Consider the following 53,140-nt stretch of genomic DNA (forward strand, 5'->3'; position numbering starts at 1 on the left):
GAGGCCGTTGGAGACATGGCCAAACCTGTGGCCCACTCTTGACAATCCTGAGGAGGCACCATCAGGTGTCCCATTTCACAGGTGGGGAAGCTGAGCCCAGAGGCGCCCTGACCACTCGAGGTCTGGGCTGGAGGTGAAGAAATGGAGACACAGAGCCCGTGAGTGGGGCAGAGCTTTGCCTCTTCAAGAGTAAGGCCCATGCCTCAGGGCCACCCCCACCCCAGTGTCGGCCCTCCTGGGACTGAGCTTCCCTCTCTGTACAATGGGTTCCTGCCCACCAGAAAGCCCACGTGATCAGTCATTGTTTTGGGACACCCCTCCCCACTGGCCTTTGCTACTGTCATTCCTCTTTCCCATCCCCCCAACATCATAGCAGCTGCTGGAAAAACACTGAGGGAAAAAGAGGTGGGGCGGGGGAGAGCTGGACATAGGGTGCCCCAGCTCCTGGGGCTGGGAAGGGCAGAGTCTGGGAGTGTTCCAAAGGGCAGCAGGAAGGGCTGCCCAGAGAAGGAGGGTCTTGTCTTTTATATTCACAGGGTGTCCCCAACAGAGGGCACAGCAGAGGGAAAGGTGCAGCGGGACATGCTTTGGGGACGCCAGACAAACATGGCAAGTCTAGGTCTCCATGGGCAAGATGAAGGTGGTGAGGGGGGCCAGGGCCTGGAATGACGGACTAAATGGTGGGGCTGTCTCCCAAGGGAGCTGGGGAGCCACGGAGGGTGTGTAAGCAAGACTCTAGCAACACATGAGGTCGTGTTTCTACCCTTATTGAGGTCACAGGCCAAGGCTCGCCCTGAGGTTCACCACAGCCTACCTTCTAAGCCTTTGCACACACACGCACGCACACACCTGAATGCACACACCCTCCCTTGTCCTGCCAGGAAGCCTTGAGGGACCCTTATTGGCTCCTCCCAGGTGCCCCAGAAACACAGCTAAGATAGGCCCCCAGGGCTGCCCCACAAACTGGGGGGAGGGGCGGTCAGGAAGGATCTGGCTACAGTCACCCATCCCCGGAAATCAGAAATCTTGTCAGGAGGAACCACAAAATTTCCCCACCCCCTTGGCTTCCGCTTTCTTCCCCTGGAAAGTAACCTTCATTCTGAGGAGGGATGAGCTTCTTACCTCCGAGTGGTCGAGAGACCCTCATGCCCCAACGTCTGAGGAGGAAGCTGAAGGTTGAGCAGGAATTTGCAAGGAGAAAATCTATCAGTTTATTTAATCAACACATTAATAGGCATCATTTACCAGTAAGAACGTTTTTCACGCAACCAGGAGTTTCTGATGCCTGCAGATGGTCATTTGAGGGTGTTTTAAAGAATATGTAGAAGGTTACCAAGAAAAATTTTTTCATTCATTCAACAATCATATTTCCTGATCCCCCTTATGGAGACATCTGAGGAGGGTTTTGATGGATCTGTAGAAATTCACAAAATATATATATATATATTCCTTCAAAATTTTCTCTGATGCTTCTCAAAGAGAATTTAAAGTGGATTTGAAGGATGCACAGGTGATCACCCTAAAAAAATTGCATTTGTTCAGTCAGTCAGTCAATAACCACTTCCTGTTGGACACTGAAGGAGTCACTTTGGGAGGGGCCCTAGGTAGACCTCCCCAGATAAAGCAGGGGCACTTGAGACCTTCCTAGTGGCTCCCCATCCAACAGCTCCCCATTTGCCCAGCCTTCCACCTCTAGTAAGCAGAATCTCTCTTCTCCCCATGGTTCTAGCCTAAGTCCCAAGGAAGACTATGACTGGCTGAGCTTGAGTCACATGCCTACGTTATACCAATCACAGTGGCTGAGGTAAATAAAGACTCCAGGTCACATGCCCACCCCAGCCTGACATAGAGAACTTTTAGTTAGAACTAGCCAGAGACAGAACAGTTGGCCATTATAGGGCATGAGCTTCCCATCACCTGGGATATGCAAGCCACAACCTGAAGTCCATTTAGTGTAGGGTAGCCAGATAAAACACAAGACGCCGGTTAAATTAGAATTTCAGGTAAACAACACATAACTTCTCAGCATAACTGTATTCCAAGTATTGCATGAGACATATACTGAAAAATTATTCATTGTTTATCTAAAATTAATTCTAACTGTTGGGCTGTATTAGTTTGCTAGGGCTGACATAACAAAGTTTCGCAGATTGAGTAGCTTCAACAACGGACACTTGCTCCTAACAGTTCTGGGGGCTGGAAGTTCAAGATTGCGGTGTTGGGAGGTTTGGTTTCTTCTGGAGGCGCTCTCCCCGACTTGTTGACGGTCTCCACACGGTTCTCCCTCTGTGCCTGCATCCTCATCTCCTCTTCGTATAACGACACCAGTCATACTGCGTTAGGATACGCCTACACCACATGACCTCATTTTACTTTAATCTCCTCTTTAAAGGTGCCATCTTCTAAGACAGTCACACTCTGAAGACCTGGGGGTAAGGATGTCAACATATGAATTTTGGGGGAACACAGTTCAGCCCATAATAGCGATTGCTTTGGAAAACAGTCTGGTATTTTTTGAGAAAGTTAAAACATAGAGTTACCATATGACCCAGGAATTCGCTCTTAGATACACACCCAAGAGAACTGACAGCAATGTCCTCACAGCAACTTGTGCATGGCCGCGCACTGCAGCACCAGTCACAGCAGCCCAAAAGTGGAAACAACCCAAATGTCCACTAACGGATGAATGGATAAACAAGAAGTGTTACATTTGTAAAAGAATATTACTTGACATTAAAAAGGAATGACGTTGCCCTGGCTGGTGTGGCTCAGTGGATTGAGTGCCAGCCTGAGAACCAGCTGGTCACTGGTTCGATTCCCAGTCAGGGCACATGCCTGGACTGCAGGCCAGTGCCCCAGTAGGGAGCATGAGGAAGGCAGCCACATATTGATGTTTCTCTCCCTCTCTTTCTCCCTTCCCCTTTCTCTAAAAATACATAAAATCTTTTTTTAAGAAGTACTGGCATTTGCTACAATGCAGATGAATTTTCAGAACATTATGCCAAATAAAAGAAGCCAGACACAAAGGCCACACATTGTGTGATCCCATTGATATGAGAGGTCCAGAACAGGGGAATCCATAGAGACTGGAAGCAGACTGGTGGCTGCCAGGGGTGGGGGAATGGGATGGGGAGTGACTGCTTGTGGGTGCAGAGTTTCTTTTGGTGGTGACGAGACAAAAATCTTCTGGAACTAGATAGTGGTGATGGTTGCATGACTCGGCAATATGCTAAAAATCACGAAAATGTACACTTTAAAAGGAGAATTTTATGGTATGTGAATTATACGTCAATTTAAAAATGTGTATGAGAAGAACAAGTCTTGCCTGGGAGTCCTGGATTTTTATGTGCTCGATCTGGCCACCCTAACTTGGTGAGCCCTACAGAACCTCACAGGGTGGATGACTCCCCTCCAGCCTAACGACATACTCTATTGTCCAGGTCCCAGAGGGGGACAGTTAGGGGAACCTGCAGCGGCAGAGACAGCGGGAGTACCAGTACATGAGAGAACATGGGTGCTATCTTGGGACTTTGGGCTTTTCCCAGCCTCAGTTTTCCTTCTGCAAAGTGGGTCTGAACAAATATTATCAGGTACCAGTAGGAGGTGGTCCTCATGAGGAACTTAGCCAGACACGCAGCTTGGCACTGAGCAAAAGCAGCCATCCCCAAAAAACAAACTGGCAATTACAGTGGCTGCCTGTTCTTGTAAATGAGAGTGTATTGGCACCGGGGCCAGGGCTAGGGTGAGGCAGGTGAGGCAGGGTAGTGCAGAGGCAGAGTTCGGTCCTGTCTTTATTTAAAATGTTGATGTTTAATAGATCATGCATTCTTGTATTAGTTCTGGTTTTTTAAAATTTTGTGTTAAAATATTATTTATCTTGCCCTGGCTGGTGTTAACTCAGTGGATGGAGCATGGGTTGTAAACCAACGGGTCACCAATTTGATTCCCAGTCAGGGCACATGCCTGGGTTGTGGGCCAGGTCCCCAGCAGGCAGCGCACCAGAGGCAACCACACATTGATATTTCTCGTCCTCGCTTTCTCCTCTTCTTCCCCTCTCCCCAAAAAATGAATAAAATATTTTTTAAAATATTATTTATCTTGGTTATTGAGTTAGAGGTGCTTAAATTCTGCACAAGACCTAGCTAGTGTGGCTCAGTTGGTTGGAGTATCATCCCATAGACCCAAGGGTCGCAGGTTCAATTCCTGGTCAGAGCACATACCCAGATTTCCAGTTCCATCCACAGTTGGGGCGCGGACCATAAGGCAACAAATGGATATTTCTCCCTCATAACAATGTTTCTCTCTCTCCCTGTCTCCCTGTCTCCGTCTCCCTCTCGCAAAGCAATGAAAAAAACGTCCTCGGGTGAGGATAAAAAAAACTTGCACGAAGGTCAGTGCCTCAACTCACCTCACCCTACCAACCTTGTGCCCTGGTAACATAGATTAACCTCTTCCAGCCTCAGTTCCCTCATCTGCAAAATGGGGATGATACTTCTCCCTCTCTTCTAGGGGGATTCATTGATGTTTACTTCTAGGTTCGAGGTGGGGCGGGGCCTGGAAGGGCGGGGCAGGCTCTCCCAACGGGGGCAGGGCCTTCCAAGAGGGCTCCGGAGAGGGGCGGGGCCAGGCCGCACCAGCTGACCGGCTTAGCCAATGGCGGGGCCTCTCAGGCTCCGGCTGAGCAAGGGGGGCGAGCTGACAGTGCGGACTAGTTGACCGACGATGGACGAGCCGAGCCTCCTGCGGCGCCGCGGGCTCCAGGTGAGGCCCCTGAGCGGGCGGGGGCGAGGCCGAGTGAACCTGGCCTAAGGACGGGGGCGGGGCTTAGGCGGGCCAGGGGAAACTGAGGGAGAGGGAGGGGCGCGCTCCGATTTCTCCCTCTTGCCCAACCACTTCTCAAAGTACTCACCTGGGGGGAAAGGGGTATGCCTCCTTTGACATATGGGGAAACTGAGGTTGCAGATGTTAGCCTGAGAGCTTTAAAGGGGATAAGAGATTTGTCTTCTCCCCAGCTGCTCTAATAATATGAACAACAGCAGGTCTTGAGCGCTCACCATATGTTCATCCTTGTATTAATCCCATTAGAGTGATACGCTAATATTAATTAATGGGTATTAAAACTTGCCACTGCGCCCCTGCCTCAGCTCACCCCTAAAGCAAGCCAGGAAGGTTAGGGCTGTCCAGGCGCTCATTTGTCAGATGAGGAAACTGTATCTGAGAAAGCTACTAGGTTGAGGTCACCCCGCAGGGATTTAACCCGAGTTTTTAACCAGCTCTCTCAGACACAAGCCACTGCTCCTTGGCTATGAGGGAGGTGGACAGCCAGAAGCACCCTTGCTTCTTGGGGCCTCAGTTTCCCCATGTGCCATAAGGGCCCCCTTTTTTTTTTTTGACCTGGTCTGGTGTTCAGGAGGCTGAGCAGAGACCTATGTTCGAACCCATGCAGGGGCCCTGTGACCACGGTGGCAACCTCTCTGGGAATTGAGAGGATCTTGCCATTTCCCTCTGGGTCTTAGATCACACCCTTACCGAAGCCACGAGGTTGCAGGGCTTCGTCTTTGGCCCAATATTTATTGAGTGTTTGCTGTATGCCTGGCTCCGAAGATGCAGCAGGATGTTCCCCATCCTCTGGCACCCTTCTCCTGGACCTCCCAGCCTGGTGGGAAAGACAAAGGCCAAAGCAGCAGTGACCCTGCGGAGTGGTCAGCTGCAATGCGGGATGCTCAGGCACACCAGGAAAGGGCAACTGACCAAGTGTTGCTGGTGGCCTTGGGGCAGAAGAGGCAGCAGCAGGTGGCAGGCAATGTGTTCGGGGAAACGGAAAAGGCTGAAGGCAGCTAGAACCTAGAAAGGACTGAGGTGGGCGGCACCGAGGCTAGTGAAAGAGGGGGAAGGCCAGTCTGGGACCCAGGCTACTGCAAAACTGTGAACTCTGTCAAAGGTGAGGGGGGTAGAGGTGCAGGGCAGAGACCCTCTCCCCGAAACCACCGAGAGTGTGGTAGGGGTGAGGGCAGAAGGAGAGGAGCCGAGGCCAGAGGCAGGAGTGGGGGCTCTGGGTGTAGAGGAGGGGGTGGGGACAGACTGGTGAGCAATGGGATGTTGTGAAGGGACAGGCCCCGCCTGAAGCCCCAGTTAGACTGGAGCCCCACCCGCAGCCTCCTAAAATAGAGAAACTGCCTCCGGGTAGGCGAGTGGGGGCGCTGCTAACGTCACAAGTGGGGGCCCGCTCCATGGGGAGGAAGCACTGTTCCCTGATGAGTCCCGTGTTACAAAACAGGAAACCGAGGCTCAGAGAAGTGTACCCACAGCCCAGGTGTCATAGGGAGTAGGTGAGAGAATCGGGATTTAAATCCAGGCACATCCCGCTTCCCCTCCAACCAACCCCACACTTGCCCATGGACCACCAGCTTGCAGGCCACCAGTTTGTGCTGGATGTGGGTCAGGGAAAGAAGTAGAGACTGGTCCTTCCTGGTCTGGGTTAAGCTCAGACTTCTGTGTAGCGTTTATAGGAGCCAGTTAACATGCGCTGTTATTACTTCCATGACTACTACTATTTTTTCATCATCTCCCACTTGGAAGGAGAATTTTAAAGCACCAGATCTCCAAACAGAGCCTCGGGAACGGAGAAAGTGCCTAGAGCCTGTGTCTGGACTTTGCCTCAGTTGCTGCTGGGGAGGTTCTGTGGAAGGTCTTCCTGCCTCCTTATGGCCCAGTTCCACTTATTCTCCTCCTCCAGAAAGCCCATGCGCTTGTGTGATGTGGCCCCTGCGCACATCTCTCCCACTTGTCTCCAGTTGAAAACTTCCCATGGGGATTGGTGCCCACCTTGCGGAGTCACACCTCCACCCTACTGTTTCCCACCAGCCTGCTGGCCCAGCCTGACAGCCCCCTCCAGCATGTACTCTCCCTCTGGGTCCCTTCTAATGCCCCCAGTGTGGGGGTGTCTGTGCTCTGCTCTGTCTCCTCCAGACTGGGGGCTCCTCAGGGTACAACAGAGGCTTCTGGAGGGGAGGAAGCACGGCCAAGCCAGCCAAGCACAGAAGATGCTGTGAATATTATCTTTAAAGGACAGTTCCAGGGGATCATCAGCACCTCCTACTCCCCCTGAGGCGGGAGTCACGCCAGGATAGGGGAACAGCCGGCAAACGGGGGCCTGAGGGTGGAAGCAGAAGATTCAGGGAACCAAGACTTGGGGGTGGTACCGGGAGAGCTCCGTGTAGGCCCAGCCGTGGGGGTGGGAGGCTGCCCATCTTCCCTCACCTCTCTCTGCCACTTTACATCGTTTTGTATTTTGTAAGCAAATTTATATTTATGGTGAAATTGGTGGTTATTATTAATCTTACAGAACTATTGTCTTGGCTCCAAGTTATAGAAGCCATCCCTAGCTTGCTCCTTGATTCCTCCCAGGACCTTATGTAACTTGGGCCAGTTTCCAAATGAGGAGACTAAGGCACAGAGGGGTGAAAGGCTTAGAGGGGGTCACACAGCCCTGATGGGGGTAGCTGGACTGGGAACCCAGAGCTGTCAGGGGCTTAGGAAGGAAATGGGTGGGATTGGGAAGGGTGCAGCCAGTGCCCCAGACCCCAGCTCCTCCGTTTCTCTGCTTAGTAGGAATTCAGGGATGGGGGAGCCAACATAAGCTCCCATTACAATGGGAAGGGCAGAAGGAGACCCTAGTGGTGGTGGTGGTGGTGGTTCCTGGGTCTATGACCTCTTGCCCTGTATGGTAGTGAGCTCCCCGTCCCCAGAGGTATTTAAGGAGACAGAAACCTCAGGGTGGCAGATTGGCCTCCCCCTACCTTGAACATGTTGGTTTTCTGAGCTCAAAGTAGCTGGGTGACGCAATACCCCCATGGACCCTCCTCTTCCTTTGCCTGGAGACCCTGCCAACTGCTCCAGCGTGGTTGTCCAGCACCTGGCCCCTTCCAACCCCCTCCAATCAGCTGCGGGGGCTGATAAAGTCACTGGTTGCCACAGTGAATGCCCTGCTCTGGACGTAGGCAGGCAGGAGCCCACCTAGGTAAAAATAGTCATGTATCCTGGACACCACCACCCCTGGCGTGTGTAGGGGGGCGGGGGGTGTCGCTTAAGAAACCTGGATTGCCCGCCTGCTCTCCACTAAGAAGCGTGGACAGCTGGCTTCCCCCAGCGTCTGTTTCCGGAACTGTAAAAAAATGGACCCTGCTCCTGATATGCAGTAGGTGGCTCACTAAATGTAAAGTTTACCGGATGGTTCACAGAGGCCTGTGCTGAGTGCAACAGCACACAACAACGGTAATAAAAATAATGGCTGATCCACCCGAGGAACCTTCCTGATGTTATCTCCAATTCTGAGATGAGAGAACTTAAACATGGGGAGTACAGTTATTCCGTCAAAGTCCACACAGCCAGGAGAGCACAGATCATAGATCCGGACCCAGGTCCCAGTGTTCCTAGATTCTCAACTTGTGCTACGTGGCCCTTTGAGAATTTAAAAACTCTCCTGGGTGAGCCACATTTGAGAGGGGACTCTGGGTTCAGAGTAGACCCCAAGTGCAGGCCTCTTTTTGCCCTGCCTGTGGTGAGAGGGCCGGGGGGTTGAGCGGGTCAGCTCGCTGGGCTCTAAACGGGTCTTCAGTAGGGGGATGGGCCGCTGCCCCGCTCCTCACCAGCGCCCGGGACCCACCCCGATAGGCTCTGTGGTGCAGAAGGAATAACTTTCAGATCTGGGAGGGGCAGGGTGAGGCAGACTCAGGAACCTCTTTCCTTGGACCTCTCATTCTTCGACAGAGTGTTCGTACTGTCAGCATACTTCTTTATAAATATAACTGATTTGTTATTTTAAATAATGAAGTTATATTTAATGCAGGCAGGGTATGAGCTGGGCAGAGAAGTAGATTAGGAGTCCAGGAGGAAGGGATACTTGATCTGAGACCTGAGGGATGAGCTGCAATTAACTAGCACTAGAGGGGAGGGGGGTGGGCCTGGCAGAGGACACAGCAGGCGTGGAAATGCAGAGGCACCGCTGAGCCCACCGTGTGGGGCAAGCAGAAAGAAGGCATCGCTGGGGCAAAGTGAACATGGGGCCCGCTGTTGGGTGAGATGAGTGGGGGGCCAGGGATGAGAAGAGCTTGTCTCCCTGGAAATGACCGCTGTTTTCATCTTCTTTCAGAAGGAGCTGAGCCTGCCTCGCCGTGGTCGTGGGTGAGTTCACCTGGGGCTGGTGGGCTAGGTGGGGGCTCCGTGGTCCTCGGCAGAGATTTTTCAACAGCAACCTCCGAATCGTGCATTTATTTAATGACTACAGCAAAGCTTCTCGCCTTGACCCTATCCCTCGTGTTTGCAAAGGGCTTCACCAGGGCCTCACTTGGCCTCACTTGTTGGCCTCACCACAGTCTCGTTTGCAAATGAGGAAACGGAGGTGCAAAGGTGTTGGGTCACTGGCTCAAGGGCACCCGGCTCAGAAGGGGCAAACTTCTCTGGCATCCAGAGTCCAGACTCAAGAATTCTGACCTAACATCCTGGAAGTCGCTCACTTGCCTCCTTTGACAGGGAGCTCACTTTCTTTCAGGGAACATGGGTAGAAAATTGTATCCTTCAGGGTCACATAAACATTTCTATAGGCTGGCATTTTTAGATCCCCAAAGGTTCAAAGAACGTTTTGCTCAGTGCCTTGGCTGGTTGACAGATGGAGCAAACACAGCTCTGGAGAGGTGGGGTTTACCTCATGCCGATGGTCTGGAGGTGTGTGAGTGCTGACACCCCCTCCCTGGGGTCTGTGTTCAACCAAGTTGAGGGTACAATTGTCTTGTCCCCCAGTGAAATTATTCAACAAACTTTTTTTTTGAGCATCTACTGTGTGCCAGGCTGTGTTCCAGGCACAGGGGACACAGGGACTAGTCACGGCTGGGCCCTGCCCATGGAGCTCACACTCTCTTGAGGAGAGTGATGGTGGTGTTATGAAGAAGAGAAATGAGACAGGCTTTAGCCCTGAAGATGTGGGGCCTCCTGGAGGAAGTGACATTTGAGCCTAAATCTGGAACAAGAGGAAGAGGCCGGGGGAAAAGTGTAAGGGGAGCAGCATTTCAGGCAGAGGGAACAGCATGGGCAAAGGTCCTGATGTGCAGACCAGCTTGGCATGGGAAGAACAGCTGGGAGACGGGGGTAGCTGGAGTGAGTGAGCTCAGGGGAGAAGCAGGAAGAGAAGAAAGGGAAGGTGCTAGGGGTGGGATGAGAGTTTGAAATCTGGTGGTGGAGATGGGGACAGAGTGGCTCTCAGTCCCTGACCATCTGCTCTCCTTGGACTGGGAATGCTGCAGCTGGTAGGGAGGAGCCTGAAAGCCTCAGTAGAGGCTGGGGCTTGGACATTGCCCCAGTAGCAGGCACTGTCCCCAGCCTTTGCCCAGGTGGGGTGGTGGACAGTGAATCAGTCCAAACCACAGAGGGCAAAGTCCCAAACCATGGGACAGGACTGGAACAAAGACTCCCTGAGGGCTGCCTAATCTCTGCCACCTGTGGTGTGCCAGCCTGGGTCCACCCGGGGATTCAAGGGAGCCAGAGCCAGACACAGACAACACCCGTCCTTTAGACACCCGTCCTTTGGGGTCCTGGCTGGGCATGAGGGAGGGTGGGGTTTGGGGCACCCCGCGTGGTCGTGTAGGGACGGCTTCGCGGAGGAGGGGCAGGTGGGGCCAAAGTCGGATCTGAATGAGGGGCCGACGTTCCAGGCAGAGGGATCCCACAGAGCACAGGCCTGGAGGTGTGGCAGGGTCTTTGGGTGTGTGCACAGAGGCTGAGACCCGCCGCCAGAGGTCGCCAACCTCCGGGATGGAGAATAGGGGCGGGGCCTACTCCAATCATGGGTCCTGAAGACCCCTAGGGAGCAGGGCGGAGGAGTCGGACAAGGAGCGGGGCCAGGCTACGGAGAAATGATGCAGGCGGGGAAGGAGTGAAGCCCTTCCTTTCCCTTGGTTCAGTCCGAGGACCTGGGACCTGGCAGTCCCTCCCTCCCCCCTGTGCTCCTCCCCACGAGGGAATGACACCCGACACTCCCACCCGCACCCTTAAGCGCTCCTGCTGCCTAGCTGGGCCTGCGCGCAGGTGCGGGGCTCCGAGCCCCGCCCCGAGGCAGAGAGAGCCCGCCCCCCGGGCCCCCCCGCAGCCCAGCCCCCTTGCTGCGTCTGCCTGGTGTGCTGTCCCCACGTCCGTCCGTGTCTGTCGGTCCCTGTCGGATTGAACCACAAGCGGGGTTTGGGGTTCACAAAGGGAGCGTTGGTATCCAGCCGTATAGACGCGGCCCTGGCCTCACCATGAAGTCACGCAGGGACAAGCTACACATCCCGGCGCTGACCCTCGAGTGAGTGGGGAAAGGGAAAGGGGCGGGGCGGGGGGGGGGGGGCAGGCTGACAGCCACCCTTCCCCTGCGTCTCCGTTTAAGTCGTCCAGAGTCGCACCGCTGCCTCCAGGGAGCTTTCCTGGGTCATCTGTCTGGCTCCGTCCTCGAGGCCTGCAGAAGACCCAGAATCCTGGGCCTTGGGCCCCTTCTCCCTTCTCCTGGAGAACCAGAGCCCTAATCCTGTCTTTGGATTAGGCCACATGAAGGGGCCGCTGCCAGGTTCACCGTCCCTGGCCTCTTTCTTTGCAGTCTATCTCCGAGTAGCCAGAGCCCGTCCTTGCTGAGCCCCAGCAGCCCCTGCAGCCCTTGCAGCCCTTCCCTGGGCCTGCACCCCTGGAGGTAAGTGTCAGCGAGCAGGGCGAGGCTCAGACATGCCCTGGTACACCCCAAAGTCTTGCTGGAAACTGCCCAGACCCAGCTGTCTCCCCAAGGCACTGAGGGCTGCTGGCCTCACTTCTCTGGGCCTCAGTTTACCCCTACATAAAATGGAGCTGTAACTCACGATAGGGTCCTTATGGGGAAATTCCATTTTCAGTCATAGCCTGCATGCCCCCTGTCCAACAGGTGGCCAGGGCAAGGCCAGACCTTGAGCTGTTGCCCAAGGTCCTGAGACAGATGCTAGGTTCACAGCGCTCAGAACCCTCCCTGTGAATCGGCCTGGCTCCCAGGCTGTGACCTCAGGGATCCTCCCCTGTCAGCTGGCCAGAAAGTTCCTCCCTCTGAACACACACACACACACACACACACACACTCAAGCTTAACCAGGTGAAAAGGTGTAAGCAGAAAAGAGCCAGCTTGACTGAGCATCAGTCAAGGGGAACTCCTGTTCCCTCTACAACCCTGGGAGTGAGGCCCCCTTCCTGACTCCATTTCCCAGCTAAAGAAACTGAGGCTCAGAGAGGAGACACCAGCTCTCCTGGTTCAGTATGTCAGGGGGCCAAGCATCAGGGCCAGCTTGGTCACCAGAGTCTGTTGAGGGTGTGAGCCATCCTCTGTGACTGGTGGAGCTCAGGGTCTTGCCCCCATACAAGACAGAAAACCAGGGTCATCCTGGGCTCCTCGAACAGCTCAGGCACCACTTCAGGGAGGCAACAGGTGTGAGGCACAGTGGTGTCTAGAATTTGGTGGCCCATCAGTCCTTTGCACCTTAATGTGAATGAGCTGCTGAGGCTTTTCCCATGGGCCTTTAATGGGAAGAAGAGAACAATTTGGAACCTATGTTGGGTACCAGGCAATAGCAGATACCTTCATTCAGTCATTTCATTTGGGCACTTCTTAGGCACCTACTGCGTGCCAGGTGCTAAGGATATAGTTGTGAACCATGAATGTAGTCCCTCGTTCATGGGACTGTCAGGAAGTGGGTAATGAACAAATGAATGGATGAAAGAATACATTTAGACAAGGACCTCGCAGGGGAGATTATGTTTGAGCTGAGATGTGGGTAGAACTATGGGAAGAGAGACAACAGGCAGAGGGAATTGAATGTGCAAAGGTCCTGGGGCAGAACTGAGATTTTATAAAGCTTCTTCTGTGGCTGCCGTAAGGGGAGGAAAGGGTCTGCTGGAACAGAGGACAGGAATGGAGATGGCAGAGGCAGGGAGATGGCTAGGGCAACATCTGGGTAAGAGATGGTGGGCTTGGACCAGTCTGGTTGCCCAGTGGGAGACAGGGACTACTGTAGCCCCTACTTAGCAAAGGAGGACACTCGAGACTTCAGAGGCATGGGATCTCAAATATGATGTCCAGAGGCACCTGGGAGACAGTGTCAGGCCAGAAATGACTCTGAGTCCTTGGCCTCAACCCCAGGAGATCCCAGGAACCTGTTGAGAGCAGCTGAGCCAGTTTTACCAGGAGGAAATGGAGGCAGTTTGGGGCTTTAGCGGAGGTCACTGGGTGGCTTCACTCGCCACCAGGGGGCAGCAGAGCCTTATCGCTTGGGGTCAGGCAAGGAAATGGATCCTTGCCTGTGCTATTGCAAACATCCTGGGAATAAGCCCACATTTGTCCCATCAGCCTCCCACAGGGTGGGGCCGGCCCCTCCCACCCCCTTGACTCCTCCCTGTTCCTCGCCTGGTTACTCACCTTGCTCTAGCCAAGCAGCTTCCTGGATTGCCAGAATGTGAGCTAGTGTAGCCTCAGGGCCTTTGCACTTGTCCGTTCTGCCCAGAGCTTCTTTTTCTCTAGGTCCTCCTTTCATTTTTCAAGTCTCCATCAAGCCCACAGAAAAGGAAGCCTTCCTTGAACACCCTTTATTTAATGGTGCTCAAGTCCTGGTTACATTCATTATACCCATCCATTTTTCTCATCTAGACCTCATCATGGGTGTGAGTTTCACGTTTTCTTGTGTGACAGTTGGGGTATTTTTCTGGGAGCCCCAGCTGTCTAGGGCTCCCAGAAGTCTGGGAGAAACCTTGAGGGCCAGACTTTGATCTGTCCTAATCATACTATACTTTCAGGGCAAGCCAGGTACACACCAGGTGCTCAGTTAATGTTTGTGGTGTGGACAAAAGGGAGGCAGCTGGGAGGGCACTGCCGGTGGTGGTGATAAGAGGGGTTGAAGAAGGTCCCGAGCTGGACCCTCACAGACAAAGGGTGACACAGGCTGTTCCAGGCAGGAATGGCATTATCGGAGGAGTGTTCCTTCTGGGGCCCTGAATGCCAGGATGGAAAGAATTTGGATTTCCTACCCAGGGTACTGGCAGCTGCACAGGGTATGGGGCTAGGAAGGGTGTGGACATCTCATGGGCAGGTGGGAAGGGCTCGGGTGGTCAGACCAGTGAGGGGTTGGGGGATCTGCACACCCACCGGGGGCTCATCCATTTACACAATCTCTAGTACAAGCAGAGAGGCAGAGCCCCAGTCGAGGACAGGGTCAGGGTCAGAGCTCTGGCAGAGGGATTCACTCAGGAGTGGAGTTTTGCTGTGACAGCAGTGAGAAGCCACGGAGGCGGTGCGAGCAGGGGAGGGACGTGATTTGGTGGGCACTGGGCTGGCGCCAAAGGTCAGTGGCTCAGCCAATCTCCCACAGGAGGCTTTGCCATGGCCACAGACCCTCTTCATTGTTGGCTGCAGCCCCTCGTTCTGCAGAGGAAGAAACTGAGGCCAGATGGACATGGGAGAAGCGCCTCCTGGGAACACTGGTGCAGTGGGTGTGATGGGGGCGCGGAGGCGGTGCAGGGTGCGGCCACAGCTGAGGATGAGGGACAGCTGCTTTCTTAACTGTGTGCAGAAGTGTTCCCAGCACATGTTGGGGGAGTTTGTGGGCACAGCCTGTCAGCATATGGTGATATAAAACTGTGGCTTCATTTCTACCTGTGGCCCCAGGTGTGGGGCCACTTGAGTTCCCCTTATACAAGTGGCTGGATGCCTAAGGGCCATCGGTGACCCTTCCCATCTTCATCTCCACATCCGGCCCCTCTGCAAGGCCTGTCCCTTGGCCTCAAATGAAGTCCAGAATCCACCTGCTTGTCTCGATAGCCCCACCCTGGTCCAGGCCTCAGTGTTCCCCTCCCAGGCCCTGTCACAGCCCCTCAGTAGCCTCCTGCCACCTCCATTCTTGCCCCCCAACAGCTCCTCTTCCCAATAGCAGACATGGGCAGGGTTACAAACGTAATCTAGAACACACCATTCCCCTGCTCACATGTCCTCCCTGGCTCCCCATGGCTCTTACAGTAAAACTGTACTTTCCCAGGAGCTCACGGTGCCTACACGTTCAGCTATGCTGGCATGTTCCCCTCAGCCCTGCCTCAAGACCTTTGCATGAGCTGTGCTCTCTGCTTGGGGCACTCTTTCTCCACGGCTGGCACCTCTCTTTCTTCTCCCTGACTCAGCTGGCTGCAGTGTCACACCTGTCCTTTGCCAGTGTTACACCTGTCCTTTTTTCCCCTCCACCTCTGACTGAAATTAATGTGTTCATTTAATCATTTTCCATTTGTTCTCTGCCTCCTGCACCAGACTGGGGGTCCCTGAGGGCAGGGATTATTTGTGACTTTGTTCTCACTGGGTCCCCAGGGTTTGGCACAGGGGCAGGCACATAGTAGGTGCTCAATCAGTGTTCATTGGGTGAATGAATTGCCAGATATGAGTGTTTCAGCCCCGGCCTGGCAGACCTGGAGAGCACTTCTGGGGAGACACACAGCAGGTGTCTGGGTCACAGGACGGGCCACCTGAGGGTGACACTGGATATGAGGGGACAAGGTGGGGAGCCTGAGAGAGACTTGAGAAGCAAAACTGGTGGCAAGAGAGATAGGCAGGTTAGGGCTACACAGCGGGCAGCAGCACCCACTCCATACCCCAGTCTCCCCTCCTCAGATATGAGTCTGGGCTCCACATTAGTTGTGGTCCAGTTACCAAGGTGCTGTGTGGCCTGCAAAGGGGCCGCCCTCAGGATGCTGCCCCTGACTTCCTGAGGCTGTTATGAAAGGAGGAAGCATTCATTTATTGTCTACTGTATGAGACATTTCTCCTTCCATGGTGAATACGATGCGCTGAACCCCCAGCCCAGTGCCGGTCGCTTTCCGTGCCTCCGATCCCCTTCCATTCCACGAGTGGTATGTGTAGACTGGCGAAACAGAGGCCTGGAATTTAGCCTGATGCTGCATTTACATACAATTCCTGTAATCTTCTCATCAGCCCCAGTTCCCTCCCATTTTACAGTTGAAAAGACTGAGACTTGCAAAATTAAATCGGGCACCTGATTCCTGAGGTAGCCAGGTTGATGGCCTTTTCTGTCATACGGGCTGGCAGAGTGTGTCATACACCCTGACTTAGTTTGCTGAACATGCCCTCTGTGTCAGTCCAGTACTGGGAGATGCTGGGACCCCAAGGAGCCTGAGGAAGACAAAGCCGGACGGAAAGGGCATTCCAAAATGTGGAGCCAGCAGGCATGACAGCATGAGTCCAGCCAGGCCAAGGGATGGGCCTTGAGTGTCGCACTTAGCAGGAGGGGTTAGGGCCACTAGAGAGAGTGAAAGGGGTCCGCGATCAGATTTACATTTTGGGGGAAAGGAGCCAAGTTCCTAGGCCCAACCTCCAGCTGCCGCCAACGCCAGGTCCCCGCCACCACTGTCATCCTGGCAACGCCCGGACCTTCCATCCGCGGCCCAGGCAACACCCCACCCCTCCGCCCGCGGCCCTCGCAACACTCCGCCCACTCAGCAGCACGCGGAGCTGCTGGCAAGGCTTCCGCTTCGCTCCCCCGCCCCTGACAGGCCCCGCAGGGCGGGGCCCCCCTGCGCGCTCTTCCTCTTCGCCACCTTACCCTAGTCCCGCGGTCCCCCCCCCCCCCAACCCCGCCGCGCCCCGCCCAGCATTACCGGGCTCCCGGGGTCGATCCCGCTGCGGAGGTTCACCCCCGGCCGCTGCCGGCTGCGCCCCCGCGCCTCCAGGGCCTCGGGAGGCACAAAGGGAAGGAGCAGCATGTCCGACCCCAGCTACTGGACGGCGGTGGCGGCTCCCGGCCACAGGAGCCGCTTGGCCAAGGGCGCACTGCTGCAGCGCTCCAAGAGGTACGGGTCACGGCGCCGACGGAGTGGACACTAGTGGCCAGGAATGTGTCTCCAGGGTGTGGCGAGGGCCTCTGTTTGCGGTGGTAGGGGGACGTAAGAGGACGCTTTGGGATCGAGGTATCCGCTTGGGTCCCAGACACCCTCTCGATGTCCCTCGGTGCCCACACTGGGGTGTTTTTCTGTCAGGGTCGCAGTTGGGGTGGATGAGGCAGCAGAGAGTTGAGACTGAGGCAGAATTCGAACCCAGGCTCTAGGCCCAGGTTGACCTGGGGAGGAGTTTCTTGGAAAAACTGACGCTGATCTTTCCTGGGGCCCCGGCTGGAAATGCTGGTTCACAGATATGCGCTGAGAGCGGCTGGGGTGCATGTGGTAGTGTCAGGAGCACCAATAGCTGGGTTTAACCTGGAGCAACTCCTGGCCTCTCTTGGAGTCTCAGTTTCCCCTTCTGAAAAGCAGAGATACTAAGCGAGGCCTGTGGACTCTGAGGGACCTAGATTCAAATGCCAGCTCAGCCACTGCCAGGCTCTGTGACCTCAGGCAGTTCCTTTACCTCTCTGTGCTTGTGTGTCTCACCTGCGCCAGGAAGGGGCATTCCCAAAGGGGAGTACAGGCTGAGGCTGGGCAGTGGAACCTTGAATGTCAAGTCCAAGGGCTTAGACCCTTCTCCCAGAACCTGGGGAGCCACACAGCGTTTATGGGCACCTCAGGGACTGGGTGCTGCAAACTGGTCTCAGATCCCTGTTTTTTGCCGTTTTCTGTTGAACCACATGGCTGGTGCTAAGCTGCTTCTCAGGGTCCTGGGCCTCCTCCAGGGAGGGCTTAACAGATAGTCGGCACTCCACAGATGCTCAGAAAGTGAACAGATGGTGCCCACTTCCCCTTTGACACCTCCTATTAGGCCGTTTTCAAGAATGCCCTGCCTGAGAGCAAGAGGTGGGCCCCCAAGTGTTTTTCCCAAATGCTGTTGGCAGTGACAGATGATGAGGGTGGAAGTGGGAGTAAGGAACCAGGTGAAGGGCAGAGAGAGGATGTGGGACTGGTGCATGCCTGTGCGCATGCGTGTGTGTGTGTGTGTGTGTGTGTGTGTAGGGGGTAGGCAGGAAGTTTTGCAGGAACCTGTGGGGTTTCACTTTTGCTTCTGTACCTCAGAGGACAATCCCTGTGGCTGTTGACATCTGTGGCCTCAGTTTCCCTGGGCTGGGAAATGGGTGCATGTGGTCTCTCCCACTTCCTAGCTTATTGGGATTGACAAATGGTGACTTAATTAGCTGGGGGGACATGGCTGTGCACCAGGTCCCACAAGTCTTGTCAGGGAAAAGATGGCAGTACATGTACCTGCCACCAAAGCTGAGCCATGGGTACTGGTTTTATTACATCTTCCTACCACTGCACTAGCTGGTGTGGCTCGGTTGCTTGGGCATTGTCCCACAAACCGAATTCCTAGTCAGGGCACATGCCTGGGCTGTGGGTTTGGTCCTCAGTTGGGATGCTACAGAAGGCAACCAATCTATGTTTCTTTCTCACACATCGATGTTTCTCCATCTCTCTAAAAAAAAAAAAAAAAAGGTTCCCAGCACTTGTAAGGTATACCAATGGGGAAACTGAGTCTCAGAGGGGCAGCCTTGGGCAGGCTGGATCTAAACACCGCCTGCCCCCCGCCCCATGCCTGTCTTGTTGCCTGGGTCGGTGGCTGACCATGCCTTCCCACCTTGGCCTGCGCTGTGCCCACTGCCTGGGACACTGCTCCTGGCCCCATGAAGCCCGAGGTTTCGCCTCCCTCCCTGTGCAGCACTGCGGCTGAGCTGCGTTGGCTGCTGGGTGTGTGGGCTGATGCACTCCGCAGCAAGCAGAGCTGTTGCTGGGCGACTGCTCTGGGAGGGTTGGGGGGGCGATATCTCCCAGCTTCCCTCTGCCAGGGTGGGTGTTGAAGCCAGGGCACGGGTGGTCTCAGCCTGGGCAGGGGCTGGTGGCCAGAAGGAGCCGAGACGGAAAGAAACGTGTGGGCAACAGTTTGACAGAACAAGAGATAGGGCCCAGCTGTTCAATATCCTGACTTCAAGGTTTTTAAGAGTCAGCCTGGCATTTGGGGGGGTTCTTGGGGAGGCATATTGTCAAGAGATTGGCCAGTGCCCTGGGAAAGTGTGCACAGAATGGAATGGGGGACTGATTTAACCTACCTGCGGGCTCCAGGGTCCTTCCCGCCCTCTGCTTATTCTCCAAAGCTCATGCCAGGCATGGGAAAGGTGCAGGGGTGGGAGTGTGAACGCCAAAGCCCAAGAAGGCAGGCCAGGGGATCCTGGCCACGTGCAGTGACCACCAGGAGGCCTGAAGCGCTTCATGCCACCACTGATGATGACAGTAATAACAGATTTAATAATAGTAATACTTGTCAAATATGACTTATGCTGGGCCTGGAAATCTGGGCTAAGTGAGGGCCATAGGGGAGTCCAGCCAGGGCCAGAGTGGGAGCGATTGTGCCCAGCTCCTGCCCTGCCCCAAAGCCGGCCGCGAGTGAGCTGCAACCCTGGGTTAACGCCTAACCTTATCCCCACCCGCCCCTACAGCTGCCGCAGCGGGAACCGTAAGAGCCTCGTGGTAGGAACACCCTCACCAACACTTTCCCGGCCCCTGTCACCTCTGTCAGTCCCAACTGGTGAGCATGGGAGTAAGCGGGCGGGCACCGTGTCCTATCTTCACCCCTGATGACTCAGTTTCCCCTGGCCTCCTGCTCAGCAGGCAACAGCCCCTTGGATAGTCCCCGGAACTTCTCAGCTGTGTCAGCTGCCAGCTTCCCCTTTGCCCGGAGGTGAGTAGTCCCTGGCTTTGGGGTATGCTGTCCTTATGACTGGTGAAGGGACAGGCAGGGTGCATGCACCCGCTGGACCTGCCTCCTCATTGGCCTTTTCCCATCCCCTGCCCCCTGCCCTGCCGTGGTCCCTCCCTCTGGTTTCTGCCCCTGCCTCGGCCTTCTGCAGCCACATGTCTCGCACAGACAGGTAATTTCAACGAGCCCTTGGGGGGAAGAGGGGACACCACCAGGTCTAGGAATCATTAATTCACTGAAAGTAATTCATTCACTTAATAAGAGCTGGTGGAGGACCTGTTGTGTGCCAGGCATTCAAATGTCACTTACTCATTCAGCATCTGCTGAGTACCTGCTGTCTGCCATGCACTGTGCTGAGGGGCTGGACTCTGGCCCTTGGGGAGTCCTCAGGCTCCTGGTGGTGGCCAGAATGCACCCCAGCAGGTACAACTCAGAGGTGATAGCTTTGATGGAGGGGGCAGGAACTCACTGGTGGCTGGAGTCAGGGAGGACTTCCAGAGTAGGTGTCTGAAGGATGAAGAAGAGACTCGTAGTGGACTTGCCCACCCCGAATCATTGTTCTCAGCCTTATAGAGTGCCCCTTCCAACGGGGCCAGAATCTGGCAGCCACGGTGTTCACCCCTGGCCCCCACAAACTGCACGGGCCGTGCCTTCCTTCCAGTTCTGACTCTCCTCCCCAGGGCTGATGGCAGAAGATGGTCCCTGGCGTCCCTCCCGTCTTCTGGCTATGGAACCAACACACCCAGCTCCACCGTCTCGGTACCTGCAGCCCCCCTTGGCGGGCAGACGGGCGGGTGCAGGGTTGGAGGGGGACATCTCGTTGGTTTTTCCCAGGGGTCAGTTGGGCAGTTTGTAAACTCCTAGCTTCTGCCAAAGTGCTGCATTCTGGGCGATGTGGAGGTCCCTGCGAGGACACAGCTTTAGCCCCAGGAGCGCCGAGTCTGGAATATATGGATATCCCTAGCCTGAGGGGTCAAGGCCTGGCTGGAGGGGATCTTGGGGCTACCAAGGGAACAGGCAGAGACGGCTTCCTGGAGGAGGGGGCATCAGAGCTGGGGTATTGAGGAGCCAGGCAGGAGCATATTACTGTCTGATGATCAGCCGGCAGCCTGGGTCTTGATGGCCGGTGCTGGGGTCCTGGCTGTGGTGCTGACCACCAACCATGGCCCTCATATACCCTCCTGCCAGTCGAGCTCATCCTCCCGGGAGCGACTCCACCAGCTTCCTTTCCAACCGACGCCAGACGAACTGCATTTCCTGTCGAAGCATTTCCGCAGCTCAGAGACTGTGGCCGACGAAGAGGGTGGCCACTGCTCACCCCACCTTCGACCCCGCTCCCGCAGCCTCAGGTGGGCCTTGACTGCTGGGCCTTGACCGCTAGCCCCTGCCCTAGCACCTCCTTGGGCTGGCATATGGACCCCACCATGGCTCCTCCTCTCCCGCTGGCTGGGAGCCTACCTTGGCCTGGCTCAGCCCCCTCCCTGGGCCGGGTCTCAGCTCCCATGTCACCAGCTGATCATCACCCCCCTTCAGCCCTGGACGCACAACAGGAACCTTCGACAACGAGATCGTCATGATGAACCATGTGTACCGGGAGAGGTTCCCGAAGGTGGGCAGTGCCCTGTGGCTGGACCGGCCCCGACACCCGTCCACATTGCTGTCCATTTGTGCGGTAGACAGGCTGTCTGTCTCCTTGGCTGTGTCCCCACATCTGTCCATTTCTCTTTTTCCCTCTTGGTCTCAAATGCTGCCCGCCCCCCACCCCCCTGTCCTCTGCCCCCACCAGCTCCATGGTCACATCTCTCTCTCCCCGCTGTCTCTCCTGCTCCCATCTTCTCATGTTGCTCCCCAGTCCCGTGCAATGACCAGTCGCCTGTCTCCCCCGCCCAGGCCACGGCCCAGATGGAGGGCCGCCTGCAGGAGTTCCTCACTGCCTTTTCACCCGGCGCCCGGCTGGCGCTGGCCGATGGCGTCCTGGGCTTCATCCACCATCAGATCATCGAGCTGGCCCGAGACTGCCTGGCCAAGTCTGGAGAGGCACTTGTCACTTCCCGCTACTTCCTAGAGATGCAAGAGAAGCTGGAGAGACTGCTACAGGATGTGTGTGGCTGGGGGGCTTGGGGCTGGGGGTCCTGGGTGGGGCAGGGCAGGGACAAGGCCAATGAGTGATGTCCTGCCCACCTACCTCCAGGCCCATGAGCGCTCGGACAGTGAGGAGGTCGGCTTCATTGTCCAGCTGGTCCGGAAGCTGCTGATCATCATTTCCCGGCCTGCACGGCTCCTTGAGTGCCTTGTGAGTCCCCTCACATGGCCAGAGGCAGGGGCCTTGCAGAGCTGAGACCAGATCCCCAAGACATGAGACACAGTTCCCATTGTGTAGGGCTTCAAGAGGCTGCCAGGCTGGGGTGGGCTTCCTGCAGGATGGGACAGGAGCTGAGACCCCAGGGACAAGTTGAAACCACTGGTCAGAGTGCTCCAGACAGAAGGCACATCCCTTGCGAAGGTCTGAAGGTGAGACCAAGCCTCGGCTGACCAGCCCTCTGCACCCCCAGGAGTTTGACCCTGAGGAGTTCTACCATCTGCTGGAGGCTGCTGAGGGCCAGGCTCGAGAGGGCCAGGGCATCAAGACGGACCTGCCGCAGTACATCATTGGGCAGCTGGGCCTGGCTAAGGACCCCCTTGAGGGTGAGCTGGGTGGGGCAGGGTGGGAGGAAGAGACCGAGGAGAGGCTGGAAGAGAGTCATGTTGTCCTTGTCTCTCTGTTTCCTGTCCTTGGTCACCCGTGGGACCCTCTGTGGACAAAGTGTCCAGGACCCCAGCATCAGTTGGCTGCACATTGGACCCCTGACCTGCCAGGGCCTTGGGTAGTCGGTGTCCTCAAATGCCAAGTTGAAGTGGGCCAGGACACCAGGGGACCACCACTGGCAATGACATTCACATCGTCCCTCAAATTCACAAAGCCTGTTCCCAGTTCCACCCGACTGTGGCCCTAGAGGTGGACTGGGAGTTGGAGGGGGCCCGCTGTAGGGAAGAACTCCCCCTGACAGCCAGGGCAGGGGGGTCCACGAGGGAAGCATGGAACTTGGATTTACCCAATTCAGGGGTGGTCGGGGCAGGCTCTGAGAGGAGGTGATACTCAAGCTGAGGATGGAGAGGTGACCAGATGCTGACCTGGGGGAGCAAAGGGGGAGAACCAGGAGGGGGGACAGGAAAGGCCCTGAGGTGGGGCTATGCCTGGTGTGTTGAAAGAGCAGCAAAGAGGGGTACAGCTGAGGAGCGGAGGAAACAAGGAAGCTGGGGGAGGCAAGGGGGGCGGCCGTAGCAGTCGGTGCCCACCCAAGCGTCATTGCTGTTGATTCTGGGACCAGGCTGCCATTATCCCCCTTAAAGCTGCAGAGACTGAGGCTCCGGGTGGATGAGGGTGAGCAGGGCATGAGACACAGGTGTGCCGAGGCCCAGCACTGGTGGGCCAGCCCTGTGGCCAAAGCCATCCTCCTGTCTGTCCTGTGAAGGTGGTGCAGGGGGTGGCCTGGTGTCAGAGGGAGCCGGAAGTGACCAGGCAGGTGGCTGCTGAGGCTGTGGGGGCAGATCACCTACCCAGCCCCTGGGGGGCCCACTGAGGATGGAAGAGGCTGCATTTGAGCTCGGGCCTCACTCACCCCAGAGGCTCTACCGCATCACATCCCAGCCTAGCTCTGGGACCATGAGACACTTCATTGCCACTGTCACAGCTTACAGTTCAGGGACCACTCATTCCAACCTTCTGCCAAGCCCTGGGGCTGGACTGTCAGGGGCTCCCCCTGGGCCACACTGTGAACTAGGAGTTGTTAGGTCACCGGGAGGCTGGTCATAGCTGGTGTTCCCTGGCCCAAGGCTGGGAGCCAGGGCTTGGTGAAGGTTGAGCAGCCAGAGCCTGCTTGCTAGCCCTCCTGGATGGCCCCTCAGTTGCTTAGTCCAGCCTCTCGGGTTTGCCCGTGACTCGGACACAGTGGGGGCTCATGGGCAGTGTCCTGGAAGCTGGTCAGGGAAGGCTCCACATCCCCAGCTCCAGACAGGCCCTGGAAGCCTCAGGGTGTCTCTGGGTGACAGACAAGATGTGGAGGCCCCACTTAAGGCTCCTCCCTCATCTTGCAGAGATGGTGCCTCTGAGTCACCTCGATGACGGAGGACAGGCCCCAGCACCCGAGTGCGTGGAGGTAAGGCACAGAACTATGGGGACCCACACCTGTCTTAATTTTTTCAGGGCAGACCAGACAGCCATAGGAGGGTCTGGATTTGCAGAAGTTTTGCATGACTGGTGCTTGATAAATGCCCGTGGCTGTGGGGGCAAGGTGGGGGAAGTTAGATTGCTGTGCTGTGTAGGTAGGGCAAGGCAGGGCTGAAAGGGGCACTGGAAAGTTGTTTCGGAGGATATGTAGGAGTTTTCTGGGAGGAGGGCACAGCTTGGCGAAAGCTCAGAAACTCGGACACTGAGTTGGAGAAGTTTGAAGGGGAGAGGAAGCAGCATCAGGCACCAGGACTTGGGGGCTAGAAGAGCTCAGCCCACTCTTCAGGGAGTCGGGACCCTGAACCCTTCTTGCCCCCCAGAGCCGTTCCCTGGTCGGCCCATCACGGAGGAAGCCGTGCGAGAACGACTTTGAGACCATCAAGCTCATTAGCAATGGGGCCTATGGGTGAGTTCTCGGGTCCCCCACAGGCCCATTTCTCACATACCCACGGGGATGCCTGAGGCCCCGTGGCCCCTGAGTGTACAGATGGGGAAACTGAGGCCTGCAGAGGGACGAGGAGATGCAACACAGCCAGGCATGGCCGCAGACGATCTCGTCCCTGGTCCAGGTGTGGTGTAGTGGGCTGTGATTGGGAGAAAGGGTGACCACATGGTGGCAGTTGCATGCAGTGAGCCGTTTGTCACTGACAGATTTGCAGAGGGGTGGGCGTGCAGAGTCCTGACAGCCTGAGACATCAGAGCAAGATGGGAGAGGGGGCCAAAGGCATGGTGTCAAGTCTGTGGGTCAGAGAGCCCCAAAGAGCGCAACAGCATGCGCGGGTTCCTTACAGCCCTGGGGTCTCTCTGTGGCTGGGAGTGGTGGGGTGCAGTCTCACCAGCTATAAAAAGCCAGAAGGTGCCAAATGGCTTATTTGGACTATATTTAAATCGGTTTGAGTTTGGTGCAGGATTTTGAGTTAGTGGGTCTCAGCCTGGTATGAATAAATAAACGTTCTAAGGGCCGGGACACCAGGGCCACGTCTGGTTCATTTATAGGGCACCAAGGAGGGCCGCCTAAACCTGGGAGGAGGGGTCAGGAACGGAGAAAGGTGTCCCAGGTGGGGACCTCAGCACAGGCCATGGCCCAGCAGATCAGATCCAGTCCTGGGCCCAGGGCTGTGTCCCGTGTCTGCCAGGGCCCCAGCTCAGGCCTCAGCAAGCCTGGCCCTTCCCCCAGGGCCGTCTACCTGGTGCGGCACCGGGACACAAGGCAGCGCTTCGCCATCAAGAAAATCAACAAGCAGAACCTGATCCTGCGCAACCAGATCCAGCAGGTCTTTGTGGAGCGCGACATCCTCACCTTCGCCGAGAACCCCTTTGTGGTCAGCATGTTCTGCTCCTTTGAGACCCGGCGCCACCTCTGCATGGTCATGGAGTATGTGGAAGGTGAGATCCCTTGGGCTTGCATGCCTCTAGCAACAGGGAGCTCACCCTCTTCCTGGGAGAAAGCCCTTCCTTGGGCCAGGGTGTTGTGTGCTCTAATCTTCATGCAGTCCCAGCCTGCCCCGGGGCAGTCTAGACCGTCAGTCTAGAATGGGGGATCGGGGTTGGGGGAGCCCAAAGGAGAGCATCAAGGCAGGACCCTAGAGGACAGGGGGAGGATGCACATTCTAGGCAGGGGAGACTGACTGGTGGGCAGAGGCTTGGAGGCTAGAAGAAGAGGGGAGGTCTCAGGGTAAGGAGTTTTGGCTTCAGGTTGCAGTTCAGGATAGAGCAGGGCCTTCGGGTAAGTGCGGGAATGGCCACTTACCAGCACGCTGCCAGGCAAGGAAAGAGAGTGTGGACTTTGGAGGCACCCTTAACAGAGCGGCTGCCCTGGGGGCAAGAAGCAGGAGGCAGGGGCTACCCTCCCCAAAGCCCTGCCCGGTTTTCCACCCTGATTCTGTATCACTGGGGACCTTTGCACCAGGCAGGGAGGGTGCAGAGGTGTTGGCTGTACAGCCTACACCTCTGTGCACCTTGGCCCCTTGCAGGGGGCGACTGTGCCACACTCCTGAAGAACATGGGCCCGCTGCCCGTGGACATGGCCCGCATGTACTTCGCAGAGACAGTGCTGGCGCTTGAATACCTGCACAACTACGGCATTGTGCACAGGGACCTCAAGCCTGACAAGTGAGCGAGCAACTGGGGCTTCAGGGGCTGCCTGGGAGGGCTGAGGGCGGGGTTTGGAGTCACGCAAGGGGCGGGGCCCAGAGAGGCACGGGGGCGGTGCCTCAGTGGGGTCTGGGCTGCTGAGGAGAACCACCTATCTGGATTCTTTTGGCATCATGGGGTCCCTACTCACAGGAAGGCGGAGAACTTGCACATGTTGAGCACCTGGTGTGTACAGAGGGAACAGTTACTTAATGGGCACTTGCTGTATGCAGGGAAAGGACTGTACACTTATGGATGTGGGGCCAGGCAAGGAGAAGGAATGTGCACGTAGGCACCAGCTATATTCAGGGAAAGGGAACATGAGTGTTTCTAGACCTCATATGTGAAGAAACGGACTACGCATGTCTTGAGCACATGTTATGTTTTAGTGTAGGAAAGGAAGAGACGGATGTTTATTGGGAGTCTTAGAGTGTTTATTCTAGCCTCTAGCAAGCACCTACTATGTGCCAGTTCTCTGTGGGTGATGGGGGGAGACATGAGCATGAATGTGAATAATCCTTCATGCTTTGTAACCCCTACATAATTTTAAAAGCACTCTCCCCTGCACTAATTGAGCACCTGCGGTGTACAGAGGAAAGGGCTCACCCATGCATTGAGTGCCCTCTGGATATGAGGCAGGAACCCCATGTTTCTCAGGTACTTACTATGTGGAGTTGTGAACATAAGCAATAAGAGCCCTGCGTGTTTTCAGGGCATCTTGTAATTTGCAAGAGGCTTAGAAAACAAAGCAAATGTGTATTTGGCACCTGCTGTATACCTGGGCCTGTGCTTGATGCCCTAAGGAAGCTCTGTGCCCAGTGGGCCTCCTTGAGATCATCCCAGAGTGGGTTGGGGTCCTCTGAGCTCCTCAGGTCAGACCTCAGAGAAAGGCCCGCCCCCTCAGGTCCCTCATCTGCAAGACGGGGCGAGAAGTTGCCCAACCTTAAAGGGTTGAAAGAAGGATCAGTGCATACAGTAGGTTCTTGAGAAAAATACTATTTCATTTTCACTTGGAAAGTTTCAAGAGAAGGTACATGAGTTCCCTAGCGCTGCCTTAACAAAATACCACAGACCGGGCAGCTTAAATAAAAGAGATTTATTCTCACCATCTGGAGGCCAAAGTCCAAGGTCAAGGTGTCAGCAGGCCACACCCTCTCTGAAGGCGCCAGGGAGGGATCTGCTCCAGGGAGGGACCTCTCTCCCAGCTTCTGGCAGTTTCTTGGCTTGTGGCAGCGTCACCCTAGTGCTCCCTTGGTGCTCCCCCTGCGTGCATGCCTGTGTCCAGACCTCCCCTTCTTATAAGGACCCCGGTCGTGCTGGGTCAAAGGCCACCCCGCTCCAATCTGACCTTATCTCAAGCACCCACGTGTCCAAGGACTGTCTCCGAGTGAAGTCACACTCACAGTTACTGGGGGCAGGGTTCCAACAGGTGTATTTTGGGGGGAAAACAGCTCAGCACATAACAGAAGGGTGTAGTGCCCCGTGCCCGAACTCGGGCTCCGCCGCCACCAGCCCTTGACCAGTCCCTTCTCCCTCCGCATGGAGTGATTGGAAGGAAATCCCAGACATGGTGTCATTTCACTTATAAGACAGAGAAAAACATCGATTTGTTGTTGCACTCAGTGGTACATTCTTTAGTCAGTTCTTGTATGTGCCCGACCCACCAGGAATGGAATATGCAACCTTGGCATGCTGGGACCACGCTCTCACAACCAAGTTACCTGGCCAGGGCGAGAAATGAACGTGTTTTTTGATAGTGTGCCTGAAGGAGCCCAGGAAACGCTGGTTCTCTTAACGTGGCTTTGGTGTTGGAATGTGTGGCTGCACCTGGTAGCTTTTTTCCGCAGCTGCTGCACACAGTGGTTGCTGGGAAAACACCCCTTATTTTTCAAAAGAAGCAGATGCACATAATAGGTACACGGATTGTTTCTTTACAGAGTTGAGGTTCACAGTAGGTGCCAAATAGATGGCTCATCCAACAACCTGCGTATATACAGAGAGTTCTACAGGGAGCTCTCCAGAAATTTAGCTTTAAGCTGCGGAAGTATCCAGGAGGTGTGTGAAAACATGACTTTATAATGATAGAGCATGTGATTCTGTCACGTAACAAACCATTTACATATTTCAGTGAGAAAACTTAAACAGCAGCACACACAGTAGATGTGTGAGTTTTTAAACAATGGGTCCACTCATGAGGGGCACAGACATGTATCTGTATACACCAGGTGCTCAAGGTGTGTTCATTTTTCAACATGAAAGGTAAACAATAGGTGCTCGCAAAGTATTTCATGTGTTACAATAATGGACGCTGGCACAAAAACACTTTGTAGATACCCACCCCCCAATTCAGGAGGTGGTTTAACACACAGTTGGGAGACGCTGTGATTCTCAGGAAATTTAGTTTTACACAGTGAAGTATACAGTAGGTACTCAATAGCAACACCAGATGTACCCAGTAGGTGCACTGAGATGTTTGCCAAATTTGTAATGGTGCCCGAGACCCACTGGTTCTTGTGATAACTCGGCTGTGCACCAGAAGGACCTCTCTGTCCCCTGGGGGTCTCCGGCCCACCCTGGGTAGAGCCGAGCTCCAGGGCAGCAGGAGCCACCGGTGCCTGGGCCGTAGCCCTGAGTGTGCCACCTGCCCACCCACAGCCTGCTCATCACCTCACTTGGCCACATCAAGCTGACCGACTTCGGCCTATCCAAGATCGGGCTCATGAGCATGGCCACCAACCTCTACGAGGGCCACATTGAGAAGGACACCAGGGAATTCGTGGACAAGCAGGTGGGCGGGCAGGCGCCCCCGAGTGCTGGGCCCCCTCCATCTGGAGCCTGACCCCAGGACATGGCAAGGCTTGGCAACAAAAAAGAGGAAATAGACTGCCCCCTTTAATTCTACCAACCCCTTATTCCCAGCCTGGGCCCAGCCTCCCGGTCTCTCCTGGGGTTTCTCCTGGGCTGGGGGCCATCCTCAGTTTCCCCGTTCTGCCTGGCCCAGGTGTGCGGGACACCTGAGTACATCGCACCAGAAGTGATCTTCCGCCAGGGCTACGGCAAGCCGGTGGACTGGTGGGCCATGGGCATCGTCCTCTACGAGTTCCTGGTGGGCTGCGTGCCCTTCTTTGGAGACACCCCTGAGGAGCTCTTTGGCCAGGTGGTCAGTGGTGCGTTCCTCACCCCCCGGGGCTCAGGGCAGCAGTCTCCCCATCTGTGCCAGAGAAGGGAGCAGGCCCGTGGGTGGGCCGTGCCTCTGTGGTGTGTCTGGCCCCATCTGCGCACATGACTGAGGACAAAAGTGGACAGCCCTTTTGGCGCTCACTGCCCAGTAGGCAAGATGGACAATAAGCGAGATAAATAAGCCAATTATGGAGCAATTAGATGCGAAAAATGCCAAGAAGGAAAAGCAGAAAGGGGAGGGGCAGGGGGCTGGGACGCTGCATTGAGTAGAGAGCTGTGGAGGCCTCAGAGATGACCTGTGAGCACAGACCTGCAGGTGTGAGGTGGCTGTGGACATAGAAGAGGGGAAGGTGCTCAGAGCAGAGGCTGGGAAGTGGGACTGAGCCTGGTGTGTTGACGAGTGGAGGAGGCAAAGGAGGCAAATGGTGCAGTGAGTGAGGGGAGGTGCTAGGAGGACTATCCCCACCCTTTCACTCCCTCCCCTCCGTTTAGATGAGATCATGTGGCCAGATGGGGAGGAGGCCCTTCCTGCTGACGCCCAGGACCTCATTACCAGGCTCCTCCGGCAGAACCCACTGGACCGTCTTGGCACTGGTATGTGTGGAGGCTGGAGTCAATAAGAATTCTACCTGAAAGGCTGCATGGAGGAGAGGGACTCGGAGCTGGAGTTTTGAAGGATACATAGGAGTTTGCCAGGAATTAGCACAAGCCCTTGAAGGAACAGCAGGTAGCTGGGTCTGGTGCAGACAGGGGGCACTGAGGCTGGGTGAATATGGGAGCCTGCAAGATCTCCAGGGCCTGTGTCCTAAGGTCCTCAATGGCCCAGCCCAGTAGATGCCACTATTCCAGTTTTCCCAGCCGCCTACTATTTGCAACTTGTGCATTAACGCATTACCACTGCCACTGCGGGTCATGTTCACAACGACGCCTGCCCACGGGACAGAACAGTGGGGCCGAAATTGGGCACAGGACACCGTCAGCCAGTCAGCTCTGCTCCTTGGAGCAGAAACGTGGAAAAAAGCCCAGGAAGGAAGCCCTTCTAAGGCTCTGGGGTTTCTACAGGTGGTGGTATCTCAGCATCCAGCAGAAGTAAGAGCAGGGCCTGGGTTCGAGCCCCAGCTCTGTTCCTCTCTGGGCTGTTAAAGAGTGGCTGGCTCCCCCTCCCATCTTTCTGGTTCTGTGTTGGCCAAGTTTTGGTACCCACTGGCTCAGAGGGCCGGGGGCAGGCCCCACTGGGCTCAGCCAGGCGTGTCTGCAGGTGGCACCCATGAGGTGAAACAGCACCCCTTCTTCTGGACGCTGGACTGGGCAGGGCTTCTGCGACACAAGGCCGAGTTCATTCCACAACTCGAAGCTGAGGACGACACCAGCTACTTCGACAGTGAGTAGGAGACCCAGGGGTACACAGGGGTGTATGCTGGCATCTCTGCCCAGGCTGGGCTCCTTGCCTTGGGCCTAGAGCTTCCGACTCCCTGAGCTTTCCAAGAAGCTGGGGCAGCGTGCCCCCCTGGCTGGGATTTCCTGGGCTTCCGGATTCAGGAGGTACAGCACCCCCTCAAATGGTGGGAGGAGAAACCAAGGGACCGAGGGTGGCACACCGTCACCTGGGGTCTTCCAGCAGGTTCAGCTTCCCAGCATGGGGTGCTCTCTGGGAGGGCTGGGTACCTTGCTGAGCTTTTTTGGAGGGGTCCCCACAGGAGCTTCAGTGGATTCTCCCCACTCAGGGCTCTGGCCAAACACAGCAAATGCCCTTGGTTTTCAGTGCCTCCTCCAGAACTTGCTGTGTGATCTTGGGCGTGTCAAAAGTCCTCTCTGAGTGTCTGTTTCCTCTTCTGTAAAGCGAGGATACCTTACATTTGAGGTGCACAGTTTTCCTAATTCTGGGTGACCTGTCTCAAGGATGAAGATACTTAGGCTCAGACACACGAATTTCCACCAACAGTGCCACAGCTTTTAAGGACACAGCTAAGGTGGAAGGGACTCCCAGATACTCACTCTGCTACCCAAGCCTCTTGTCCCTAAACACACGAGGCATAACTGCCCCATCTCGAGGCCTTTGCCCTGCGGGTACCCCTGCCCCACCCTGCCTGGGACACCCTCCCCACCTCACTTTGCCACCCTCGCGGCCCTTCACACGGGCTGCACGTGCTCTCCCTCCCGCAGCACGCCTGGAACGGTACCGGCACCTGGGCTCTGAGGACGACGAGACCAACGATGAGGAGTCGTCTGCGGAGATCCCCCAGTTCTCATCCTGCTCCCACCGGTTCAGCAAGGTGGGGCCCCGGCCGGGATGTGGCTAGCACTCAGGAAACACGTTTGGTGTGGAGCATTTTTTTACTGTGGTAAATGCAGCATAAAATACACTGTTCTAGCCATTTTAGAGTGTACGAGTCACTGACATTCAGGGAATCCACAATATTGTGCAATCACCATCTCTGCCTAGTTCCAGAACATTCCATCACCCCCAAAGGAGACCCCGTCCCTGTGAGCAGTCACTCCCTACACCCACTTCTCCAGCCCGGCACCCAGCAGTCCGCTTCCCGCCCCTGTGGATTCACCTCTTCCAATGTTTCACGTAGATGGAGTCACATGCTGCGTGGCCTTTCGTGTCTGGTTTCCCTCATACTCAGCGTGATGTTTCCGAGGCTCATCCACGCCGTAGCGTGTGTCCATGCTTCCGTCCTTCTTAGGGCTGAATGACATTTGTCATGTGGGTGGACCTCATCATTTTATCCTTCGTCAGCTGATGGACATTTGGGTTGTTTCCACTTTTTGGCAATGGTCACTAGAGTGCCTATGTTGAGTGTCATTTTAGAGCCTCACAAACTTAAGTTCCTTCCTTTGTTTATAATTTGATCAAAAACCCTCTGCACTACCTGGGGGCTGGACTCTGGGCAGGTTGTCCTGATATCAACAGAAACCCGGCTGTGTCCCCCTCGGTCTCTCACCTGTACGGTGGGCCACAGACTCTGCCGTCTCCAGGGACGTGCTAAATAAGGATCCAAGGAGGTGAATTGCAGGGAAGCACTGGGCATATAGGAAATGGGTATGGCTCCTGCCTCCATTCTCACTGCTGTTATTTTTTATTACTTCTCAGGTCTACAGCAGCTCTGAGTTCCTGGCTGTGCAGCCGACCCCCACCTGCACCGAACGAAACTTCAGTGAGGACCGGGAGGAAGGATGGGAGCGCAGCGACGGGGAGTATGGCCGCCGGCTGAGCACTGAGGTCCGGTAGGTGGGCTGGGCAGCATAAGCAGATCCAGCTTCCAAGCCTGATGGGAGGTGGAGCCATAAAATCTAACACTGAAAAGAGCTTCCTAGTGGCCTAGTAGTAAAGGGTCAAACATGTAAGCCAACCTGTCTGACCTCTGCCAGTCTAGCCCCTATCATTACTCCCTTTGTCTTAGCATTTCTGACCACACTAAACACCAAGCAGCCGTGTACCATCACGCTGCTCGGCGTCTGTCTGCTTTGTTTCCTCTGCTCACAATACCCTTTGCTAAAAAATTCCAATTCCTCCTTCACAGCCCATACTCAGCAGAAATAATCAATGTCTACTAGAGGATGGGCATTGGAAGCTGGGTTTTGAAAAATGAATAGGAGTTCTCTGGGTAGACACACAGAATGGAGTAGGCAAGGGAACTCGCCTGCATTTTCAAATTGCCCCTGACTCTAGGCTGAGAGTTAAGATGTGGCCACTGGGGGGCGACTGGGTGTCCTAGGGTGTGGGTACCTGGCAGGCATGACTTGGGCTCTTCCCTGCTCAGGCTGAGGTCCTGGACGTCCTCGGGCTCCACCTGCTACTCATCCTCTTCCCAGCCTGAGCGGGGACCTAGCCCATCTCTCCTGAATACCACCGGCCCGGACACAATGCCCAAGTTTGCCTTCTCGTCGGAAGATGAGGGGGCCAGCCCAGCCCCTGTGGGCCCCAAGAGGCCCATCTTCATTCTTGGGGAGCCTGACCTGCCCCCAGCAGCCACCCCAGTGACGCCCAAGCCTTCCAGCCTCTCTGGTAGGTGGTGCCGAGGGCAGGAGGGGTGGTATCATGGAATGTTTCCCAGAGAAAGGATGATTTTGAGATAGGTTTTGAAGGGTGAGGAGGAGTTTTTCAGAGAGCATTTCAAATAGGAGAGGTCAGGGCTCTGGAGAAGCCTCAGGCCTCAGTGTGATCCCTAAGGAGCCTCCAGCTTCACTGGGTCAGGATGGGACAGGAGAAAGGGAGGAACCTGGGAGCTGCCAGAGGGGGAACTAGGGGTCTGATGGGTAGGTGAAAGGCTTCCTGGAAGAAGGCACTTGAAGAGTGCAGCTTTCTGGAGAGACCAGTGTAGGAAGGGTACACAGGAAGAGGGAATTGCCTGAGCAAAGGCCAAGAGGCTGCACTGCGTCCATGTCGACCTTGACTCCCTGACCCTGCTCATCCCGCAGCCGACCCCACCGCCCTCAGTCAGGCACGCCTACGGAGCAACAGTACCGGTGCCCGACACTCCACGCCACGGACTCTGGATGCCAGCCGGGGCCACCGCCTCGGGGGCCCCAAAGACCCGGCCCCTGAGAAGTCCAGGGCTTCCCCAAGCAGGGGCTGTGTGCCCAAGTCAGCCTCTGTGTCCGCCCTGTCACTCATCATCACAGCTGGTAATGCCTGGGGCCCTGCCTTGTCGTTGTTCATCTGTCCACTTCCGTTGTAACCAGGGGGTGGGGGTCTGCTTTGACTGGGGTGTCCGAAGCTGATGTTTGGCTTGAGCCCCAGGAGAGGGGAAGGGAGACCTGGGGGACTGGCACATGGTGGCATGTGCAGAGGCCTGGCAGGGGGACCATGCCTAGAGCACGGAGCAACAGTGAAGTAGCCAGAGCAGTCAGCATGGTGGGAGGGGAAGGCACCCTGCAGGGGGAGCCCCACAAGGAGTGACCCCCTTTCTAACCCTCATCCCTGCAGATGATGGCAGTGGTGGCCCCCTCATGAGCCCCCTGTCCCCACGATCACTGTCCTCGAACCCGTCCTCTCGTGACTCCTCTCCCAGTCGAGACCCATCTCCCGTGTGTGGCAGCCTGCGGCCCCCCATCGTCATCCACAGCTCTGGCAAGAAGTATGGCTTCAGCTTGCGGGCCATCCGCGTCTACATGGGCGACAGTGACGTCTACACTGTGCACCACGTTGTCTGGGTGAGCTGGCCTGGGTTGGGCCGGCCAGCCGGGCCTGGGGTGCGGCTGGCCGTGCCCTGCTGGGGTGCGTTTTCTAGTCTGTGAGGTTCGGGGCCACGGGATGGGGAGCTAGTGCCCCTGGGTCTTTGCCATCCCTGACAGTTATAGTGGCAGAGGTTGGACAAGAAGGACAGGGCTGGACAGGGGGACAAAGACCCTGGGTGTGCATGAAGCTTACGCATCATGTTGGCAAGTGCACGGCATGGGGGTCATCCTCCCTCTCCCCAGCCCAGGCTTGGTCCATCCCCTCTCCAGTGGTCATTCTCTGAGAAGCCCCCAACGTCAGGGAAACTGAGGCAAGAGAAAGGCAGCAGCTTGCTGGCGTCTCTGGTGGCTGACCACTGACCCTGCCATCTCCCCACAGAGCGTGGAGGAGGGGAGCCCTGCCCATGAGGCGGGCCTGCGAGCGGGAGACCTCATCACCCATATCAATGGGGAATCAGTCCTGGGGCTGGTGCACATGGACGTTGTTGAGCTGCTGCTGAAGGTGCCGCCCCCACTGCCCACCCACGGGGTTCCCAAGACACCCACTCCTTGTCCACCCTCAGTGCTCCCCGTATTCCCGCCACCCCTTGGCCTCCACTGCTGATTCCCCATGGATCTCCCTCTACCCACACCACCAAGCCCAGACCCTATCCTCCCCCTTCCATCCAACCAGGGTATGCTTCCTTCTTTGGCCCCTAACATCACCCCTAAAAGCCACTCCTCCAGGAAGCCCTTTCTGATCCCCTGGGGTCTGTTCCATCTCTGCCTCCCTCAGGCCAGGTGTCCTCAGTGGCTCAGGCCTGAGGGCAGGGACGTGGGAGGAGGTAGGCCCCAGGTTGAGTAGCTGGAACCAGCAGATAGGCGGGCAGTTCATTGGATGGGCACGCAGACATGGGCACGTGTGCTTAGCCCAGATTGTTAGGTCAGACATGACTGGACGGGATCTGAGGCTTTGGAGGACAAGCAGGAGATTGGGGGGGGGTTGCTCATGGGATGGAGGCACACAGGAGAGACCCCTTACCATTGCCCCTGCAGAGCAGCAACAAGATTGCCCTTCGGACCACTGCCCTGGAGAACACATCCATCAAGGTGGGCCCTGCCCGAAAGAACGTGGCCAAGGGCCGCATGGCACGCAGGAGCAAGCGGAGCCGCCGGCGTGAGACACAGGACCGGTGAGCAGCCAGGGAGCGTGGATGGGGGAATCTGTATCAGCTGGAGCAGGGTGGGGGGCACTGGAGGTAGCGGTCCCGACGCTCCCGCCGAGGGCAGGGCTGCTGGAGCACCCGGGGTTCTCACCCACAGGCGGAAGTCACTCTTCAAGAAGATCTCGAAACAGTCGTCAGCGCTGCACACCAGCCGCAGCTTCTCCTCCGGCCTCCACCACTCCCTGTCGTCCAGCGAGAGCCTCCCAGGCTCACCCACCCACAGCCTCTCCCCGAGCCCCACCATGCCCTGCCGCAGCCCTGCTCCTGAAACCCTGGCAGGTGGGTGCACCCAGGACCACTGGGGGTGGAGGGAGTGGGCAGAGATGGGAAGATGGACGACATAATGTAGGAAACAGATGACTGGAGTCTAGGACGCAGCCTGGGCATAGGCAGAGACAGGTGCAAGGCCAGGAAAGTGTGTGCCCAGCCGACAGAACATCGTGGATAAAGGGGTCTAGACTGGAGGGATGTGCAAGCGGGGGCAGGCTGGAGAAGGGACCCCGGAGGGTGGATCAGGCCTACAAGCTGAGCTTAAGTTGGTGGGCAGTAGGGAACCACAGAGGGTGTGTGGGCAAGAGAGGGCTTGGAAAGATCACTTTGGTGCAGGAAAGGATGGTGACTTGGTCCAACAGTGAGAGACAGTCAGGGGCAACCCAGAGGAGAGGCAGGGAAGGCCTCTAGAGGAGGACCACAGATCTCCACCCTCAGGAAGCCCTCCCTGACTCCTGGTGACCCCAACTACTTCTCTCCCTCTGGCCACCTCCCCATCCGACCTCATGGGTCGAGGTTATCTGTGCCATCTCTGCCTTCCTCAGACAAGGTGGCCTCTGGGCCTGAACCCTGGGAGTGGGGTGGTGACCAGGGCCCTGGCTGGATAAGTCTGGGGACCAGTGGACAGATGGACTGTGAATGGGTATCTTTGGCCCAATGAGTGATGAGTCATTGGAGGAGAAGTGGGTGAATAAGAGCAGTTCACCAGATCTAAGCCCAGGGAACAGCCTTCCAACCAACAAGAGGCAGGAAAAGCAGGCACGATAGGTGGCCACCTGGAACAGTGTAGGCTTCAGCAGGTGCGGTCAGTCTCAGGGCCCCACCTCAAGGCTAGGGACGAGGCTGGTAGCCCTGACCTTCACTTGTCACCCACAGACACTGCATCCCCACCCAGTGCATCTCCGAGCTCCAGCAGCCCTGCCTCACCAGCTGCTGCTGGCCACACCCGCCCCAGCTCCCTGCACGGCCTAGCTGCCAAGCTCGGGCCACCCCGCCCTAAAGCTGGACGCCGCAAGTCCACCAGCAGCATCCCACCCTCTCCCCTGGCTTGCCCGCCTGTGCCTGCACCCCCACCCCGCTCGCCCTCGCCCCTGCCTGCACCCACCCGGTCCCCAAGGCTGCGCCGGGGCCAGTCGGCTGACAAGCTGGGTACAGGTGAGCGGCTGGATGGGGAGCCAGGGCGTCGCAGCCACGGGCCTGATGCCGAGCTGGTGGTCATGCGAAGGCTGCACCTGTCTGAGCGCCGAGACTCCTTCAAGAAGCAGGAGGCTGTGCAGGAGGTGAGCTTTGATGACCCCGCCGAGGAGGCCACCAGGCCACCAACTGTGATGCCACAGATCGAAGTGGAGGGCGCTGAGGCTGTGTCCGGAGCCCTGGAACCCACTGGGAAGGACTGATCCCTCCCACCTGGCCTCCCCCTGGCCTGGAAGTCATGTGTTTTTTGTGCAAGATTCTTTCAGTCAAGTGACACCTGGATGGAGACTAAGCCACCAGTCCGTCACACCCAGAAGGCAGGAAGCCATCATAGTCCTTGCTGGAAGGTGGAGTCAAGTGCCTCCGTGTTTTGATGCCCATCAGTCAGGGGCGATAGAGCAGGAATGGGGGGTGAGGGTGGCATTGTAAATAGCAGCAAATCCGTGACTAATTTATTACTTTTTGTAAACAATAACCTGAGGGAGCCGCCTGGGTCCTGTCCCTTGCACCTGGGACCCCATTTGCAGACCCTGCCCCTGGGGCACAGAAGGAAGCACTTTGGACAGGTTACATATGTCCTTGTTGCCTCATTTTTCTATACTTGTAAAATTTTTTTAAGTTTTTTGTGTTTTACCTGATCCCATCCCTGACCCAAGATGTACCAATGGGGATGCGGCCCAGATCACTCATCCAGGCCCCATCTGGATGCGACCTGGAGAGTCTGTAATTGATTCCCCTCCACCACAAAACAGAGTCCTCCCCATGATGGACTGGACACTGAAGACTGCTTTCCACCATCGTATAGCCTCCATCCGGAGACCAGCCTGGTTAGAGTCTGCCTCCAGTCCTTTGGGCTTAGGGGATGTGGGAACTGGGGCTTTAGCAGATGAGTAGGAGTTCATCAGATCTAGGCAGAGGGGTCATCCACTCCACTGGGGGACATTAATGCCCCAGGAGACAGAAGCCTCAAAGGACGCTGTCAGGGCAGAAGAATGTCCACCCTGGCCAAGATTTCACATGTTTGATGCCCACGAGGGTGAGCACTAGAACATGATATGTCTGTGAAATACCCGCTGATGGTCCCCTCAATGTGTCAGAGCCTCCCTGGGGTGAAATTCGAGCAGAAAACCCAAATGGGGGGTAATGAAGCCCATGTCTGAATCTTGGTTCCACTGTGTGGCTCTGGGAAAATGGCTTCTGCACTTTGTGCCTGGGTTTCCTCGTGTTTACAAAAATAATCCCAATGACTTTATGTGCCAAACTCTTTTACTCATGGCTTGTCCCTCAGCCAGCCTTGAGAAGGCTGGAGCTGGTGTCATCACCACCATTTTAATGACAATTAACAGAGGCCTGATGAGGGGCAGAGACTTGTCCCACAATTTCCTGGTGAGAGTCATGCAGCCAGGCCCTGCTGTGGGCCTTGTCAGCAAAGGAGCTTGAATACAGAGTCCAATGTCAGACACAGCTGACCCCAGCCAGCCCATGATGCTGTGTGACCCAAGGGGGCATCCCAGAGCCTCTGTCTCCCATTTGGAGGTGGCTGGCAAGATCTCTTGTGCCCCACATGGTTTGGGGCACTTTCCAGATCCTGCAGCCCGCTCTGTGTCCTCCCTGCCTCTCTCCCAGCACTGCCTAGTGTTGGAGCTAGACCAAGGCTATGCATGACTTGCTTCTTTCTTCCATCATGAAGCTGACAGTGAATAAAACCCACATGGACAAAGAGGAGTTCCAATGTCTGGATTTGTGAACAAGGGCCAAAAATGAGTAAAAGAAGAGCAGGGTGGGGTGGGGCAAAAACAGACCCCTTGCTCAAAGTCATTTGAAGTGGGTTCTGACTGCTGCGTTGGAGTTCACGCAACACTCCCTGATGGCTTCTCTTGTCCTGGCCTCCTACTGCCCTCTCCCTGTGAGTAGTACCCAGTCTGGACTCCATTGTTAAAAGTTTCATTCAGCGCTGGCCAGGTAGCTTAGTTGGTTAGATTATCATTTGGATTCACTGGAGTTAGGGGTTCAGTCTCTCAGGACACATCGGGAAGCAGCCAATGGATGCATAGATGGATGGAATGAAAAATCAATGTTTCTTTCTCTCTCTCCTTTCCTCTCTGAATTTTTTTTATTAAGTTTCATTCAGACACCCGTCTGGGGCCCTCAACTCTGTTAATAAATAAACCACTTCTTTGTCCATTTTATACTTGCTTGGGCTGTGCCCTAAAATTTCACCCATCCGCGAACCCAGCTCAGCCCCAGTAGGTTTGTTTACTTACCGAACTCTCAGTCAGAAACCTTTGGCCACGCCCCAATGCATTTGGCTAATAGCCGTCTGTCTTTGGTGCCGTTGGGCGTGTTCAGCCATAGGATAGGCCAGAGTTCACGCAGCTGCTTCCGGACGCTCTAGGCTGCCATGGAAACGCCTGCAACCCCGGCTCCTCCTGGTTCCACAGCTTGCTTTTTCTAATTGACTTCTTGTTACACTTATTTATGCATTCGTTGATTGAGTCTTGTAAGTGTCCTGATCCCAGATCGAACCCCCAACCTTGGAGATGAGGAACGAGGGTCTAACCAACTGAGCTACCGGCTGGTATCCACAGCTTTCTCTGGTAGCCTCTTACCCGCTCCACGGCCTCCTATTTCATGAGCTCTGGGTCGGATCACCCGCCCTCTGCAGCCGTGCATTCTTTAGCAATTTCCGGAAGTTGGTGGCCTGTCTCTCCTAGGGCCTCATTTGGCACGGAGCACGCTACGTTCTTTCCAGAAATTCCACAGTCTCGGGACTCAGCTTCTATTCCCAGTCCTGGAGGAGCATGCTCGGCCATATCCGGAATCGTCTAGGCGTCGCTAAACTCAGCCGAGCCCAGCCGAGCCTAGCCGAGCCCAGCCGAGTCCAGCCTCGGAATCACTCGTCAGACCCGATTGCGCTCGGCTATTCCAGATCCGCTGGGTCCTAAGTTTAGCCGAGTCCAGCCGAGGCTACCCTCGGGATCAGTAATCTAACCCGATTGTGCTCGGCTGTTTCCGGAAATAATTGGGTATCACCCGGACACTCTCTACTTTCCAGTCCCGCGCGAGTATGTTCGGCTCTTTCCGGAAGCACTCGGGCGTCTCCAAACTATCTCATCCTTCATTCGTCCGCCCGACCCGAATGTGCTCGGCCATTTCCGCTGAGGGTGGGCCGGGCCGTTCGGAACCTCGGCAGCGGCGGAGGCGGGGATCCCGCGGTGTTGCTGACGGCGGCCCTGGTGGAGCCACGGGTCGGGCTCCGCTCTGCGTTACGGCTGCCGTGGCGTCGGCGTTAGCGGCCACGACCAGTAAGTCGGGGCCGGCTGGCGTGGCAAGCGGGGCTGGGGGGTGCGTGCAAATGCGGGGCTCCTAGGCAGAGTGTGGGCCCATGAGATCTGGGGGGCCAGAGAAAGCTGGAGGCCTTAGGCTCTACCTGGCAGCCGTGCAGCCACCGCGCAAAGTGGGGGCGGACCGGGGCAGGGGGTTGCTCTAGGCAAAGATCAGGGGCTGGATTCGCAGCCGGGAATGGAGGGAGGCACTGCTGGCAGTGGGGCGTCGAGGAAAAATGAGGGGCTCCAGGCATTGTGTGGGCATAGTAGGGTACGAGGGTCCGGGGTCGGCTCCACTTCCGGTCCCTGGGGTGGGCTGAGGGGTCCACAAAAGTCTGCGTGCGCGTCTGAACACGCATGAGCGTGCAGGCCCTGCTTCCATCCGCGGAGCCCCCGTCAGGCCTGGCTCTGCCACCCTGCCTATTAGATTTGGGGAGCGCTGTGTCCTGGAGCGCACACCGGGCGTGTACAAACGAGTGCAGGCAAGCGGATCCAAGCAGTTTCCTGGACCTCTCCTCTCTGGACCTCAGTTTCACCACCTGTAGAATGGGGGCACAGGGGTCAGGAGCAGATAAGTTGGGGCACCCCGGAATCTGGAGCCTCTGCTCCCCCTCGGACATCTGGGGCTATTCGTGGTGGTGGTAGTGGGATTGGGGGGGAGCTCCAACCACTGCCTGAGAGGCCCTGAGTGGTCAGTGGCTTCCCTAAAGCCACCCTGAACTACTGGCAAGCACCTTGCACCTCAGGCCTTTGCATGAGGCCAGTGTCCCTTCCTGTCTTTAGTGAGGACTCACCTCCTAGAAAATTGCCCCCATGCCAACCCCTCAGAAGCACTGAACCTGCAAAGCTGACACTGGGCATGTGTATGTGAACTCTGTCTCCCTGAGACTGGTGGCTCCTGGGGGGTAGTCATCACCCTGCAAACAAAAGCCTCCCCCTTGGCAGCTGTGGTGCCCTCTTGCCATCCACCCATCACCCTGAGGCTAAGGTCCTCTCAGCCTCCCGCCGACCCCTTCATGTTCTGAGCAACTACTGTGGGCCCAGTGCTGAGTCAGTCAGGATGCCTCTGCACCCCTCCATTGCAGAGATCAGGGATCCCCTTGCCTATGTGTAGGGGGTACTCTGCTAGGATGTCCTTTCCTACTCCTTTGTGCCCTGGCTGCCTCCTGTGCTCAGCTGACCCAACCCCTTCCGAGGGCTCCCACAGCACCCTCAGTGTCTCCAGTTGCACTATCTGCTCTGAGTCTGTGTGGCCATGTGGCTGCTACCTCCTCTCATTCATCCTGGGTCTTCAAGTTAGGCAGATCTGGGGTTTTGATTGGTGGCTTCCTGGCCAAAGACCTCCCTGCCCTGAGCCTCAGTTTCCTCATCTCTAACAGAGCTTGTTTACCCAGCATGCAGTATGCCTGGGGCAGGTACCCCAAGGAAGGACTATTATTGTACCCACTTTACATTAGGGAAACTGAGACTCAGAGAGGGACAGGAAATAGCCCAAGGTGACCCAGTGAGTGGGGGATTCCAACCTGGGATTTGGGCCTATCTCTGAGTTGGGAGTGGGAGGAGTTCAACCTGGCTTACTCTGCCTTGCTCTTGCCTTGCCCATCTCCCCCTAGGTCAGCATCCCCTGCCAAGCATGGTGACAGCCTGTGCCCTTGGCTCCCTCACCTGGCACAGCCCGGAGAGCCACCAGCTTCGGGCACCGATGGCCCCCCACATGTGGGAGTGAGCGACCTGGTCCAGCCCAGCCCTTTGGACTGAGGGAGGTTGCAGCAACCCAGTGACCAGAGACCATACTGCCAACCTCCTCCTACCAGCTGATGAACGATGGACAGAGCAACAAGTGACCCTTGTAAGGGTTGTGGAGTGATGACAGGAAGCAAGGCATGAGCCTCCTCTGTGTCACCTGTACCTGCTTGGTGGAAATAGAGGTCTGAGCACCTCAAGCTGACCCAGGGGACCCTCCTGGCCCCCACCCAGCTGATGGGGTCACTGGGGTCCCTAGCAGCCCCCTGACCATACAGACCTCCTCTGCCCACCATGGCTGGCGCTGAGGGCTTCCAATACAGGGCATTGTACCCGTTCCGCCGGGAGCGGCCAGAGGACCTGGAGCTGCTGCCAGGCGATGTGCTGGTGGTGAGCCGGGCAGCCCTGCAGGTACTGGGTGTAGCCGAGGGCAGCGAGCGCTGCCCGCAGAACGTGGGCTGGATGCCTGGCCTCAATGAGCGCACTCGACAGCGCGGTGACTTCCCGGGTACCTACGTGGAGTTCCTGGGGCCTGTGACCCTGGCGCGGCCAGGCCCTCGCCCCCGTGGCCCCCGCCCACTGCCTGCCAGGCCCCGAGAGGGGGCCCCAGAGCCAGGTGAGCTGCAGGTAGGGGCTCTGTCAGGGTTGTGTGGGGCGTTCCCTCAGACCCTCATTGGTGTCAGTGAGGCAGTGGCGCCTCTTCCAGGGGAGGGGGAATAAGGATGTTGAGTCAGTTGACAAGTGTTGACTGCTCTGCTGTCAAGGGCTGGGAACAGTTCACAGTACTGCGGACGTAGGGGTGGACACAGGCCTGGCCCTGCCCTCGTGGGCCTGGTTCAAGAAGTGACAAGAATGTGATTAGCTGACGATAAAGACTGTGAGAAAGGAGCTGGGGCTGGCGGGCTCCAGGCAGTGGGCCTGGCAGGGCAGAGGCCGTGGGATGGGAACGTGATGGGTTCAAGGAAAAGCCAGTAGGGCCGGATAGCATTAGGAAGGGGGGCAACTGGGGCCACCCTTCGGGGACATTCTGGGATTAATTTTGAAGACAGTGGAGAGACAGTAGAATTCGGAGGCTCAATTTAGTTTTGTTCTGTGGTTCTCGGCGCGAGTCCTTCAAGGCACTCCCTTTGTTACCCTGATTTTACCCAGTTTCCAAAATGAAGGGAGCCATGAAGCCCAGAAAGGATGGCACAATTGAGGCCATGCAGCATGGGGTACAGTGTGAGGGCCCCACACCCTCCCCAAAGACCCTTGGCCATCTCCCCCTTCCAAGGGGTGTGCTGGGAGTAGAGACCCAAGGACACTGAGCGCACGCTGAAATCTCTTCTTGCTGGGCGGGGGTGGGTTCTAGCCGGGGAAGTCAAGGCACAGGTTGTGGGGAAGAGGCTGAAAAGTGCTGAGTGCCTGGCCTGGTCTGCTCTGACCTCACAGCTGCCCATTGAGGCCCATGTACAGATGGGGGCGCCAAGGTTCAAGCGGGTGAGACTATTCTCTCAGGACCCCCAGTGAAGGGAAAGGTCCTGGGTATCACCATGGCCCCGACCGATGACCTGTCTGGCTTTGTTCCAGAAGAAAACACTGATGGCCACAGAGTCCCATGCCATGGGGTGTGGTGGGGCGCCAAGGCGTGTGGTGCTAGTTTGGGATTTGCAGCATCTGGCGTCTCCAGGGCCTGGGCCTGCATCCTGCCTCGGTCTGGAGGAGCAGGAGGCGGCCCCATCCGGGCTCCCAGCCAGAATCTGCCTCTCCCCCTGGTAACAGCCGCCTCCCTCCTCTGCCTGGCCCAGGTCCAGCCTCCACACACACATCCCCACTCAGGGCAGCAGTCCCGCCCTCCAAATCTTCCAGGGCTGGGTGACATCGAGAGTGGGGCGGAAGGCCTCTCCAGGCCTCAGTTTCCTCATCTGGAAACAGGGAGAATTGGTCTCTGCCTTTGGGCCCTGCCCCTCTAGGATCCTGGGACCAACAGGGGTATGCTGGGGAGCACGCTGCAGCTGCCTGTGTGTCCTCCCTTCCACCCCGTGCGAGGTACTGAGGGCAGCACCCCAACGTCACCTGGGCTGTGCCCCCATGGTGAGGTTGCTCCCTCTCTGAGCCTCAGGTCCTCGTCCATTAAGTGGGGTGATGCCTGTTCTGATGGAACCTCCCTCCGTATTTCACAAACTGGTCACAGACAAGTTTCAGAGTCAAGTTTCAGAACCGTGGCAGCCCCACCAGCTGGGGCTTCATCCACCTCCTCTCCCCTCGTTCTCCCACTTTTTTTTTTTCTTGGCATTTTCAATGTAGCTGGGCCTTTCTCCAGCTTGAGGCGCCACCTGGCCCATCACTCAGGGAGGCCCCGCAGGCCCCAGCTTGCCCCTGTTGTGTGCCAGGGCGTCCCGCCGAGGGCCAGGACGGCATCAAATGGTGTCAATGCCCGCAGAGCTGCTGAACACAAAGGGCCCCCTGGGAAACTCAGAGCCTGAAGGGGCTGTGCCAGGGCGGCCCCTGGCACCCTCCGGGGGTGGTTTCAGCGTTTTAAAAAAGGGGAGATACATTTTTCAAGGCAAAAGGACTGAGAAAGTAGAGGAATGTCTTTGGAGTGAGGTGTTCTGACCAAGACGGGTATTTTCTTTTTATTTGTTCTCAACTGCTGTGTTATTCCCACTAAGAAGGAAGAGATGACGCCAGTTCCTCAGTTGAGGAAACTGAGGCACAAAGAAGGCGGGCCCTGTGCCTGAGGTCGCACAGCGAGCAGTGGCAGGGGCTGAAACCTGCTATGTGTGTTTCCTGGGGCTGCTGTAACCAACTCCCACAGACCAGGTGGCTTCAAACCACAGGATTGTATTTTCTCATGATTTGGAGGCCAGCAGTCCAAGATCAAGTGTCAGCAGGGCCATGCTCCCTCCACAGTGTCTAGGGGAGGATCCTTTCTACCTTCTCCAGCCTTGGGTGGCTCCAAACATCCTGGGCTTGTGGCTGTACCAGCCCAGTCTCTGCTTCTGTTGTCACATGGCTTTGCCTCTTGTAGGCACCGGTCATTGTGTTTAGGGCCCTAAACGCAAGATGATCTCATCTCAAAATCTGCAAAAACCCTGTTTCCAAACAAGGTCACAGTCACAGGTACCAGGGATTAGGATGTGTACATCATTTCGGGAGGACACTCATCATCCCACTACATGTGGTCTCTGAGGTTGCATTACTGATATTTTGACCCAGAAAATTGTTTCCCTCTAACTTGGCTCTGCCATTCCCAGCCTGTAACAGGCCTCTGCCTTCCCCAGAGTGGTAGTCCAGATGTCAGGCCCTTGCCTGAGCTGGGCCCTGCCTGGAGCTGCCCTAGCTGAGAAACAGCAAGCCAAGAAAGGGCCTAGGGTCCTTCCAGGGACCCCACCAACACGCTGTCCCTTCCTGCCAGGCCTCACACTCCCTGACCTGCCTGAACAGTTCTCTCCACCTGATGTGGCTCCCCCGCTCCTGGTGAAGCTTGTGGAGGCCATTGAGCAAACAGGTGAGCCTCAGTCTGGCTGCAACCCCCAGATTCTCCTTGCTTACCTCTGGTAATGGGTGACTCATCCCTTAACAGGGCTACTGGGCTCACTGCCTGGGAGAAGGCTGAGCCCAGATGCCCTGAGCCTCCGTGTTGAACTGGGCAAGGACTGATTCCCAGGGGCAAATGAAACTGTGGACACTGGACCTGCCATTGAATGTGCTGCGTCCTCTGCCACCTCCTTCCCCCTGCTTTCATCTCTGGGAGGTTGAGTAGCCACCCCAACCCCCATGTAGGGTCCAGGCAGCATTTGACAGCTGTTGGGCTCCTCCCTCCTCCTTCTCTTCCCCACCTCAGGGCTAGACAGTGAATCCCTCTACAAGCCTGAGCTGCCAGCCCCGTGCACAGGTGAGGGGGAGTTTCAAAGGGGACAGGGTCAGGGAGTTGACCCCAACAGTCCCACCAACACAGCACCCCTGCACCCACAGACTGGTCCCTGAGCGACATAGAGCAGTGGGACTCAGCTGCCCTGGCTGATGGCATCAAAGGTTTCCTGCTGGCGCTGCCTGCACCCCTCGTGACCCTGGAGGCAGCAGCTGAGGCCTGCCGTACTCTAAGGGGTAAGCCTGGTGGAGAACCCTGGGCTGGGAGGAGCTAGGGCAGATGAACCTGGCTCACCCTCCGTGATCTGTCTGCAGAGGCCACGGGGCCCGTGGGGCCAGTGCTGGAGCCCCCGACGCTGCCACTACACCGCGCGCTCACTCTCCGCTTCCTGCTCCAGTACCTGGGCCGGGTGGCCCGACGCGCCCCTGCCCCAGGTCCCGCTGTGCGAGCCCTGGGCGTCGCCTTTGGGCCTCTGCTGCTCCGTACGCTGCCTCCCCCACTGCCTCCGCCAGGGGTCGCACCTGTCGGGTGAGCGGGGGGGGGGGGGGGGGCGTGGTTGCAGGCCACAGCTGCTGTGATGGGGGTGGTAGGGAGGATAATAAGGCTGAATCTGAGCTTCAGGGACACCCCACCCCAGAGGACTGGGGACCTAGGCCAGAGGAGAGGCACGTGTGTGGTGCTTTTACCTTCACTTCTGCTCCCCCACCCTACGTGCTGAACTCTTTTTGTATTGAGTACTTACATACGTAAATGGTAGTTGGCTTCCCACACCTGCCTGTATCATCTGCCCTGCTTCCCAGCTCTCATGTGTGCCCCCAAGGCGTGCAAGCACGTTCAGGACCACGTGCAGATACCCCCACCCAGCGCTCCCAGCGCTCACTGCACTCCCCCTCCCCCAGGACTGAGCCCAACCCCGACTTCCCAGCACTGCTGGTGGAGAAGTTGCTTCAGGAGCACCTGGAGGAGCAGGAGGTCGCACCCCCAGGTGACCCCCTTTGCGTCATTATCCACTCATTGTGGGAGGACCACAAGTGCTGACTCCAGGCCATGCCCACACCAGAAACCTCGGTTGCAGTGGGACTGACCGCAGTGTAGAGATGGCGTTCACTGTTTGTTTTTCTGTCCCCCAGCTTTGCCACCTAAGCCACCCAAGGTAAAGCCAGCCCCTGCAGGGCTGGCCAATGGGGGGACTCCGCCGCCCTCCCTGCAGGATGCTGAGTGGTACTGGGGTGACATCTCCAGGTAGGGTCATGGGGTTGTGCCATGTGGTGGGAAGGGCCTGAAGGACAGGGTCTCTGGCAGGTGACCCCAGTCCTGGGTATCCCCACAGGGAGGAGGTGAATGAGAAACTCCGGGACACACCTGACGGCACCTTCCTGGTCCGAGATGCCTCCAGCAAGATTCAGGGAGAGTACACGCTGACCCTCAGGTGGGGGCCTGTTTCTTTGGGGTGACTGGGGTAAGAGGTGGGAGGAGAATGTGTGTGGTGTCAGGGTCAGGAAACCTGGGGGTCCCAGTGGACACTGACACCCCCTCTTATCCACTTCTAGGAAAGGCGGGAACAACAAGCTAATTAAGGTCTTCCACCGTGATGGGCACTACGGCTTCTCAGAGCCACTTACCTTCTGCTCCGTCGTGGACCTCATCACCCACTACCGCCACGAGTCGCTGGCCCAGTACAACGCCAAACTAGACACGCGGCTTCTGTATCCTGTGTCCAAGTACCAGCAGGTCTGGGACCTGGGCGGAAGCTAGAGAGGGTAGCCCTGAGCCTCGGTTTCCCAATTGACCTCACCGATCACACTGGGTATCCTCAGGACCAGATCGTCAAAGAAGACAGCGTGGAGGCCGTGGGTGCCCAGCTCAAAGTGTACCACCAGCAGTACCAGGACAAGAGCCGAGAATACGACCAGCTCTACGAGGAGTACACGCGCACCTCCCAGGTACCATGGGCCAGTGCATGTGAGGAGACCAAGGTGTGGAGGCCAGTGGCAAGGCCCTGTGGACAGACGACTACTTGCAGGTCACAGAGCAGTCACTTAGCGCTGGAGACTGCCCTGAACGCATAGAAATAGATGCACGTGGTTAAAAAAAGAAAAGAAAAAATGAGACAACACCAACCAGCCCCTCAGGAGCAGCTGGGCTGGGACCTGGGAGGTTCTCAGTTAAGCCTGTGCATCTCTCAGCACCTCAGTTTCCCCATGGGTAAACTGGAACTGTGTCTTAATTCTTTCCTGGCCCCTGCAACCTAGAGGTGATTCACAGTGATGACAATAATCTGATGTGAGGCAAGACAGACGGTTAGGAGGTCTCACATTAAAGAACAGTATCTTTTAAAAGGGGAAGGGGTGGTTTCTTCACTCCGGCTCTGTGTTGATCAAGTCGTTTGGCAAGCTGAGATGCAGCTTACTCTGATGCGAGGTCTGTCTCAGGCTGACAATGGCTTAGTCTCTCCTGTGGTCCCTGAAGGGTTTCTTCCTTCTCTTTTTACTAATGGGTCATATGAGGCTCTGGGTAGACAAGATGCCTGCATGGAATCTGTTAGGAACATCATGACCTTGGACATGACTTAGGCTCCCTGAGCCTTAGTTTTCCCATTGCTAGTTCAGAATTTACAGGGGCTGTTGGCAGGTTCTGTGAGATGGTGCGCAGGAAGCGCTTGGTATAGTACTTACTTGAGAAGAATCCCCCAGAACTGTAGCAACTAGATTTATCATGAATCCTCAGCAATGCTAACAAGTCCAGGTGTTTGTAAGGCACCCAAAGGAGTTTATGAATGAGAAACAGGTTGGGGGAATGAGGGGTTGAAGGTTGAATAGGAATTCGTTTGGTGCAGCAGGAGCTAGAGGGATGACATGCCTGGTAGATGGAACAGGTTGACCAAAATCTCTGTATCATGGCTGGGATCTGCCATTGCCCTCATGACGAGCTTGTGGGGAGTCCCAGGAGATACTAAGATTCACCCTCTCCTCCAGGAGCTGCAAATGAAGCGCACTGCAATCGAGGCCTTCAATGAAACCATCAAGATCTTCGAAGAGCAGGGCCAGACTCAAGAGAAGTGCAGCAAGGAATATCTAGAGCGCTTCCGGCGTGAGGGCAATGAGAAGGAGATGCAGAGGTGAGTCCAGCTCCCTTGCCCTGCTCTACCAGCAGGGCAAGTCCAGTGCAGTGCAAATGGGGAAAGAAAGGAAAAAGAAGGGGCAGCTGGGGTTCGGGGAAAGGGAGGGTCCTTTGAAATGGGCTTTGAAGGCTGAATAGGAGTTCACCAGAGGAGAAATCAGAAACAGCATGTGCAGAGTTGAGGCTGGGAGTTATCCAAGGCCTCTGAGCCACTCCTCCCCCAGGATCCTGCTGAACTCAGAGCGGCTGAAGTCTCGCATTGCTGAAATCCACGAGAGCCGCACCAAGCTGGAACAGGAGCTACGGACACAGGCCTTGGACAACCGGGAGATTGATAAGCGCATGAACAGCCTGAAGCCAGACCTCATGCAGCTGCGCAAGATCCGAGACCAGTACCTGGTGTGAGTGCCCTGCGCTTGCCTGTGGCCCTATTGTGGGGGATCTTGGCAAGGGCTCTTTTCCCACCTGGGCTTTAGGTGCTTATGTGCACCTGCTGTATGCCGGGTGCTGTGCTGAGCAAACATGCACATATTTTGTCCTCTCCAAGTCCTTCGTAAAGTTTTCCCTTTCCAGCCCTGGCTGGGTAGCTCAGCTGGTTAGAGTATCATCCCAGTATGCCATGGTTGCATGTTTGATCCCCATGCAACCATGCATGCATCATGTATGTGCCCTGATCCATGCATCAGGGCACATACAAGAATCAACCAATGAATGCATAAATAAGTGGGACCACAAATCGATGTCTCTCTCTCTGTTTCTCTGTCTCTCGCTACTCCCCTCTCTCCCTCCCTCTCTCCCCCTTCCTCTCTAAAATCAATAAATGTTTAAAAAATTTCCGCCTTTCCAGCTAGGGAAGGTAAAATACACAGATAACTGCCCCATGCAAAGGCCTACAGCACTGTGTGCAGCCCCTAAGGCTAAGCCTCTGGCGGTGATAAGACTCTGTGGGATGGTGCATTCTGGAGGCTCCATAAGTGTTAACAGAAACAATAAACAGGGGGTTTCCTGGCAGAGCCAGCCAGTCTCTGCCACCTTCAAGCTGCCCTTGGCCAAGCCGAGGCTGGCCCTGTGTGGCAACTGGCTCTATCACACCCAAACCCACCCTTGCTGGACAACCCTCACCTCTAGCCTGGCTGGACTGTGCCCCTGTGGGCTTGCCCTATCTCTGCTGTATGAACCACCTTTTCTCTTCCTCCCAGGTGGCTCACCCAGAAAGGTGCCCGACAGAAGAAAATCAATGAGTGGTTGGGAATCAAAAACGAGACTGAGGAGTGAGTGACCACGTGAAGGGGGGAGGGAGGACTTCCCAGAAGGTGGGCCATTTTGGGTGGGTTTTGCAGAATGAGTAGGAATTCACCAGGAAAGGAACATTGTCCAGGCAGCAGGGGTTCCTCAGAGGCTGGTGGGTAAGTGACCAGGGTCCCTCCCTGTCCCCTCCACAGCCAGTATTCCCTGATGGAGGATGAGGATGACCTCCCCCACCATGAGGAACGCACGTGGTATGTGGGCAAGATCAACCGCACACAAGCTGAGGAAATGCTGAGCGGCAAGCGGGATGGAACCTTCCTCATCCGCGAGAGCAGCCAGCGGGGCTGCTACGCGTGCTCTGTGGTGTGAGTGCCTATGGGAGTAGAGGAGCTGCATGTTCCTTTCAAGAGCTCTTATTGAGCATCTGCTGTGTGCTAGGCCTTGGGAAGAAGACCCCCATGGCTGCCACAAGAACAAGGGGTGACTGGGGATAGGGGAGGAAGCTGGGACAGCATCCAGGTCAGAGGTAGCGGGGTCTGGACCAGGTCAGGGTCCGATATTGGGGAAGTAAGTGGCTGGGCGGGCCCATGGAGTGCCACCCGTTTGACCACCCATTCGCCCACACCACAGGGTGGACGGCGACACCAAGCACTGTGTCATCTACCGCACGGCCACTGGCTTGGGCTTTGCTGAGCCCTACAACCTGTATGGATCGCTGAAGGAGCTGGTGCTGCATTACCAGCACACCTCCCTAGTGCAGCACAACGACGCGCTCACCGTCACACTGGCCCACCCTGTGCGCGCACCTGGCCCTGGGCCCCCGCCCACAGCCCGCTGACCCGGAGCAGAGCTGAGCTGCCCAGGCCCAGGCAGCTGTGGCCCCAGCTCCGTCTTTCTGTCTGTCTCTGTCTGTTTCAAGTTCTGTCTGTCTCTCTTCTTTTTGAGTCTCCCTGTCTCAGTCTCTTCCTCTCCATCTCCTTACAGCTCTGTCTCTCTCTGTCATCTCTCCTCTGTTTGCCTGTCTCTGTCCCTTGTTCTCTTTCTGTCTCTCCCTGTCTCCCTGTCACTTTGTCTCTTTCTGTCCCCATCTCTCTGTCTCTCCGTCTCTCTTAGTTTCGGTACCTCTAAGTCTCTGTGTTAAGGGAATTCACCTCCTCCACCCCATACCCCCTGTCCCCGCGGGCATGGCCCTCCCTATGGCTCTGGCTGCCCCCACAGGTTCCTGGGGTCCCCCAAGCCCCACCTACCTGTACCTGCCATGTTTACAAAGGCCCCTGGGGTGCTCAGCCCCAGCCTGGGTTCCCTGACTTTTAAGCCATAGATCTGGGGTCAGGGCAGGAAGGAACTTCGCTGGGCCACTTCCAAGAACCTCGGCTGTGACATTTGGGGCCGGGCAGGTCCCGCCCCACAGACCCAACTTCCCCTCCAAACCCTGAAGTGAAACCTGCCACCGGTTATCCCCACAAAGCAAAATTATTAAAAATAACCTCGTGAGCTGGCCCTCCCTGACCCCAGGCCTCACGGGAACTGAGGCCACTGGAGGTACTGCAGGGGGCGGGGGTGGGGGCAGAGACCCAGTGCTGCTCCAGCACCCCGACTCAGTGCCATCTCCGGACTTCTCCTGGATCACGTTGGGTTCTGATTTTACGTTTCCTTGACTGTAAAGCCCGTTTTCTCTCCTATTTTGGATGAGAGCCCCGGTTTTCTATGCTGCCGTGGACCCCCTCCTGCCCGCCCAGCTAGGCTGGCAGGCAGGTTTTGTATGGTACGTTGATACTGATGTGGCTATAAAACAGTGAACTCGGTGAATGCCTCTGTTGTCGGTGCGGCTTCTCCACGGCCATTGTGTGCTGGGGCCCTGAGATTCACGGCGTCACACAGAGATGAGCTGGAGTTTAACTCAGGCTGCCAGTGAGGACTGACCACCTCTGACCTCAGTTTAGCCTCTTATGTACAGAGAAGTTGAGAGACCTGACCAAGATCATACAGCAGAGAAGTTCAAACCCTGAGCTCTGCTCATGCCTTGGCCTGCCCAGGGGACCACAGACCCCAGCCCAGCTCCTCACTAGCTCCTGTGCTTGGGTCCTAGCACTCAGCCCCCAGCCGTGCCCTCTGACACACGCCTTCCTTGTTGCCAGATGGGGTCAGTTGTCACAATCCCTACCATGCCACCCAAAGGGTTCCTCCATGTTCTTGATGCCCTCAGGGCCAGTCTCCCTGCTGATGCCGTTTCACACCTGCCACTGACATTGAGGCCCAGGGGATACTGAGCTGAGTCCTCAGCGTCTTTAACTTAGACTCCTGTTTACCATCCCCCATCTGTAAGGTCCCTGTCCCTTTGTCCTCCCCACCACCAGGTCTGGGGGCCTTCTGCCCTCCCCTCCGCTCCCCATACAGCACTCAGCACACCTGAGTCAGCTCAGGGCACCAACCAAGACCTCGTTTCCCGCTGGGCTTCCAAGGGATAGGAGGTGCGTGACCTCAGAGCCCCCAAGCCTTCCTAGGCACTGCCCCTACTCCGTGCCCAGTCAGGAGGCACCCACTACATAACTGCAGCCCAGACACTGTCTGCCCTGTGGTCCTCACCCACTGCATGGGTGCTCATAGGGTAAAGGTCACCTTCTCAGTCCACTGACTCCAGCCAGTTGAGTAAGCCTGGAGTGGAGCGTTGGGGCCGGTAACAGCCCGGGAGTCCTCTGGCCAGTGTGTGTG

General features: G+C 56.5%; 2 protein-coding genes across 8 annotated transcripts; both read left to right on the forward strand.

The window, feature by feature from the left end:
• Positions 1-4,642: 4,642 nt before the first annotated feature.
• MAST3 (microtubule associated serine/threonine kinase 3) lies at positions 4,643-38,863 on the forward strand. 7 transcript variants are annotated; one of them, XM_036032565.1, is made up of 28 exons: positions 4,643-4,761; positions 9,152-9,183; positions 11,624-11,713; positions 19,446-19,534; positions 19,615-19,687; positions 20,386-20,464; positions 20,894-21,054; positions 21,239-21,314; positions 21,596-21,805; positions 21,897-21,998; positions 22,258-22,390; positions 23,840-23,901; positions 24,293-24,378; positions 25,150-25,358; positions 25,946-26,084; positions 28,761-28,893; positions 29,107-29,272; positions 29,778-29,879; positions 30,544-30,666; positions 31,449-31,558; positions 32,383-32,516; positions 33,053-33,297; positions 33,711-33,917; positions 34,219-34,445; positions 34,849-34,971; positions 35,505-35,641; positions 35,772-35,953; positions 36,821-38,863. In XM_036032565.1, exons 1-28 carry the CDS (start codon positions 4,723-4,725, stop codon positions 37,339-37,341), a joined length of 3,990 nt encoding a protein of 1,329 aa, XP_035888458.1. In that variant the 5' UTR covers positions 4,643-4,722; the 3' UTR covers positions 37,342-38,863. The 7 variants fall into 7 exon arrangements, with proteins under 7 accessions (XP_035888458.1, XP_035888459.1, XP_028375361.1 ...); XM_036032566.1 differs by having other exon boundaries at positions 19,618-19,687; XM_028519560.2 differs by lacking the exon at positions 11,624-11,713.
• A 1,378-nt stretch (positions 38,864-40,241) lies between these two features.
• PIK3R2 (phosphoinositide-3-kinase regulatory subunit 2) lies at positions 40,242-52,240 on the forward strand. Its single transcript, XM_028519563.2, has 16 exons — positions 40,242-40,443; positions 42,078-42,823; positions 45,605-45,697; positions 46,034-46,084; positions 46,165-46,296; positions 46,375-46,588; positions 46,960-47,045; positions 47,191-47,302; positions 47,391-47,489; positions 47,611-47,791; positions 47,878-48,003; positions 49,036-49,178; positions 49,405-49,581; positions 50,380-50,451; positions 50,623-50,793; positions 51,059-52,240. Exons 2-16 carry the CDS (start codon positions 42,502-42,504, stop codon positions 51,264-51,266), a joined length of 2,187 nt encoding a protein of 728 aa, XP_028375364.1. The 5' UTR covers positions 40,242-40,443; positions 42,078-42,501; the 3' UTR covers positions 51,267-52,240.
• Positions 52,241-53,140: the final 900 nt, after the last annotated feature.

The sequence above is a fragment of the Phyllostomus discolor genome, chromosome 8 (assembly GCF_004126475.2).
Source record: "Phyllostomus discolor isolate MPI-MPIP mPhyDis1 chromosome 8, mPhyDis1.pri.v3, whole genome shotgun sequence".
Lineage (NCBI taxonomy): Eukaryota > Metazoa > Chordata > Mammalia > Chiroptera > Phyllostomidae > Phyllostomus > Phyllostomus discolor.

Excerpts from the sequence above, each read along its gene's own strand:
- MAST3 (XM_036032565.1), top strand. The coding sequence starts at position 4,723 with ATGGACGAGCCGAGCCTCCTGCGGCGCCGCGGGCTCCAG. Across the intron at positions 19,688-20,385 it reads AGCTTCCCCTTTGCCCGGAG|GGCTGATGGCAGAAGATGGT; the intron begins GTGAGTAGTCCC and ends TCTCCTCCCCAG. Across the intron at positions 23,902-24,292 it reads CAGCACCCGAGTGCGTGGAG|AGCCGTTCCCTGGTCGGCCC; the intron begins GTAAGGCACAGA and ends CTTGCCCCCCAG.
- PIK3R2 (XM_028519563.2), top strand. The coding sequence starts at position 42,502 with ATGGCTGGCGCTGAGGGCTTCCAATACAGGGCATTGTACCCGTTCCGC. Across the intron at positions 45,698-46,033 it reads GGAGGCCATTGAGCAAACAG|GGCTAGACAGTGAATCCCTC; the intron begins GTGAGCCTCAGT and ends TCCCCACCTCAG. Across the intron at positions 48,004-49,035 it reads AGTACACGCGCACCTCCCAG|GAGCTGCAAATGAAGCGCAC; the intron begins GTACCATGGGCC and ends CCTCTCCTCCAG.